Genomic DNA, 72,089 nt, shown 5'->3' with positions numbered 1-72,089 from the left:
TGTGATCGGTACATTAATGGTGGTAAATAGTGGAGATTGGATAATTTACCCTAAGGAAAATGTATATATATAGAGAAAAACAGTGGACAAAAGATGAAACTAGGGATTCTTGAATATATTTCTATTTCCCATTTATACCAATTATCGGGGGAAATTAGCTTACTTTCCATGGCAGAATCTACTGACTACAATGTGGAAAAGTACTGGAAAAGAGAAATACAGAGTGTTATAAAAGCTATAATGGTCAGGCAAAGAGAAGTAAGGGTAAGCAACTAAGTTAGTCAAAGAAAAAGTGAGGGCCAATAGCTTTTTTTTCAGATTTTTAAAAAATTTCTCTCCCTTTCCTCCCCCCACCCCCAGGTGTCTGCTCTCTATGTCCATTCGCTGTGTGTTCCTCTATGTCCATTTGTATTCTTGTCAGCGGCACCGGGAATCTGTGTCTCTTTTTGTTACGTCATCTTGCTGCGTCAGCTTTCCGTGTGTGCGGAACCACTCCTGGACAGGCTGCGCTTTTTTCACGAGGGGCGGCTCTCCTTACTGGTCACATTCCTTGCGCATGGGGCTCCCCTACATGGGGGACACCCCTGTGTGGCATGGCACTCCTTGCACACATCAGCACTGTGCGTGGGCCAGGTCACCACATGGGTCAGGAGGCCCTAGGTTTCAACCCTGGTCCTCCCATGTGGTAGGCAGATGCTCTATCAGTTGAGCCAAATCTGTTTTCCACAATAGCTTTCATATAGGGCTTAACAATTATTTAATTGTCAAAAAAAAAACCCTGCATGATAAAGGTTAACTGACTTGCCAAGCTAGTAAGTTATAGCAAGGATTTTTTTTTTTTGAGAGCAGAGATTTTTTTACCCAAATAGTCTGACTCCATCCAGCATCTTTCCTGTCAAACATGATGTTATACTTCCTCTCTCTGCTTAAACTAGTCCAATAGTTTTCAGAATTTAGTGCAATCATAGCAATTTTTAACTGTTTTATAATTTCAGCTACAGCCATTCCAGCCTTGTCTTAGAAGCATCTAATACACTACGTTTTCTTGCTTCATTTTGTACAATAGTAGATTCTGGCTATTAATAATTGTTACAGTGATATTAACCATAGCAAATTGGATGGTAACTATTTGTATTTATTTATTTTTTTAAGATTTATTTATTTCTCTTTTCTTCCCCACCCCTAGTTGTCTGCTCTCTGTGTCCATTTGCTGTGTGTACTTCTGTGTCCGCTTGCATTCTTGCCAGCAGCACCCAGAATTTGTGTCTCTTTTTGTTGCATCATCTTGCTGTGTCAGCTCTCCGTGTGTGCGGTGCCATTCCTGGGCAGGCTGCACTTTTTTCGCGCTGGGCGGCTCTCCTTATGGGGTGCACTTCTTGCGCATGGGGTTCCCCAAGCGGGGACACCCCTGCGTGGCATGGCACTCCTTGCACACTGTGCATGGGCCAGCTCATCACACGGGTCAAGAGGCCCTGGGTTTGAACCTTGGACCTCCCATGTGGAAGGGGGACTCCCTATCCATTGGGCCAAATCCACCTCCCTCTATTTGTATTTATTAAGTTAACTATTATTTATTGGGAAAGCAGCGGATTGCTAAACTATTAATGAAAAATCTGTAGAGGGAAATGTTTAGAGGATTTAGAATAAAGGTGCCCTATGAAATAGATACTCAGCTATTTAATCTTTCTGACCTGTTTCCTCGTATGTAAAATGGTAACTACATTAGAGAATAGTGTGAGTTGAAGTCAATGTACATAGAACATCTAGTATATTTGCAAAATAATTTCTTAATATTTAGTATATTTCATTTTAAATATTGTATGAATGTACAACTTAAATGAAAGTTATTTTCCAATCATGAAGATGGCTGTAAGGAAGGAATCATTATTGTCTAGCCATTAGAATGTTAAATTGCCTTGCCTTCATTCACTTCACAAAATATAATTTGATGTAAAATTTAAAACTTAGACTAATGATACCTTAGCATTGGGTTTAGACTACATTGAAATTTTTAGTTTGAATACTCTAAAAGTATATTTCTGATTTGTACCACCTCAAAGTATACTCATAAGCCACTTTCATATATCCAAATTTGTGAGGTTGCCTTAATAGGACTTTTAAAAATAACATTTTAGTCAGAGATAAAGGTAAAATACATTCCTAAAAAATATCCCATTGAGATAAGGAAAGAATAAAATCACTGAAATGAAAATCCCTTAACATAATAATAGTCTAATAGCATGTCATCAATTTTTTAAAAATTTAAAACTCATGTGGGCTTTAGAAATCTAGGAAAAATATTGCCATTCAGACATAAGCTACTTATCCAGAACAAGGAAAGATGAAATAGAAGGCTTTATTTTTTTCTAATCATATATAATATCTGTATGCATGTTAGCATTTTAAAATTTGCATTATCTTTGAAGTATTCATTTGAGTCTCTTGAAAAAGCATTTACTTAACACCTACTCTATTTGCAGCACTATGTTGGGTTCTGAAGATGTAAAGGAGCAATCATCCCAACCAGTGGGCTATTTACAACCTAATGGGGGAGATCCAATCAAAAAATCAATAACTTCAAGAGCAGCAGGAAGAAATTACCATGGAAACAGAGGAATGAGTGTTACATTCTTACAGAAGAGATTACAAAAAGCTTAATAAATTAAGTGACATTTACCTGGGCTTATAAATTTCAGTAGGAAATAGGTACAGTGCAGGAAGATCATGAGTAATAGTAGAGAGGAAGAAAAATGATCCACAGAACCAAGGTAATAACAGTAAGATAAACATTTAAGAAATTAAAATATTAATAATACCTATTTCTTTGTATAATGTATAATTAAAATAGCTATTTTATATATATGCAAAACATTACATTTACTACAACTCTTATTTGTTTTATAAAATGTTGATGCTGATTTTGATTTGGCAAAATTATTTTAATGGTTTACAAAGTGTTTATTTGGTAATGTGAAGAAAATGAGGGGAGCAAAAATGGGGAAATCATGAAGATTTTCTAGTAGAATATTGTTTAGTAAGATTTTGTCATCTCTTCATTCTCTGATTTGTGTGTGCATGCATGTACATGTGATTAAAAAATACTTGTATGATCATACCAGGCTTTTGTAAAGAATAAAATAATTTTTCCAAGTTATTCCCAGAAGAGATGAACAAATGCAGACTGTCTGGATATTTCCAATGGGGAACTATTTTTAACAAAATCACCTGTACTGTGCCTTGCTATAAAATTGAGACTTGATAATCTAACTTTTTAGAATTAGGTCATGATATGAAATAGCTGCTGTTGACTAAGAACTTGGTAGGAAAGTAATTACTCTTAAACTTTTTAGCATATAGGAAATTTTTAAAATGTGCATCCTAGGACTTTAGACATTGTAGCTGTATAGAGTAATGCATCTGTAGGCAATGTCTTAATATGTGATTTTCCTTCTCCTCCTCCTAACCCACTTCCTCCTCCTCCTTATTTTTATTCTTTTTCCTCTTGAGATTTATATTCCAGATACATAGAACTCTAACTCATGTACTTCCCACATTACCAACTCCACACCTTGCTGACGACTTGTATTGAGAGGCATTTTGGTGATCAGTGATTATAGAATCCTAGGATAATGCCCTGGAAACATGGTTATTGAAAATTTCTTATTCAAAACCTAAGATAGCTCTTAGGAAGAACTAGGTTGAACTAAATAGATCAGTTGCTATTCTCATAGGATTACTGTCATCAAAATAATTTAGAAGGAAAAGAATCATGCTAAGCACTTTACATACACTGTTTAACAGGCCAAAATATTGACAAGTTTCCAAACCACATGCCAAAGATGTTGCTTTTGAAATATACACACTTATTATATCTACTTTCTGAATAAACACCTGGAAAATAACAAAAACTATTTGGCTTGACAAACTGAGTTCTTCCAAATGTGGATGTTGAGTGTAAACCAACTCTATTTCATTGGAATATCCAAATGCAAGCATCTGGGTGTGGGCATAGTAACAAGAATTGTATTTCTATTTAAAATAGCTCAAATATTAGTATACGATGTTATACAGGTTTTAATGCAAAACTATTATCATCAGTTTATTTTATAATTGTCTTTCTATTTAAAATAGCTCAAATATTAGTATATGATGTTATACAGGTTTTAATGCAAAATTATTATCAGTCTATTTTATCTGTCACTGAACAAACTAACATTCACAAATTATCTTTATCCTTCCAACTGTGACAGATGATGTCTGTTGTCTTGTAGTTGCCTTATTGATATTCCATACTATACCGTGTACTGCTGGCGTTGGGACCTTGCAAACTATATTCCCGAACCCATTTGTTAATTTTTGGAAGCCGATTCTCTGTGGGTCTCTTGCATTTCTGCACATTCTGCAAGTGAGGACTATCTTCCCTATTTTACAGATTGTTTTTTCAAGGATGTTTACATAGCAAAAAGCCTTGACTATAAAGGCTAAAGCTGTTCCAAGAGGAATGTGCACCCTTGTAAAAATAATGTTAATATGAAGCTATTATACAGGATAAAGAATTTGTAATAAGTAGAATTATACAGTAAAATATAATAATATACATCTTTAACAGTTTTTAATAGAGATTTCAACTAGCTATTGTATTCCAGCTAAATTAACTTCCTTTGTTCTTTTTATATTAAAATTTTACATATCTCCTTTTATACATGGAGTTCAAAGATTAAAATGGCAAAATTGTATTTTATTTCACAATAAGGAAGCAAAAGAATATGGACTAAAAAGCATAAGACCTGGGTTACATTTTGACTTTTCACATCCTAATGAAATACCTAATCGAAAATACCCACCCCCTCAAAAAATTACCCAATATCTTTGATGTTTACTATTCCATAAAATTGGCAATAAAAAAAATCTGCCCTATTTCTACCTCATATTGTTGTAGTGTATATTAAATGAAGTAAAGGGAAATATTTTCCAAACTACACACTTCTCTATAAAAAGTAATTGATTTATTTATGTATATTTTGCCTTATTACAAAAAGGATTTGGGCACCTTGCTATTATAGCAGATTAAACTGATACAAATCCCCCTCAATCCCCTCCACCTCCACCATTAGCAGTTACAAGCACATAGAAATGTTGGATGAAATATATTCAAATTATTTTCAAATATTTTTTACAGTTTCAAGCCAGTCTCAATGTAAAAGTCTACCCACAAAGTATCACTGAAGTGTAAGGAACAAAAATAGAGTAATAAGGGAGTTCTCTTATGCCACAGTGACTGAAATAATTCATTTTAAAAAAACCAACAATACACATTTAATATCTCATGTGTTTTTTGTGGGTCAGTAATTTGGGAGCAGCTTGTCTAGTTAATTCCAGCCTTAGAGTCTCTCATGAGGTTTCAGTCTATTATGTCAGGTGGGGTTTCAGTCATCTGAAGCCTTGACTGGAGCTGGAGGATCTGACTCCAGGATGGCTCACTTACATGACTGGCAGGTCAGTGCCAGCTGTTGGCAGAAGGTCTCAGGTAACAGTATAAATTTCTCCAGAAAGCTACTTGAATATTCATCCTCACAATATGGTGACTGAGAATAAGGCAGAAACCATGGTGTCTTTTATGACCTAGCCTTGGAAGACACTCCATCTGCAATATCTTATCAATTCAGTTTGGAGGGCATGAATACCAGGAGGCAGGGATCACTGGGAGCCATCTTTGAGGTTGGCTACCAGAGATGGTATTTTTTTTAACTTCTTATTATAATCACTCAAAATTTCCCATTATAACCATCTGCAAGTATGCAATTACTTAGTATTAATAACATTCACAATATTTTGTTACCGTCACCAATATTCATTACCCCAACTTTTCCTCACCTCAAACAGAAAATGTATACCCATTAAACAATAACTCCCTCTTCCCTTCCCCACTTCTGGCCACTGTTAACCTATAATACTACCTGTATCTATGAAATTTGCTTATACTAGGTATTTCCTATAAACAAGATCATGCAAATAGTTGTCTTTTTGCACCTGGCTTATTGCACTCAACATGTCTTCAAGGTTCATACATGTTGTAGCAGGCATCAGACCTGCATTCTTTTTAATGACTGAATAATATTCCATGTTTATATACCACTTTTTATCCATTCATCCATGGATGGACACTTAGATTGCTTCCATTTTGGGGCTATTGTGAATAATGTTGCTATAAACATTTGTGTAAAAATATGTATTTGAGTCCCAGCTTTCAATTCTTTGGGGTGTATAACAAGAAGTGAGATTGCTGGGTCATGTGGTAATTCTATATCCAACTTTCTGAAGGAAACTGCCAAACTGATTTTCACAATGGCTGCACCATGTTACAATGCCAACAGCAACGTAGAAAGGTTTCTATTTCTGTGTGTCCTTGCCAACACTTCTTTTCTTTTTTAAAAAATTAATAATAGACATCCTAATGGGTGTAAAGTAGTATCTCATTGTGGTTTTCATCAACATTTCCCTGATGACCAGTGATGTTGAACATCTTTTCATATGCGTATTGATCACTTGTAGATCTCCTTTGGAGAAATGTCTATTCAAGTCCTTTGCCCTACTTTTTAAAAAACTTTTAAAAATACTTTCACACAGGACAGTTACAAAAATAATACCAAACCCCATACACAGAACTCCAACATACCCTATCCTCCCTGGTACCCAGATGCACCAGTTTTAACATTTTTCTACATTGCCATGTTATTCAATCTAATTATCCATCCATCTATCAATCCATCTATTAATCTATCCATCTGTCTATCTGGCTGACTGGCTGGCTATTTATCAATCCCTTTTCTGAACACTGGAGTGTAGGTTGTATGTATCATGTTCCTTGAACACTTAAAACTTGCATGTTCATTTCCAAACATCAAGGATATTCACTTATGTAACCACCTTAAGTACAGTTAATCAAGTTCACAAAATTTAACTTTGATAATAAGTTTACAGTCTATGTTCCAATTTTTTCAGACCACCAATAATGTCCTTTTTGAGCCTTTCCTTCTCCCTTATTAATTCTATCCAGAATCACATTTATTGTCATTGTCTCTTAATTGTTCTTTTTTAATTTGGGGGAACATATATACAACATAAACTTTCCTACCTCAACCACTCCCAAACATACCATTCACTGGGATTAATAATCCCCACAGTGTTGTGGTACCCTCACCACCTCCTTTTATTAAAACTTTCCCATCTCCCAAAGAGAAACCCTATACTCATTATGCATTCACTTCCCATATCACTTGCCCACTAACTCTAGTAACAAGCTCTTTGAGCTTGCATATTATTTTCATTGTAGTTACCATGGGGATTAAATTTAACATCTTAAATCTCTTACAGTCTCATTTGCTTTGATATCAACTTTACTTCAATTGTACACACAAATTATATTCCAATAACCCTCCATCCACCCAACTTTATCTATTTCTTGTCACAAATTACATATTTATACATTATTACTCCAGAATCACTGATTTATCACTGCATTTTATGCATGTGTCTTTCATATTCTGTAGGAAGTAAAAAGTGAGTTACAAAGGCATTTATAATTACCTATGTCATTATCCTTACTGGAGATCTTTATTTCCTCATGAGGCTTTGATCTATTGTCCAGTGTCCCTTCCTTTCAACCTGTGAGACTCCTGTTGCATTTCTTTTATGGCTGGTTTAATAGTGATGAACTCCTTCAGCTCCTATTTATTTGGGAATGTATTAAATCTCTCCTTCATTTTTGAAAGACAGTTTTGTCAGATATAGAATTTATTTGGCAGTTTTGTTTTACTTTCAGCACTTTACATATGTCACCCCACTGCCTTCTTGCCTTCGTGGCTTACAATGAGAAATCAGCACTTAATTTTATTGCAGCATCCTTGTACGTGACATGTTGTTTATCTCTTGCAGCTTTCAGGATTCAGTCTTTATCCTTGGTATTCCACACTTTGATTATAATATGTAATGAGATGTATCTAGTTAGGTTTATCCTGTTTGGAGTTTGTTGAGTGTCTTGGATGTGTATATTAATATCTTTTGTTAAAGTTTGGAGGTTACCAGCCATTATGTCTTTGAATGCTCTCTCTGCTTCTTTCTCTTTCTTCTCTTTATCAGACTTAAACAATGTATATGTAGGTAAGCTTGGTGATGTCCCACAGAATCCTCCAGCCCTTTTCACTTTTCTTTCTTCGTTCTACTCCTCAGACAGCATGATTTCAACTGTCTTATCTTCAAGTTCATTGATTCATTCTACTGCCAGCTCCAATCCAATGTTGAATCCTCCTGGGGAATTTTTTGTTTCTCTCTTTGTGGTTTTCAGCACTATTAGTTCCTTTTCATAATTTTCATCTCCCTGTTGGTATTCTCTTGGTTTTCCTTTATCGTTTTCCTAATTTACTTTAGTTCTTTGTGCATGTTTTCCTTTAGTTCTTTGAGCATATTTAGGACTATTTTTTAAAAGTCTTTGTCTGGGATTTCCCAGATCTGTTCCTCCTCATCTATGGTTTTTAGTGCTTCAATTTTTTCTTTCCTAGGCCATCACTTCCTGTGCCTTTGTATGTTTTGTAATCTTCTGTTGCGACCTAGACATTTTGATATATTTTTTTTAAGATTTACTTTATTTATTTCTCCCCACCCCCTCATTGTTTGGACTTACTGTATCTGTTGTGTGCTTGTCTTCTTTCTTTCTTTTTTTTTTTTTTTAAGGAGGCACTGGGAACGAAACTCAGGACTTCCCATGCAGGAGGGAGGCACCTAATTGCTTGAGCCATCTCCACTCCCTGCTTTGTTGTGTGTCTCATTATGTTTGCCTCCTTGTGTTGTCATCTTGTTGTGTCAGCTTGCTGTGCCACCTTGTCATGTCAGTTCACTGTATTGCTCATCTTCTTTAGGAAACACCAGGAACAAACACAGGACCACTCATGTGGTATGTGGGCGTTCAATTGCTTGAGCCACATCCACTTCCCATATTTTGATATTTTAATGTGTTATCACTGCAATTTAGGCTCTGAAGCATCTGTTCCTTAAGCTTGTATCCAGCTAGTATTATAACAAAACTTTCCTTGATGCTAGGAGCTAACAGAAAACAGCTCTCTCAGTCTTCGCAGGTAGACCTGTATGAGTCACTCCCCTTCAAAGTTTATCCATACAGTTACTTCAGAGTATAACTGAAGGCCAAAGGGTCAGGGCCTCCCCAATCCTTTCTGAGAATGAATCTTGCTTTGGACATGAGCATGGCTCTAGAAATTCCTCTTTTCCAAGGATACAAATGTTTATTCAGATAGGAAACAGCTTCCTGGGCATTGCAATGTATGTCTCATAGCCAGCAATCCCTTGCCCCATTTGGTCATTATTTGACTGCTCTCCCATAATGTTCTATATGATAGCTCTATGAGCTGCCTTCTACGTGCAGGGAAAGTCCTGGGATCACAAGACTTTGATGCATGTTCTTGTCCTATTTCTTCAGGCCATCACCAGACAGATTGGACTAGAAGCACATACTCCCACCCAGTATGCACACAAAGATTACTCTGCTCTTCCCCGAACCAGGAACAAGTTGCTACATGGTGCATCATGGGAACACAGGCTCAGGCACAACACAGACTTTCAGCAGATGACCACTGTATTACTTATATAGCACAAAAGGTCCAAAAGAGCATGACAAGAAGTCCCATCATGGCCCCAGGGAGGTCAGCTGCTTGGGTTAGGGTCAGCAGCTCTGCCTGCCCCACTTCATATCAGAAACAAAGGACACTTGTGCTGCCAAGTGGTTGGGTTTTTATACACAGTAGAGGAGGCAGCCCCACCAATGAGCAAAATGTATTCATCAAGCAACCAGTGTGCCCTGACAAACAGCTGGAGCTGCCTTATATTTAACATCTCCCCCAGGCCACCTGTGGTCTCTTACAAACCAGAAATGTAACATACACCTGCATGCAAAGAAGCAAGAAGGGAAAAGGAAGGGGGTAGGAGAGGACTGGAAGATGGTTACTTACTTTGTCCATGACTTCCCCAGTAGACCTGCACAACATGAAACCAGAAACAGGCATAGACAAAAAAAAAAAAGAAAGAAAACAACAGCCCAAAAACCTGATTTCTCTAGCTAAGAGACTAGAAAAGGAACAGCCTAGGATAACAGAAACCTTTTTCACAATTACCTGCTCTACTCCAGCTGAACACCAAGGATGCTCCACCCTCAGCTCCCCTATTGGTGTCAGGAGAGACTGAATGGGGAGTCTGGACTTTCATACTTTCTCCTGGTAGTGGCAGGTAGAGCCCTTCCCCTTCTCAACTAGAGTTGGTGGTGGTGGTGGTGTCTTGGAGAGGGAGGAGCAGAAGAAAAGGATCCTTTAAACCTGCATAAGAAGTCTTGGACAGACCCCAAACAAACCCACATGTGAAACTGGCTCAGATTATCATGCCAAAAGTTTTAAAAACTGAACTACAGTATGGAATATCACCCAGGTTTTCAGAGTAGTATCTCAGTTGTACATTAAAAAGGAGACTAGAATAGCATGGCAAAGGCTCTTAAAATTAAATTGTCATTGGATCCACAACCCACAAAAGTAGGTCAGGTCTTCACCAAACGGTGTTGGGAAAGCTGGATATCTATAATACATGCAAAAGAATGAAATTGGACCCTATTTCACACAATATATAAAAATTAACTCAAAATGTATCAGTAATTTATTTCCAAGTGTCAAAATGCCAAGCTCAACCATTAAAAATGCATAACACCCGAGTATCTTTTAATGTTAAGCAATATGTATTTCTAGGTGTGATTATGTTGCTCAGTTTTTTGGTACTGATTTTCTTTGAACTAGTTAAATAGTGGAGGGCATCTACCAAGAATGATTCTTGTTATTTAGGAATAGTTCATCAAAAGCCATTATTCTTACAGTAATTAGAGAGTGGATCCAGATTTTTGTTAGGGCCATATAGATAGTGCTGTCATATATACATCTTTTCAGTCTGAGATAAAGAACCCACCTTCTATTTCCTATACCAGTCGCAGAGCAAAATAAGAGTACAGAGGTATAGACATGGTTTATTCAAAACTTTTATAAAATCTAAAAAGCACAGTTAAAGGGATATGGGTGAGTGAGACTAGAACACATTCCTGTTCACATTACAGGACACTAATATCTGTTCTTCCAGAGACAAAACCCACTAAGCCTACTCTCACCATAATGTTAGGGCATAGGTTCTAATAATCATCAGTAAGTGACACTCTATGTTGAGTTCCTCATTACTGTTTTACTTAAAACCCATTCATGCCCTTGGAGGGAAATATCAAAAAAAGATCTCTCTTAGTGAGAATGTAAATTGTTATTGCCTTTCTGGAGGCAGTTGGATGAATATATTGAAATTGAAATGTGCCTATAGTTTGACTCAGTGATTCTATTGTTTAAGTACGAACCGTGGAGGCAGTTGTTAAAGAGCATTGACCCTAGTGATAGGCTGCATGGAAATACCAGATATGATACTTTTTAGCAATGTGAACTTAGACAAGTTACTATTTGCCTTCGTTGTGACAAGGATAATAATGATAATGACACCTTTCTCACTTAGCAGAGTACTTGGCACATCATGCTATCTTAAAGAAATCACTGCACACGTGCACCAAGAACATATACAGGAGTGTCTTCCTGACAGCATTTTTTTCTGAAAGCTTAAAATAGTAAATAAATTAAGGGACAATAGAGCATTTTCAGGGCATTGGAATTGTTCTGCTCAGTATTGCAATGACAGATACAGACCTTTATACGTTTTGTCAAAACCTATAAAATTATACAGTACAAAGTGTAAGCTAGCATAAACTATAGACCTTGGTTAGTAGCAGTGCTTCAGTATTTGTTCATCAATTGTAACAAATGTATCACAGTAATGTAAGATGTTATTAATAAGGGAAAATGTGAGAGATGGAGGGGGTGGGATATATAGGAATTCCCTATACTTTTGATGTAACTTTTCTGTAATCTACAACTTCTTTAAAAATATAGTTTATTATATGAAAAAAAAGAAAACTAGGATAGAAGTGACTAAACACTTTCATATACGTATCTTGTATCATAATACCCTTGTAAATAAATTATATTTCATACTATTCAGATTGGCATATACAAAATTATTGAATTTACACCTAAAATATTTTTAAGATTTATTTTTATTTGCTTATTCTCACTAAAATATTTTTTAAAATCCATCTTATAGCTAAGAACGCTGGAAGATTTGTATTTTTCCACAGTGTGATAAAGTAAAGGGATAGGGACCAGAGATAATCAGTGTTGCATTTTGAGAATAAACCTTGAGTATGTATTTAAATAGAATGCTTGCTTATTAAGCCAATAGGTCCATGCTTAGGGATGAATAGAGAAACTGAATTTTTAAAAATAAGGCAAACAAACTTTTGTATCCAACTAACCTGGACTGTATCCATAAAGTAGATAAATACCCTAAAAATCTGAAGGATAGATTTATATAGTGTATATAAACTTTATATAGTTTAAACTTTTAAATAAAATATATTATGTGAAAGATCATTTCCATATTCCAGACAGAAGAAGCTTTTGGTCTATGAAGTTCAGTGTACTGGTTTGGGTTTATAAAGTGTATTTTACTAATGTATGAATAGTTGACTATTTAGCTCTGGGCTCCTAAGCCCTCATTCCCCAAAGTCACATGACCAATAACTATGTCCCACACTTACGCTTATTCCTGGGCATAGAAGTCAATATTTAGGTGCTGAGAAACAAATGGGGCACATAAAGAAAAAAAAATAACAAAAGAAACAAAAAAAAAAAGCTAAAGGAAAAACAATGGGGCATATAATGAAGCTTTAAAGGACTATTTAAATATGATCAAATACCTAGGAATACATCAAATTGCACAAACAGAATAATAGAAAGGTTGAAATAAATAGCATCCACTTTGTAAGCTGCACAACCCAAAGTAAAGCCTGAAGAAACATGGTTGAGAGGAGAAAGCATGTAACTAATAATAATCGCCGTGCTAAGGATTTTCTTTTTATCTTCTGAACTAGATTATAAAATGCCAGCTTTTTTTTAACTCCTTTCCTTTTCCAACAGATCTATAAAAGAACCCCCAAAATCCTACAATGTCATTAGTACAAGGATCAGAAGAAAAGATTTATAAATCCTTATCTTAGATTAAAATAATTAGAAAACCCATGTACTAAAAAGATTATGGTATACCCTTAATGTGTAATAATAATTTAAAAACATTAAACCATAAAACAGGTAGTATAACAGAGTTTTACTTTCCCCTATGGTGACAAAGGTGATGTTTTATTGAAAATTCTTAACTAAACACTAACCAAAATTTGTGTCTATGTTTTTCTGCTACCCTGAACATGATGATTGGTCTGCCTTTTGGATAAACTGGCATTAAGTCCTACAAAGAAATAGAAGAACTCTACAAACATGTCCACTTTCATTAATTAAAAAAATGAAATGGAAACATAATATTTTTATTATAAATTATTGTAATCTTCCTGGTTATTCATATATTCTGGTACATGAGGAGACATTCCTTGTTTGCTTGTTTTTTTTTTTATCTCTGAGTTAAAACTTTTTTCCTATTCAAATATTTCATATTAACTCAAAGGTCAGTTTTAGTTCATACATATTATATCACTTTTTAATATTTTATCAAGGGTTTTTATTTGTCATTGTTATTGAAGAAAACATGGAAAGAGTCATTTCATTAAAGATAATTGCAGTTGATTTATTCATCCTAAAGGGGGTAGATATGTTGATGCATAAGCAGACCATCTTATTACATAATAGTTGATATATGAATTTCTGAAATGAACAATGTGTGACACATGGAACAAAAACTTAGTTTATATATTTGGAACATTATAAAAGTGGACTTTTCCAGAAAAACATTTCTGTTGTAAAAAGCATGGTACACCTCTTAGTGATCGCAAATAGAATTCAAATAAACAAACAAACCAAAAAAACCCTTATTATTCTACTATTCTGAGATTCTTGAAGGATTCAGGTTTATCTTTGTTTTTATTTCCAGCACTTCACATTGTGCAGATACACAGAAGTAATCTGCTATATGTTGGTCTGAATTTAGTTCATCAAAACTTTAGTGGTGGGAAGTGGCTGTGGCTCAAGTGATTGAACTCCTCTTTACCATATGGAGGACCCAGGTTCGATCCCTGGACCTTCTGGTAAAAAAAAGAAAAAAGGCATCCCAAACCTGTGCAGAGAGGCACAGGCCCCTGCCCAGAGAAGTAACACACCCAAGGAAAAAAAAAAGTCAAAGATGCAACCAGATTTAAAAAACACAAACAAACCTTTAGTGGAAAAATAAAACTAGTGGGATGTCTTTCAATAAGTACCGATGCTGACTAGCTGAACTCATATCCATTCATCCACAATTATCAGGATATTTTAAGGCAACTAAACATATCCAAATATACACCTTCTTTATCTTATTGTCCTGGATAATTTGAATGCAAGCACATTTGTAAACCTGAATTACTGCTATAATTATGGTTGTGTGCTGACCTGAGTAGTGATTTGGGGCTCCCATTACCTTGGCATCTGGTCTAAATTAATAACAATAAAATTCAGCACTTTTTCTTGTTGGTTTGTTTTTGTTTTCTTGTTTTGTCCTTTCATACCTCCAAATCTAATCATAAGAAAATCTTATTCAGAGCTGTGATAAAGTTTATGGGGAAGCAATAAGTACTCGTGACATTTACCCGCTTCATCACGTTATAATAGACAGCTATTTGAACTTTATCAACCTTCTGAAAATTGATGAAAGTAAAATACAATATGATGACCAAGTAACACTTGAAGTGAGTTCTATATAAAAACAGTAGATGTATCTTTAACATGGTGACGTTTTAGAGAAAAAGAAAGTATCAGATTCTCCAGAGCTTAATTGTTCTCACAAACAAAATTGACTTTTACAAGTAGAAAAAGATCAATCTAAATTTTGTTCGTATTCAAGAAGTCTTTAATACTTGTATTTCCAAAGCCTTGTGTATTACTTAGATATACAAACCATCCAAAACTTATTGGTGCAAAATGACAACCATTTTATTAATGCCAGGTATTCTGTGATTCAGGAATGTGGAAATGGCACACCAGAAGCAGCATGTCCTTGTTCTATAATGACCACAGCATCAGCTTGCCAGATGAAGGCTGGGGTGATCAGTCAGCAGCTAGAGGTTGGAATTCTCTAAAATTATATTCATTTCTGGGTCTGGTGGTTAATGCTGGCTTTATCTGGGACCTTAGATGGGGCTCTCAGCAGAATATTTGCATGTGCCTTCTCCATGTGGCTGCTTGTGTTTCCTCAAGGCAAGGTGGATGGATTCCAAGAGCAAGCATTCAAGAGGACTAGGTGGAAGCTGAATCACCCTTTGTGAACTTTAAGGACTTATCCTTAGAAGTTACCTGGCTGCCCAAATACATAGCCAGTATTTTAAAGTTATATTGAAAGAAAAGCATATGGAATAGGCGATACTGTCATGGCTGCTTTTGGAAAATACAATCTGGCACAGGCAGATTGAACAAATGCTTCACCAAAGAAGATACACAAATGGACCAAAAAACACAGGAAAAGAAGATCAACATGGTTGGTCATCAAGAAAATGCAAATCAAAACCATATAAATATTACTATATCCCCACTAGAATGGCTGATTAAAAAGACAAATAATACCCCTTGTTAATATGTGGAGCTACTGGAACACTCATACATTGCTGGTGGGAATGAAAGGGTACAACCACTTTGGAAAATCGTTTGGCAGTTTCTTAAAGTCAAAAGCACACTTACCACATACTTTTTCAATTGCATGCCAAGTTATTTACCCAAGAGAAATGAAGATATATGTCCATACTGAGATTTGTATATGAATATGTATATCAGCTTTACCCATGTTAACAAAAAAACTTGAAACAACCCAAAATCAGTCAATGGATGAATTAGATAATCAAATTTTGGTATATCTATGGAAGTCTATGCAGCAATGGGAACAAATTACTGATACATGCAACAACATGGAAAAAAATCTCAAAAGCATTATGCTTGAGCAAATGTGGCTCAAGCAATTGGGTTCCCACCTCCCACATGGGAGGTCCTGGGTTTGGTTCCCAGTGCCTCCTAAAGAAGAAAAGCAGATGTCTCAAGGAGCAGACAGCATAAGGAGTAGTTGCTGCAACCAGCAAGATGCAGCAAGAAGCAGTCGCTGCAATGAGTAGATGCCTCAACCAGCAGATGCAACAACTGCTGCAATGAGCAGAAGCTGCAGATGCTGCAACCAGAAGACAGCACAATCAGCAGGTACCAAAAGAGGTTCAAGTAGTTTGGCACTTTGCCTCCCACATGGGAGGTCTCAGGTTCAGATTATGGTACCTCCTAAAGAAGACAAGCAGGCAATGGGCAGACAGACAAGGAAGCCATGGGGCGGCAGGAGAGGGATAAAAATAATAAACAAAATCATTATACTGTGCAAACGAAGCCAGATAAAAAAGAAAATGTATTCTGATTCCACTTACATAACATTCTAGAAAACAAAACTAACCTGCAATGACCAAGAGTAGACTAGTGGTTGCCTGAGTCTGGGAATGGGTAGAAGAAATAATTCTTTCTTCCCACCTTCTGGAAGCTCAAGTGTAAGTCTTTGATTTAGGTTCAACCAATCACATGCTCCCCCTCAGGAATTTGAATCTAAGGATATATGTGGTGATGGAAATATTATTGAGAATTTAGTCCTGCCTGCTATGATATGCTGACAGGATCTATTCCGACACAATGGTGCCAAATCAACATCCTACCCTGGTGGTTTCTGTATGGTGGCATTGTTTGTGTCCACATTGCCCAGTTTCCCTTTGTTTTCTACTCATCTCCTGAGCTTGGTTCTTAAGCATTCCTATTGACGCTGTGAGCTACAAATATTCTTCCAATTAATTTACATTTGGTGTAAGTTACTTTGGAGCCAGCTTCCGTTGCCTTAAAAATAGAACCCTGACTGAAACAGAGATTCCTGTGTGCTGAATAATGGAAATTTTTCTTATAGTACAGCAGGAAAACTCTTCAGTGGAGAATTCAGTCAGAAAATTACAATTGTGTCCAATATACCTAATTATACCATTGTTTTCAATATATATTGGCTTCCATTACAATCACATTCTAAGAATCATATTTTACTTTAATTGTGCAGATGGTTGTAATAAATTCCTGGTTCCTTACTCCTTCTATCAAGTCCCGCATTTGGGATCACCTAGTTTTAAAATTCAAACTCAAACCAAATCACCCTCTGAAATAATCTCCTTATCAGTGGAGGGTTTCTTACTGTCTCAGTTGATATCTTTAGTGATCAGCTTCAAGCCACCTTTGTTGATTCTGTTCTGTTATTGTACCTTATTTCTCGTAACTGGGCTTGAATATATTCTTGGCAAAGTTCCTGTACTTCTTACTCCAGTTAATTCATTACATCCTGGTTGTTTCCCCATCTCTGAGCAGATATTTCAGTACCTCACTCCCTTTAACTGCCACGATAGTACTTTTAGCCAAGCCTCCATCATGTTGCGCGTTGCCTTTTAGTAATTCTATTGATTGCAAGTCAACAGATTTCCTTAACACCATTTTCTTGCCAGAACATCCCCTGGCTGCCCTTCAGTGGACACTGCTGATTACATGGGCAGACTGCCTGCTTGCTTATCTTTCTGCTACTGCCTACTGGCAAAGTCCCTAACACTCAAGAGCCAGTCCAGACTCTTATTATTGACTGCCAGAAACTTCTAAGACGTGTTTCCCACAACTTGATATAGTCTGTGGTTCCTGGGCCTCTTGGTGTGTCTACTCGGTTCTAATGGATGGTTTGGTAGATTCATAACTCCTGTTTTCATTTTTAGTGCCCTTAATATTCCATTATTATTCTTATACTTGGCCTAGTTAGATTAGTTTCTCATACTGCATTCTCTTTTTCTTTCTCTCTCTCCCTCCCTCTATCTCTAAACATAGTTAGAGAAAATTTCATGGTTATTGCCTCCATCTGGGAAATTTCTGGAAACACTCTCCAAATTTAAATTTATACAAGAAGATGGTCTCAGTAGAGTCTTTACAGTACTGTGAATTTACTTCCTCTGTCTGAAAAGAGGTACATAACAGAGGCCAAATTTCAACACAGGGAGAAATTACATTTTCTCATTGTCCTACATAGAGGTTTTCATCATGTTTTAGATCAGATTTATTCTTTGATAAGATCAATATGATAGTAGAGTGTTGCTGATCAAAATAAGTAACATCAATATTTGGGAATAAAGGCTTTTTTTCTTCTTTTGCCTCAGAATAATTATTTTTAAAGATCATATTTTGAATGTGTATAAGTGTGGAAGCAAAAACTACCTAAACATGTTATCTTTTTCAAATGTAAAACCACTTGGATCTGGGACCCTGCCAGGTTCTTAAATGCATCCATGCTGATTATCTGGATTGGTACCTTAGAATGTTTATCAGAACAGATGTACACTCTGCATGGCCTGATGAAAGATAGGCAGATGTGGGAATAGGCCATGGACTTTTTATATTTGGGATTAACATAAATACATGTATAAAGGTATCAGAGACAAGTTTATTTATATCCCATTTCAAAAAACATTTCATTCTGGTTCTTAGGAATTTTATCCATGAGAAAACATCAAATTAATATTGCCTATTCAGTTATCATCAGCTTTTCTTTCACATAAGTAATTTATCATTTTACATTTATGCCCTAAGGAATGACCAAAAAGTATAAAAACAAACTAATCATGACTATATATGTTAATTCCAGACCTCAGGTCTGCTAACATGCTATCTAATGATTCCCAATGCTCTGTATATTTGGGTTGAGTCTTAGTATCCCAAACAAGAAATGACTTAAGGAATAGATTTTAGTTCAGTTTTACCAAAATAAGTTGCAAAATGTCATGAAACTGTCTATGTTTATATTAAAACCAATGAAATGGGCAAGTATTGAAATGAAGAGCGTAACCAATTTCATCATTCATGTGTTTAGAGGTATGGTTTGCAGCCAGTTCCTTCTGATAAACCCATCCTAAAGCAACATTGGTTCCCTTTTTTTTCTCTCCTCCAACACCAAATCTGATGTCTTCAATTCTCTGCTATTTCATTTTCAAATTAGGCGATTTGATTCACATGCTTTTTTAAATTATTCAGGCCATATCAATTCTTCCAGGTCTCCTCCTTCTGTCTTTTGTTGTGCTATAATGACTGATTGCACCTACATGAATAGGAATTCAAGTGTATTTTTAAGGATATTGTTAATATTGTGACATTTTTCTGTGTGGGGATGTTGTGAATTTTGTAATGAGATATGTGTGTTTGCCTCAATTTTCACAAGAGACACCTATATCTATTACATACATATCTGGGGAACTCAGTTATTTGCAGTAAATGACTGTATTTGCATTTTAAGCACACACATAATTTGATGATCTTAAGGTCTTATTCAAAAAAATCCATGTTATAGAGAGAGTTTAAGAAATAACTGGTTATTCTTTAGCTCCCGAAAGAGCAATGTACTTGGAATATATTATCTTAGTTCCTTGAAGAAATACTTTTGTTTTCACAGAATATATATATTTCACAGGCTATATATCTATATATAGATCTGATATATCTGCATTCCCTCTTCCATCTATCTCTTTATTCTAAATAAATAGTTTCTGATCTTTCTTTTCATCTTTATTTTATTGGATTAATTTTAATACCATAATATTTTTCAAAAATTTCTAGATCTAGATATGAAATATTGGGCCAGTACTCTTTTCTCCTTGTTTGGAGGACTGTCCTATCCTATTTCATACTAAACCCTCTTTGACTCATGCAGTGTAAGCCAGTAGCTTAGTGCTCTTGAATTTTCTCAGTAGCATCATTTAATGCTGTACTTTACAAACTTGGAATTTATACAACTGGTATTTAATAAAAAATTAAAAACAAATGGCCAATATGCAGAACTTTTTAAAAAATATGCAACAAATTAGTTTTCTAGTACCTTCCTTAAACAGGCTTTCCATTTTTTTACTAATATAAGACCTTAAAATCAAATTTCTGAACTTAATTTAAAATGGATTAAAAATAAGATGGATTGATGGATGGATAGAAATATGATAAATATAGCAAAATGTTGTTTATAGAATCTAGGTCGTGCATATATGGGTGTTCACTTTTCGTTCAAATTTTCTGTATGCTTGAAATTTCTCTTAATAAAAAGTTGGAAAACTAAGTGCTTCACATAAGTCATATGTGAAGGTTTTCTTATATCATGTTGGTCCTTGCTTACATTGTGTGTTTGCTGTTCTGTGACTTAATGGTACCACCTTGGCTGATAAGTAAGATAATAGATCATAGGGTCTAAAAAAACAGTCTCTGGAATTACATCTTACTAGTTTAACTTGCTGGCTCCTCCAATTAGTAGTGTTTGAACTTCAGGATTCCTCCACTGCATATTGGGAATACAAATAGTACCTATCCTGTAGGCTGCGTGGGATTAAATGAGAGGATAGGCCATAACCCACTGAATGTACTGGGGGGAGAGTATGAACTACAATGTGAACTATAATCCATGTGGTGCAGCAGTGCTCCAAAATGTATTCACCAAATGCAATGAATGTGCCACAATGATGAAAGAGGTTGTTGATGTAGGAGGAGGGTGGGGTATATGGGAACCTCTTAGATTTTTTAATGTAACATTCTTTGTGATCTATGTATCTTCAAAAAAATACAATAAAAAATTTTTAATTAAAAAATGAGAGGATATGTAGAAGGAATTTAAGACAGTGATTGGCACATGTTTAAAGCTCAGTAAATATTAGCTGTTATTATTTCTTATCTGATGGCGCAAGGATAAGGTATTGCTGAGTTTTCTCTCTTGTACTTTTCTTAGTTGAAAGTAGCTGTCAAAAGCTAATAGATGATGCGTATTTTTATTTTAAATTCTGCCTTTGCCTAAACCAGGAAATGTGGTTTGAGTCCATATAGATCATATTTTTTAATATTTTAACTTATCTATTTTTGAATCTATTTAATCAATTTGAATATTTAATCAAATTCATTTAATAATCAATTTAAATATTTAGTGTTGTTTATACTGCACCTCCTCTACTCAGGGCATGAATAAGTTGAATTCATCAGCATTTTGAAATAAGGAAATACATTAAAATTTGTGGTCAGTCCTCTCCATCTTTAAATGTTAGAAATGAGCTAACTGTCATTTAACTAAAATACAATGAGAGAAGTTAATTGCTACTGACTTTTTAAAAACTAAAACTATTAGGTTACTAGTAACCCAATGTGTGTGTATATACTTATATACATACCTATAGAGAGACCAACACCAGTTCTTCTGAAAAAACGTATAAATTACAATATATTTTTTAAAAATGATACTACTTGTTTCTCCTTTGCAAAATGAAATTCAAACACCTTTGCCATTTGTTTGTATAGGGATTGCATCAGGTAATAATATTTGTTGAATAAATAGGATTGTGATTTAAACTGCAGCAGAACCAACAATTCCAATGCAGAAAATGTTTACATTTTAACTGTTCTTAGTAAAACAAGTTTCTTCCTTCAGATGTCTACTCAAAAAAGTATACTACAGCTGGTAATATCTTCAAGTGAAAACTTCTCATATCACTTTCCATTTTTCCCAAATGAAAAACCTAGTGATAATCTCCAATCTCATGCTTGACTTATCATTCCTTTAATTAATATTAAAAATCTCCACCTTGTTTGCAGAAGAATCATGGCTATTGAATATCTTGAACCCAATATAAATTATAACAAAGAACAAAAATGTAATTTTAAATTTTCTGACATCAGGTTTCTGCTGAGTGAAGTATATATTTTTCAGCATTAACAGTGCTAAGAAATATCATATATGGATGAAAAGGACAGGAAGGGAAAACACAACAGGATGGCTTCTCTATTTTTTATAAATTTCCATCACAATCTCCAAAACTAGCTTATATACAGTGGGTGATCCATAAATATTTGTTGATTATGATGATAGATGGCACATTTTGTATGCACTAATGTCAGTGCATGAGCACATTGCTTGCACTTCAAAAACCAAAGCAAGCAATAATATTGACAAATGACCACATTCTCCAATGCTTCTAAGTACTGGTAGTTCAAAGTTGGGGGCCCTCATCCATTTATCAAGACTATTACTGAAATTCAACTGCAATGTATTTGTTCAACTTGAGCATTTAAGCATAAACACCATTTATGTGAAGACAATTCATTCTTTTTAGACAGGTCTTAGGGTCGGAATTTCTTCTCAAAGAACTGTAGAAACATTCAGAAGCACCAGCCGCCATATGAAGTATGAGGTTTCTGTACTTGAAAAACTGAAAACAATAATTTAGGGGAGAAAAAACAACAACCTCCATTCCATTTTGTGAAGTTAGTTTATTGCAGCAGTTTACCTCTGCTAAACTGTTTATGGAGCCAGAGGAGGCTGTCTTAGAATCTTTTTCCACGTATCTAACCTTATGCCCTTGGAGGCATAACTTGCCAAGTTTCAGTAAAGTCAGCTGTATAATATTGCTACTAAGAATTACTATATCATAGAGTTTCTATAAGAATCAAATGATATAAGGTATATTGTCCATTTAAAAGAATAGTTGGTATATATTAAATATTAAAAAATATTAGCCAGACTGCTAAATTTGCAGGTATTTTAATATTTAAAAAATAGCGCTAAGTATTTTCTAACCATCACAGTAATATATATTCTATGTTAGATTATTTCATATGTTTACCCAGTCTCTTTCTTACTCAGTCCTTTGTAACCAAGTGCTTCTTTGGTTTTCCAAATGTTCATCCCCAACCAAGTGGCTTCCTTAAGTTTTTTAAAGCAGAGGTTATCTCAACATTACCACTTTTAAAAAACTTTATGTTTCAAATAAACTCAGAACAATAGAGAAAAGTAGAGAGAACTGTTTTTCTTTAGCTGTCTGAATCTTCAACAATTATCAGCATTCTGCAACTCTTTTATCTATTTCCTGAGAACTAAGATCTTCTTTGTCAACATGACTTAACTTATTTTATCCCTTCCCCCTCCAGGAATCCTTTGTCTTAGAATGATAAGATTGTAAATTAATAAAGAACTTCATTGTTTGCTTTAAGAAATTCCTACAAATCAGTATATCAGGGATAATAATCTGATCATCCATACGAAACAGCTCACTTTTTAAATAACGATTTACTTATGAAGACTTGCTGTGAGTTCCTTGCTCCCTCACTGTATCCACTAGTCCTACACTATTATGCTATGAACTTTGCCTAATTCATTCCTCACTTTAAACCATTTTAGTCTAAGATACTGCTGCGACCATCAAGACAGTCTTCCTCCTCACTGAAATTACTTCAAATGAACCTAGTGTTGCTCTGTTAACAGGCTGTCTGGTGATACTTTGGTGAAATCAATGCCCATATGTATGATTTGTTTGTGTAAACAATTTTTGGAACATCATTTCATTTCATTTGTATGCATCCTAACTGACCAGGGCTTTTTCAATAACACAATCACCATGCTATTATCACATTAACCATAATTAGCAATGATTCTTTAATATCAACTAATACCCAAACTATGGGCAACTTTCTCTGATTATCTCAAAGGTGAATTTTTATAGTTTTTTCTTTTAAAATTAATATCCACATAAATTCCACATATGACATTTGATTGCTAGGTCTCCGAAGTCGCTTCTATTTTATAAGTGTCCTCACTTTTTTAAATGCCATTGATTTGTTGGCTGTAAGAGGTCACTTGTTCTGTAAAATGACCTGTATTTTGAATTTGACTTTTCTTTCCTCATGGTGTGATTTACATTTTTCATTTATCACCATTCCTCCCTGCATTGCTATAAACTTCAGGTAGATCTATATGCTTCATTATACTCAGATACAATATTTTCAGAAGATACCTTATAGGTGGTACTGTGTATTTCCTATTGCATCACATCAGGGGACACATAATATAGGGCCGTCTCACTATTCGTTATGCTAAGAATGATCACTGGCTTCATGTGGTAAAACTCTTATCTCATTATAAATTTCTCCATTCCAACTTAATCTAAAGGTTTGAGCGTACATTGATATTTATTAGTACTAACATTATTTCATTAGAAGGTTGCAAAATTGTAATTCAATATTATCATTCCTTTAGCATTTACTTGCTAAGATTCTGTTATGAAGAGAAACATCTCTCATCAAGTATTTGGTTACCCTGACATCAAGTTTGTATGGGAAATGCAGGATAAATTTGTATTCTTTTATTTATCAACTTTCAGTTTGTGCCCTAGCATCATCCAGTAGTTTCAGATGAGGATTTTTTGAGTGACACTATGAGTCCGTTGATTTTTTTTATATTTGGTGTATTTGAAACTTAAATTTTTCTTTATAGGCCAATAGAGGCCCTCTTTTCATTTTTTAAATTTAAATGCAAAATTCTTGTAGAAACATTTATGTCTTACAAGTATACATATCAGTGAATTATCACAAAGTAATCATACATGTCTAACCATTCTAATATGGGAAACCTGTACTTTCTGCATGATTTTTCTGTAAGTCTACAACTGCTCTAATTTAAAAACAAACAAAAAGATGCAAAAAAAGAAAAAGAAAAAGAGAGAAATGGAATCTTATTGACCCACCCGTTATAAGCCCCATCCTAATCTTTATAACTTCCTCCTTACCAAAAGTCACCACAATCATGTTTAACAACAAAGATTAGTTTTCCTTATTTTTGAACTTGATATGAAAAGAATTTCCAGTATACTTTCGTGGCTGCTTGATTTTTCTCAATATTATGTTTGCAAGATTTATACTTGATGATGCAAGATGCAGTAGTTTGTTCATCTTCAGTGCCTCCATCCATCGCATGAATATAATACAATGTTATTCTATTCATTCACCAATTCCAGTCATAAATACTTTAACTCTATAATAAGTTTTGCTATACAGTGAAATAAGTCTTCCCACTTTATTCTTTAAGATTGATTTAGAATTGCTTTCCATATAAATTTTAGAGTCAGCTAGTTAATTTCCAAGTAGGAAAAAAGAAAGACCAAATTAAAATCTGATGGGGATGAGTGGGTATAGCTCAGTTGGTTGAGTGCCTATTTCCTGTGTATGAGATCCTGGGTACATGCCTCCTAAAAAGAATAAAAGGATGGGATTTTTATGTAATTTTAATAAATTACAGGTCAATTTTGGGAAAGTTGCCATATTTGTAATATTAGATATTCTTAATCTATGACCAATTTTAATTTACATAAAACCTCACAGTTTAATCCATACACTCCTCCTTGTTAGTAACTATTTTAAGTCTTTCTATGTGCATAAGGGATTTTGTCCAATTTTTCTTTCTATAAATTACATTATAGATCAATTAATATTTATTTTAAATATAAAATTATATTCTAATTGATATGATTTTTACCTAAACATGGTTTTTCCTTTTTCCCCCAAACAATTACTTGCACTTACAACCTGGACTCTTATGAATTATTCCATTAAAATTAATGCTGATAGATATGATATGCTTAAAATTTTAGGGAGAATGAATGTAAAAATCACCAAACAGCTCCATTAAAATTTATGATGTTGGAAAGCAGTTGTAGCTCAGTGGTTGTCCACCTGTCCCCCGCCCCATGTATGAAGTCCCAGGTTCAATCCCCATTTTCTCCTAAAAAAAAAAATTATGGTGTGTCTGCTGGTTCTATTAGGATACTGTACTATATATCACTGTCTATTTTTAGTGCAATGCTACTGTCTTTTCATCTCAAGCTATGTCTATATGACTCCAATGTCGTTTGACTTTATCTCATTAAATTGACGGTCTCTGAAGCCACATACATCCTGACATCATGTCCTTACCCTTTTCTCACTTTTTATTCCTTTTTGTCCCTCCCTCTCGACTTGCTTGGCTCTGATTAAGGTGGATTCGTTCCAACTGATGCTTGAGGGAATCAGAAAGAAAAGTTTTTTAAGCAGCAGTTATTTTGATTTGCCTCAAATGATTTTCAGTTCATATATTTTAGTTATCAGTTAGTTGTATCTGTTTGTCTCATCATTTGGTTAAAAAGATTTTACATCCATTTAGTAGATAAAAGTCTAGCTGTTATTTTTCAAACTTCAGCTGTTATGAAAGAACAAGTTCAGAGGGGAAGATTTTACTTTTTTCCTCCGGTTAGCATGCCTGAGCCCAAATGTTACTTGTCACGTCTGAAATGTTTTCTCCAGCCAAGCTGTCATTTCAGTTCCTTGAGAATATCCTGTCCAATTTTCTGATATATCACAGAAATTTTATTTAAAACAAAGTGAACTTTGATCTCTCAAACTCTGTCTTTGTTGAAAATTTCAATAAAGTATTTGATCAAAAGTCTTAAGAGCTTGAAATGGACCATGAATTGTTGTCAGAATCTGCACAATCAGGCTGAAATTTTCCCAAGGAAAAAATCTTTGTGGAACTTTAGTTCCTACTCCCGCACAAGTATCTTAAAATGCAAAAAATTCTCCTTAAAATAATGAAGGTAAAGGAGAGCAATAAGCTCTAGGGCAGGGTTTCTCAACCTTGGCACTACTGACATTTTGGGCTGGATAATTTTTCATTGTGGGGCTGTCTGTACATTGTGGGATGTTTAGTAACACCCCTGGCCTCTATCCACTCCATGCCAATAGAACCTTCTTTGCCTTTTTTTATTGTTTGTTTTCCTCAACCCATGATCAAAGATAGCAAATAGATTTGAGATTAAAATTTGACCTGATATCATTACAGTCTTTTGTCATAATTTGAGTTTTTTTTTTAAGTTGCTGCAGTGAAAAGCACTGACTACCATTGATTTGGGGAGGGGAGTGCTATTTTGCTTTGTTTCTGCTCAGAAGCACTTAGTTAAAATATATATAAAACAAGATAATATAAAATGCTTACTTGGCTTGTTTTCAGGTCCCTGAATTTGAAAGGTGTGCATCCAATAAAATTAAACAAAATGAAAGTACTAATTTGTCTCTATTTTCCTGTTAGAGATGAAGCTGTAAAATTGAGCTGAGGATTAGCAGCCTAGTCTATCTGGTAGAAGGGTTTTTTTAAAGAATCAAATATAAATTCTTTGTCCATACCCAGCCCACCGCTGTGGGGGAAAATAAGTGTGTGTGTATATATATATACACACACATGGTATAGGACAAGTATATTCTCATTAAGAGGGGAAACAATCCTGACAGCACAAAGATGTAGTGTACATCTGGAAATAATAGCCCACATTAATCAGACCAATATTTCAGAAATGTTGGATATTCACAAAGAATGCAAGAAGGCAAAATTTATTTGATAAAGTATAAGAAAGCCAGTATTTACCAGACTCAAACGAACGGACAGCAGAATTAATTGAAAGAGGAGGTGGACAAAATGAGGAAAAGCAAGATGAAAATAAAATAGGAAAACGTTGTAGGATGGATGAAATGCAGTAGCAATTTACAAACCCGTTTTGGAAAAAATGTAGAGAACAGAATAGATACTATTGTGCATACACACATACATATTTATTTAGTGATGGCCTTTGCTTTATATCTGCTGTATTATTTAATTTTCACAACAATCTGAAGTAGGCAGTATGAAAGGAAGCAGTACTAATGAGTGCTATAGCCAGGTTTTCATTGCAATGATCCAGTATAAATGAGTTGATTGAGAAGTTTCCTTAAAAAGTTGAGGAAGAGACAAAGATATTACTATATACAAAGATAGTTGTGTTGATAGGTCTGGATAATGTAAATACAAAATATGGAAATAGGTGAGGAGATTTAGGACAAATGACACAGAAATACTAACTAATTGACCAATGTTATAATTAATTAAAAGTTAATTCTTGAATAATAACAACAACAAGAAAAAAAGGCCTGAATGTGAAGATCAAAATTGTCAGCACATATGTTTTCAAATGGATTACAATACAAAGTTAAGTATAAAAGCCCATAAACATCTGGGAGGATGGGGAAAAGGATACTAATAAAGGAAGAAAACTAAATTACCTCTAGATATTTTCTTTTCCAATTTGAAGTGCCAGAAGACAATGGACTCACACATTTAATTTCGTAGGGGGAAAATCTTGTGACGTGAATCTTACAGCTAAGCTAAATTGCTTTTATACATGGAAACATATATTGGAATCTTTGAAGAGTTAAGAGCTTAGAAAATATACTACCCATACATCTTTCTTCAAAATGTTACTTAAAGACCTTCTCCAAAAGTAATTAGTACTGAAATCTAGAAAAGTTAGATCATGATATAAATGGACTTTCCTTAACAGGCTGAATGCCCAAAATGCAATGTCTCTTTGGATGATTTATCACCAGGTGGATGCTGAAATTCAGAACGAATGTTTCTCACTTCTTGCCCAAGTTCTTTCTCTACAGTAATTACAGGATTGCTTTATATTTGTTTGTTTTTTGTTTAATTTCTCATGTGTCTCTCACCTCACAGTTTATTGGAAAAATCCTGTCATTTTTAAGGATGGCATACTCTAGTTTCTTGCTATCCTCACCCGGTAATTGGTAATAACAATTTGTTTTTGATACTTTGCTGGATGAAATTGCACCCAAAATGAATTTTCTCTTTATCCTCAAAAGCACACATGAATAGAAAATTAAAATAACCCTGTACTTGTTAGGGAGATGAAATAATTATTTTTTTGCATCTTTAAGTATTATATAAGATGAGTTGAACCATTTTGTTTTTATTTTATTATTATCTCTACCATTCAAAAATCTACATTGTAAGATTTATGAATATTCCTGGGTCAACTATGTGTAAAAACCCAATTTATCCTGAATTATTTAAGCTATATAAAAGCATGCAAAAATAAAGAGAGTAAAGAAATGCACAAAAAGGTGAGTCATATCTGGGTGGGAGAATTTTGTGTGATGGCTTTTCATCGTTATAGTTTCATATATATATATATATTTCTTTTTTTAGGTACCAGGGGCCAGATATTGAACCTGGGACCTTGTATGTGGGAAGCTGGCACTCAACCACTGAGCCACACCTGCTCCCCTGAGTTGGGTTATTCATTTGTTTTGCTTGTTGTGTGGTTTTGTTTTTTCTAGGAGTCCCCAGGAACTGAGCCCAGGTCCTCCCATGTGGGAAGCAGGTGCTCAAGTGCTTGAGGCACATCTGCTCTCTCCTAAATATATATACTTTTTTAGAGATTTATTTTTTTTTTATTTCTCTCCCTTCCCCCCCCCCCCGCCCCGGTTGTCTGCTCTCTGTGTCCATTTGCTGTGTGTTCTTCTGTGACCCCTTCTATCCTTAACAGCAGCACCAGGAATCTGTGTCTCTTTTTGTTGCATCATCTTGCTATGTCAGCTCTCCGTGTGTGCAGCACCATTCTTAGGCAGGCTGCATTGTCTTTCAAGCTGGGCAGCTCTCCTTACGGGGTGCACTCCATGTGCATGGGACTCCTTTATGTGGGAGACACCCCTGCATGGCAGGGCACTCCTTGCGTGCATCAGCACTGCGCATGGGCCAGCTCCACATGAGTCAAGGAGGCCCGGGGTTTGAACCACGGACCTCCCATGTGGTAGGCAGATGCCCTATCCATTGGGCCAAGTCCATTTCCCAAGATTTGTTTTATTCTATTTATTCCCTGCCCCCTTGCTGCCTGCACTCACTGTCTGCTCTCTATGTCTGTTTGCTGCACATTCTTCTGTGCATGCTTATCTTCTCTTCTCATCTTCTCTTTAGGAGGCGCCAGGAAGCGATCCCAGGACTTCCAACATGGGAGAGAGGCACTCAATCACTTAAGCCGCCTCAGCTCCCTGGTCTGCTGCATTACTCACGTCTCTCTTCTGTGTCTTCCTGTGTTCCATTATCCTGCTACACCAACTCTCCATGGCACAGGCTGTCAGCTTTTCATGGCCTGGGCCAGCTTGCCTTCACCAGGAGGCCCTGGGAATTGAACCCGAAGCCTCCCATATGGTAGATGGGAGCCCATTCAATTGAGGCACATTCACTTACCCCTCCTATATTCTTAAGATAACTTTTACAACCAAAAATTAAATATTGGATACATAATTATTCACAAATAGCATTCATTAAAAATACTGGGATAAATATATCAATGCTTACTTTGTCAAGATATTAAAATTAAAGGTATTTTTTTCTTTCATCTGATTTTCTATCATTTTCCAATTGCTCTTTCAAGCAACAGCTTCCATCTTTCCCATACCAAACCCAGGAAATGACTGCCTCCCTCTATCTTAACTGGGGAAAAGAGGTAGAGTCATCTCAAATTATTCCCTCTACACTGTGATAACTGTCCCCCTCATTTGTTGCCTTTTATCCAATGGGAACTTTGGACTCAAGCCCTATTAAAGGGTGTCATTTACTCCCCATAGAAGCCAATGAAGGACTAAAGGTGGGGAACACCATCGGCTCTTTTTATGGTCTTTCCACATGTCTAAGACACATAGCAACCCTGTCGCCTCCTTTTTTGATGAGGGTCAATTATCCTTATCAGCATGGTGACTCTTTTCCTTGCCTGCTAGAAGTGACCAGGCATCAGCCATAGCTGAATGATAAATGAGTTTCTTAGGAGAGGAAAGGGGAGGGGAGAGAAGAAGGATCTTTCTTTCACAACAGTCCCTCCTGCCACTCTCCCTGTGGGCACATGAACAGCTGAGTTGGTGGAGAGCAATAAAACTAAAAATATATACTCTGATTCAAAAGTTTATGCCCAAAATTTACTATATCTTAGGGAAATTTACATTTAAATACCTAACAGAAAGTGCATAGGAATAACTAATACCCAGCCACTCTCTACTTCCAACTTTATTCTGATTCTCCTTTACAGTTTATTGGCGAGGATAGTAAACTTGGGATAATAAACCACTTTAGACTGGGCCCACCACCATTTTAACATATTAGAGGTTTAGTTTAATTTTGCCTTATTTTACTTCCTTCCTTTAAGTTTGATTTGGTTATCGAATGCATGCAGCCTTGAAAATTATTTTTCAGTTCTATTGTTTTATATGTTATAAATAAAAGATCTCCCCTTTTATCTATGTTAAATCTGTATAAATACATTTCTTCTAATTTCCTTGTAGTCATTTTGTTGCTTAGTTTCTAGCATTTCAAAATGAAGTCTTATTCATTTCTTTTGTAGTTTCTTCTTATTATAGGACGTGCTTAGCATTTTAACTTTCTTCTCTTATAGGAAAACACTCTGTTAAATATTAATATGTGTCCTTATTCCCGCTATTTTAAAGATATTCTTCAATGTCAGTTCTGACATTTTATTTAGGATCTTGTTTCTTATGTTTGTTTCTTCTTTGCATGCTTATTGTGATCACAAATTTCTAATTGTATCATCTTTACTTTTTGGAATTCATTGTCCTTGTCTTTGGACATATTATATGGCCATTTGTTTCTGTACAAGTTTCATTGGTGTTTGAAAAATAGTTGATTCTAATTTTTCAGTGTGTTCACTTTAAATATAAATCCTTTGCATAAAGTTATTGTTAACATTACTTGTATCTTTATATTCTTGTTTTGTTGGTTTATTTTCTATAAAGAATTGAGAAATTGGTGTAAAATCACCTAAAAGTATAATGTTTCTTTTCATTTCTTCTTTTATAAATGTAATGTTAAGCGTGTGTGGTACCCTTTACCATCATAAAATAAGTTTGTTGTCCCACCTAATAAATTCTACCTGGAATTCATTATTGGTGTTTAATGTTGTATTTCTTTATGTTTCATTGGCATGGTGTGTCTTTTTTGTGTCCATTTACAATCAATTGCTTTTCAAAGCAATTTCTGAGTCAATATAGGTTTACCTTTTTAGTTTTTTGCTTTGTTTTCCCTAACCTTGAGAGTCATCTTAATTTTTGCAAATAAATTGTATCCCTTTTGTGTTTATTGCTACAACTGGCCTTACTATAGAAAAACCCATTTATTTTATTTTGTGACTTTATTTCCTTTGTTTTCTATTGTTGTACCTTATACTATGTGATATTTTATTTTTGTATTTTTTTATCACAAGATTTTTTTCAAGAGTTAGGACATACATGTACTGTTTGGTATCCACAGTTTTTAGATATTAAGAATGAATTCTTGTTTAAATTGAGTCTGCTTTCCCTTCTCATCTACACAACTGGTATCCATTTTATTTTATTTTATTTCTAGGTAATTTTTAAAAATTATCTCTTTACTTGAATACCTGCAATTTAAGATTATCTTTCTATTTCCTTCGTTTGTATTAGACTACTCAGAATAGTTTCCTAGTAAAGATTTTCTCATTATGACTTTGTGCTTGTAGAAACTGCTTCATTGACATCCAGCAATTACTGTCATAGAAGAGAGAATTGCCATTAATGCAAGTTTTTTTTCCCTCGATAAACACGAGTCTTTCCGTGTGTGTTTAAGTACAATATTCGTTTTTTTAATATTGGAGTTTTGTAACTTTGAAATAAGTTTCAGGTGTAGTTTATGGTTATTAAATAATTTTTCTAAGTGTTAAGACTTTCTATTGAGCATATTTATGTTTTCCTTCATTTTAAAAAGTTTTCCCCTTATATCTGTGTATTAAAGAAAATTTCCATTTGTCTTAGGCACTCTGATATTGTTATCATCCCCTCTCTAGGAGTATACACCTTTTCGTCCTTTCCTATTGAATTCCATGTGATTTTCTCTATCAGTGATTTTCTCCTTGAATATCTCTATTTGATTTCTTAAAAAGATTTGATACTACTTATTTATGCTTTTAATTTAGTTTAAGTTTTGCAATGCTATTACCTTTCTTCTTAAATTCTTTTTTCACAACTTACCAGTGGCTTTTTCTAATTTAATTATTAACTCATTATTGTGTATTTTATGTAATCCAGAAGCCAGGAATCAAAAATGTCTGTTTTTTTTCATGGTGTTTTTTTCCCTCACCTTATTGGTTTATTCATCTTTAAAGGGGACAGTTGTTTTAAGATTACTTTCTCCAATTGCGTTCCACAAAAACGTAGGTTGTATCTGCTTGACTCCTCTTTAAGGTCATGCAAATCATTAAGATCAAATTCTTTGAATTTGAGCTCAGGGATTGAAAGCTGATTATTTACTTTCCATGCTTACCTACTAAATTGCCTGAAATCAGTGAGAAGAGTGTTGGCTACCAGGCAGTTTCATGGGACATGTTTTGGCTTCTTATATTTTCTCTCTGAATGTTTTGCAACACCAGCCCTCTGTTGAATACCAGTCTCATTAAAGGGTGCCCTATGCATTTTAATCTTTTTCCCTTTCTTCTAAATTGGTTCAATTGATTGGCTACTTTGCTAAGAAGTCAGATTATAATAATGAAGTTCAATTTGTGGACTTTTTTAAAAGGATGACATATTTTCCAATATTATATTATGAACATTTCAATTATAAAGGAATGTTTAAAGTATTTTAAAGCAAACTTCCATATCTCCATCTGTGCATCTATCTCTGACTATACCTTGTTTTTTCATGCATTTCAAAGTGAATTTCACTCCCTCTAAATACATCAAGTATATCATTAACTAGAGTGAAATTTGTTGGCCATGTCTTTTTAAGTAAAATTTGCATACAATGAAATGAAGTAATCTTATTAATCATAAATATGCATTTGTTGCATTTTCACAAATTCATACATCTGTGTAACCCAAACTTCCATCTAAATATAAAATAGCACATCACCTCCAAATGTCCCTTCATGCCCCTTCCTAGAAAATCCTGACTCTTACCCTTCCAGAGGCAAACAATGTCCTGATATTTTTTCTCTGTACATTAGATTTGTCTGTTTTAAAATCCCATATAAATGGAATAATACTGTATGTATTATTCTACTTATGAATTCAGTATAAAGTAAACTACAGTAAAGAGCATGTACTCTTTTGTTTAAGGCCTCTTTCGCTTTGCCTAATGATCTTGAGATTCATCCATGTTATTGGTATATCAATTCTTGGTTCTATTTTACTGCTGAGTATTATGCAAATATTATTTGAGTATATTATAATTTGTCCATTTTCCTATTTATGGACACCTGGGCTGTTTACAGTTATGGCTATCATGAATAAAACTGCTGTGAACATTTTTACAAGTCTCTTTGGGAACATATTTTTTCATTCCTCTTGCCTAAATACATGGAAGAAGAATTGCTGTGTCATATGAAAGATACACAGTTAGTTTTATGTGGTTGGGGAGGGAGCCCTACATGGTAAACAGCTTCAAGCCCTGTAGCACTGAAGATGCCCCAGAGGGTCCTTCAGAACAAATTCTGCTATGTTTTCTCAACAAAGAATTCTGTATTAGCTCTTTCAACTGAGACCAAATTGCCGTGTATTTGGTGTACATGCTCTTGACTTGGTGAGAGGGGCCTTTTCATGTTTTAGTCATAAAGTATGTTTTAGTGCATATGTTGGGGATTGGATCATGTCCCCCACAAACGACATATTCAAATCTTAGTCCAAGTTCCTATAGGTGTGAACCTATTTGCAGATAGGATCTATGAGGATGTTATTATTAGTTAAGATGTGGCCAAATTGAATCAGGATAGGTTTTAATCTGCATGACTGGAGGCCTAATAAAAAGATGAAATTCTGAAGTGGTTAGTCAAAGACAGCCACAGGTAGAAGCCAGACATCAGTGGAAACTAGAAGAGCAGTCACAAGGAAAGAAAGATGGCGTTGTGATAGAGGACTGCCATCACCAGAACATGACAGACTTTGGAGAAAGCTGGCCTTGCCAACGTCTTGATTTTAGACTTCTTGCCTTCAAAGCCGTGAAACAAGAAATGCTTATTGTTTAAGCCAACCATTGTGTGGTATTTGTCATAGCAACTCTGGCATGCTAAGACACCCTATTGCTCATCATTGCTAATAATGGGAGGAAATGAGAGCTGTACATGGACATTTACTTTATTATTTCTCCAGCCTTTCATGGGAAAATGTTTTAAAGGAAAAAATAAACAAGTTATACAGTTTTCAATTATGAAGCAACATTGCAAAAAGTCCCATTAATTCCTAAATCCTTTTTGTTATCATTTGCTAGTAGTGGAAGTGGAACTATCTGCAATCCATTTTTCTTCATTGTATTAATGAGTTTTGGATGATTTTTGTTTTATTTTAATCTCTAATTGAAATTTTACCCCAAGAGGGTTTCTTATTAAAAATTATAATAAGGAGGGTTTTTTAAAAAATGTAGTTGTTAGATTGGTTTCAAGGCTTTTTCATTTTCTTTCCAAACAGGAGCAATCAGTTTCTATATTGTGGTATTACATAGGCTCCTACCAATTCTAATATACTGATAATAAAATTGAAGTAAATTGCCTGCTGGAAAAATAAATACATGTGGATTATGATATTAACTTTTCATTTTTTGAAACAGAGATTAGAGTTTATATGTAAAAATTAATGTACTGTTTCTCGGCACTTTTCTAATTCAGAAGGCTTACTAATTTTCAACTGAAAAATCACTGTCCAAGATCCAACAAATTTTTCCTTCCTTTCTCCCCCCTTTTCCCTCTCCTCACTCCCCACCCCCACCCCCTGCCTCTCTATTCTTTCCTTTTTTGGTTCACTTCTAGATACTAGGCACTTCAGGAACTCTTATAGATAACTCACAGATAATCTCTTGATTAAGGAAAAAAAACCCAGTGGTGTATGGACTGCATTGAGGTCTCTTGGGGAGTGAAGGTGCCCTGCATATCACTTCTGTAAACAGGTCCAGTTATGCCTACCCTCGTAAGCCTTGTGGTAAAGTAGCTTTTTAACTCATTCAAACTGAACAGTGGAAGCTCCATATAAGAACACATTATGAATGGAATGTTCCTTTCATTATGCAACAACGCAGCCTTTTGAATAGACACTAAAACAGCCCTCATCTCAAAGACTCGGGTGCTCCTGATGCAGTATGAGAACTTAGATGGTGGGGAATAGTTGAAGATTAAGCTCTCTGCCAGACAATAATCTCTTTGGACCCATTACATTTTAGTCACAATCAGATTAGATCTCCCATCCTGAAACTTTCCCCTGTCTACACTTTGAACAGTTTATCAATCCTTATGAAGAAATGCAATATTTGTATAAATTCCGTTAGGTCTCTATAGAAAATCAGAATTGTAAGTGAATAATACATTAAATGTCTCAAGGGCTACCATAAAGCATTTTTCTATGGCTTGACAACAAAACTCTTAGAGCAGTTTCCGGTTTCTGCAAGTTGGAGATCCTTTTAGCTTCAACAATACACAAAACCAGCAAATTCATACAGGGGATATCCTTAAGTTCTTAAAAAGGAAGATCTCTGAAAATGCCTTCTTCTTGTTGGTATGGGAATAGTCAGCTTTGCCACATATGGCAGTGATATCTAAAAATGTTGGCAAGCGGCTATTCAATCTTTGATAACTGTTATATTTCTGAAACCACTAGTATTTTGTTGCTTCATTCTTATAAGAGTTAACCCAGGAAATTGGACATATATCTGGTTTCTGATATTAGTAGTGGCTAACATGCCTAATGCAAAACTCCATCCTCTTGGAAGCATGTCCTTGCCTTCTGGACCTTTGTCGTAGCTGTTCCCTTTTTATGCAAGTAGCACTGTAGGCTCAAAGTGCTACTGCGGTGGTTGGAAGCTGTATGTACCCCAGAAAAACATGTTCTTAAAACTAATCCAGTCCTGTAGATGTGAACCCATTGTTAAGTAGGACCTTTTGAAGAGGCTAGTTCAGTTAAGGTGTGATCCACCTTACTCAGAATGGGTCTTGGTTAATCCTATTACTAGAGTCCTTTTTAAGAGACTGAAATTCAGACAAAGAGAAAAAAAGTTACTGAAGAAAGAAGCTGAAATGAAGGAAATCCTGAAGTGAAGGGCGAGACCAGCAGAGGCCGCCAAGTGTCTTACCCTGTGACAACAGAGCCAAGGATCTCAGGCAGCTGGTCTTCGGGAAAAAAGCATCATCTTGATGGTGCCTTGATTTGGACCTTTCTCTGGCCTCAAAACCATTATCGAATAAATTTCCATTGTTTTAAGCAGCCCCATTTCATGGTATTTGCTTCAACAGCCTGGGAAACTAAAACATTTGGTGAGCTAGATTGATAATGAATCTACTAACACATCTGGAGTAACTCCAAAACATAGTTGTTAGGATAATATGGAATTTGCTAAAACCTGTGGAAGCCTTTGAGAACTGGAATAAGCATAATAATAAAATATCTTACTGTTCTCCAAAAATGAGAATTTTCAAATGAGAATAAGCAAAATAAAATACTCACACATTAAAAATAATCTGGTAACTGATGAAATAAAAGTTGATATATTTAAAAATTAATCTTATTGTGTCCTATTATTCAGTGGTCTTTCATTGCTTCTATGCCACCATCGCTAGAATTGCTGTCTGATGTACACACACTGAATGGTGTTATACAAGTCTGCAGACCAGAAAAGTCTAAACTGAATAGTCCACACATTAGCAATATAAAAAAAATTGTTCATTTCCTGCTCAATATTAATGGTGGCTGGAATATGACCATTTGTTATAGAAAAAAATTCATACCCACACACTTCCAGATATGACATGCCAGCAAAGAGAGGGAAATTCATAGGATACTTTAAAAGACCTCTTGGAAAAACAGACCCAGCTAAAGGCAGAGATACTGGTGTTGCAAAAAGATAATTACTGATAGTTTTTGACTGGGATCTCTTAAAGAAGACATGGGTACAGATGAATTGGCTTCCTGGGGGAAAAATGAACTGGGCTCACTGTACCAGTAACCAAGTACATTAGAAAATAATAGCCCACTGGTAAAGGTAGTAGGGTAAGATGTCCCCTTACAGAAGTTTTGAACAACTAGCAATAACTGAAGCTTCAGAAAAGAGTTAAAAGATTTCAGTAATAGTGCAAGTGCCAAATCAAGAAAAAGCCTACTTAAAAGTAGTAGGCTCCCCTTTCCACCTGCTACCCCCTTCCACCCAGCTCCACTCCTGCCATGCCACTGCCACCTCCCTCCATCACCCTCATGATCATCTACCGAGACCTCATCAGCCATGATGAGATTTTCCCCAACATTTATAAGATCTGGGAGATCACAGTTGGGAGGTGCCTGGAGGTAGAGGGGAGATGGTCAGCAGGACAGAGAGTAGCATTGATGACTCACTCCTTGGTAGAAATGCCTCTGCCTGAAGGCCCCAAGGGTGAAGGTATGGAAAGCACAATTGGCACTGGTGTTGATTTGTCAGGAACCATCACTTACAGGAAACCAGCTTCATAAAAGAAGCCTACAAGGAGTACATCAAAGATTACATGAAATGGGAAGCAGATATGGCTCAAGTGATTGGGCTTCTGTCTACTACATGGGAGGTTCCAGGTTCGGTTCCCAGTGCCTCCTAAAGAGAAGATGAGCAATGCAGGAAGCAGACAGCTACTCAAACAATGGTGGGGAAGGGTGGGGGGAGGGGCAAGGGGATAATTAAATAAAATGAATCTTTTTTTTAAAAAAAGATTGCTTGAAATCAATCAAAGGCAAACTTGAAGAACAGAAGGAGTAAAATCTTTTATGATGGGCTGCAGAACAAATTAAGCATATACTTGCTGATTTCAACAAGTATCTGTTCTTTATTGGTGAAAACATGAATCCAGATGGTATGGTTGCTCTCCTGGACCACCATGAGGATGGTATGACCCCATGTATAATTTTCTGTAAGGATAGCTTAGAAATGGAGAAATGTTAACAAATTTGGCAATTACTTTGGATCTATCACCTGTCATCACAAGGGGCTGCTGCGTTTCATCTGTACCACACCAGGACTTAGACAGATGGACTGATGCCATCTTGAACTCTTCATTTATTTTGGTCTTGATTTATTTGGAGCAGAGGCATTGCTTTTAAGAAAAACATGTCATGTAGGTTGTCTAAAAATAACAATGCATTTAAACGCATTTGAGAGAATGCCTCTTAGTTCAATATATTTAAACTAAATTCATCCTGTAGTGTTCCTGGAGAAGCTAGAATCTGTTTGTAGATAACTCCTATACAGCATAAGACTGTCTTCAGATAACTATGTCTGCAGTTAACCAACTTCTAGGACTAGAATATGAAAATAAGAACCCAAAGTCTTAATTCTCAGTTGAAGGGAGAGACCATGTTCATAGCAGTGCCAACATTTTAAGTGGATCTTTATACATTTCATCACCTACAAAGGGAAGAAGCTAACTCTAGAAGAGTTTACCAAAAGAATAAAGAGACGATATAATACAGTTGGAAGCTAAGAATTGCTTGAGATTATTTATCATAAATCAAGTAGAACCAAGTTCTAGAGAAATCTAGAAGTCTCCCGGATTGAATGTGGCAAACTTCCTGGAGTTAAGATAGTAACTAGAACAGGAGTCAGGCAAACTGGTCTGTCCTATCACCTGTTGTTGTTTTTTTAATTTTTTACCTCATGAATTAAGATGGTTTTATATTTTTAAATGGTTGAAAAAATCAAAGAATCTTGGGATGTGAAAATTACATGAAATTTAAATTTCAAAAAAAAAGTATTAGGATCTTGTGGTGGTCTGCTTGGCCCCTCCTCCACCCCAGTCCCCACAAGCTCGATGAACAGCTGGCCCATGCTCCCAGTGAGGCTCCCTGGACCCAGTTCCGGAGGGAGCAGAGTAACCTTTGTGCACATATAGGGAACATGTATGTCTGACCCACTCTGTCTGGTAGTGGCCTGAGGGACTCATCGTTCCAGAGCTAGAACTTGTCCTGTGTATAGAAGGCATCTCACAGAGCACTCCTACAGAATGTTTTGGGAGAGCAGTCAAGTGGCTACCTGGGTTAAGGGATTGCTGGCTGTAGGATATATAGTACAGTATCCAGGACTGTGAGAAAAATGTTTCCTAGAGAAGAGAGGACACTTGTATCCATGTAAATGGGGAAATTCCTAGGGCCCCATAGAATGTTTTCTGAGATGCACACTCAGAAAATACAGGTTTGGCCTGGAGCTATTTTCTAAATTCATTTTATGAGTAAGCTCAGAAGGAGAATGCTCACACTGATCGGTCTACAAAGACTGGGAAAGGTGTTTTCATTTTTGTTGCTGTTGTTAGCTCCTGGCATTCAAGAAAAGCTCTGTTCTAACAGTAACTGGATACATGCTTAAGGAACCTCTAAGACTAAATTCCAGCAATAGCACACTAAAATATCAAAATGTCCAAGCATCAACAAAAGAATGTCATTCAGTCTGAGGAATAGAAAAGAAGACAAAATGAAGAGAAGTGAACAGAGCCTGAGTAACCTGTGGAACAAAAATCAAATATGCACATTGTGGGGGTCCCAGAAGAGAAGAAAGAGAGAAAGGCAGAGAGAATATTCAAAGAAACAGTGGCTGAAAACTTACCAAATTTAATGAAAGGCATGAATATACCCATCTAATACTCAATGAATTCCAAACAGGATTAACCCAAATAGACCCACATTGCAGCATATTATAATCAATGTGTCAAATGCCAAAGAGAAAAAGAAAATTCTAAAAGCCACAAGAGAGAAGCAACATGTTACATACAAGGGAGCCTCAGTAAGAGTAAATGCCAATTTCTCGTCAGAAACCATGTAGGTACGAAAGCAGTGGATAACATACAGAATACAAAAAATTGCCATCCAAGAGATCTTTATCTATTAATAGCAAAACTGACTTTCAAAAAAATGAGGGAAGAAGTAAGACATTCCCAGATAATCAAAAGTAGGCTGGCCTTGTAGGAGAGGCTAAAGAGTATTCTGCAGGTTGAAAGGAAAGGACACTAGACTATAGATAGAAGCTGCATGAAGAAATTAGGATCTTCAATGGGGAAAGATAGCTTGCCTAATGATCACAAAGCAAGTGATGGAGCTGAAATTTGAATCCTAGAAATTACAATTCTTTTAAGCCAGTATTTGGCTTTAATCCTGTTAGCTTCCAACGGTATTATATAGTCTTTATGTAGAGTCAGGAACCAACAACATTTGAGTGGAAAAGCAAACCCAAGATGGAGTCTGGGCCAGGCCTTCTTACACCTTTCTGGTCATTATTGCTACATGACCAATTCCAATGGTAGAGTCCTTGTGCAAACCATCAATGTTGCTGCGGTTACCCAGTACAAACCAGAAATCACTGCAAACTATCAATCTCACTGCTATAAATAAACAATGCTCACAAACTGGCACTGTCCCTGCCAAAATTTACCTCAGACTCATGGTTACAAAACAGTACTATTTATTAGTACACTTCATTGACCAGGGGTCAGTACTATAAGGATTCATCTCTTTAGCAAAACCTCTCAGGCCAGTTCTAGTTCTGCTTGAATAAACACGTAAAGTACAATAACCAGGAGCCTTTATTTTTTTCTCCCACCATTTGATTCCACCCAGATTTCCATTAATACCAAGTTTCAGGCCTCCATCCTAGTGGTCTTTTAGGCCTCAATCATATCATTATCATATTTTATCATATTGCTTTTTCATTTGCTTCCTTAAGAAAGTACCTTTTGCTAGTCTTTCCCAAATGTGCCAAGAGCTCTGCAAAATGCTTTTCTATATTATTTTCTATATAGGGAAATATATCCAGTTATTTCCTATTCTCTCTCATATGCACACTCTCTCATTAGAAGCTACATTCTATAATCCCTCCTCCCAAAGCTTGGACTTGATGCTCTAGAGGATAACAGTTTAATTGTCATTATAGGACTTCCTTCTTTCTACTAGAACACTCCTTTATTGGACTATTTACTTGTTTCTTTCTCACTTAGTTAACTCATTTGGTTAGAGTTTATCCTTTCGTATTTCCTAAAAAGAAGAGAGTTTGAAAGAAAACATGTATGAGTTATTGTGTGTCTAAAATATCTTTATCCTCTTTTCCTCCTTGATGGATGGTTTGGCTTTATATAGTTTGAAGTGATTATCCCTCAGCCTTTTTGTTTTATTTTCTCACTTCCTTTATTGTTATCGAAAAGCTCTTTGCTGTCCTATTGGAAAATATTCTATTTTTCCACTTGAAAGTATTAGAATATTTTCTATAAACCATATTCATGTCTTTTGTCAAATCGCTTTGGTCATTGACTTCAAAACTATATTAATAGTAGTGACCACAGACACCCTTTTTGTTATATATAATTCTTGGTGGAATACTTTCAGGTTTTCTCATTAAACCTATTAATTATAAAATCACCTTTGTCCACACACATAAGCTTTCTTATTTCACTACTGATGCAGTGGAATTGGTGATCCTCTTTATTGTAGTTCATTTCTACGTCTATCCTTGGGCTCCTATATGCTCTCATTTCTCTGATTGCTCACTCTCTTATTTACTTTTATCATTTGGATCTTCAACCTTTTCCTCTCTAAACCAGTAGGGATTTAAAACATTCAAGTTTCTTATATATTAAAAAAATAATAAAAACCCAAGTTCCTTGTTCTCATAACACTCTCCATATTTCTCTTTATTGAAAACAGATACATTTGCAGTCTCTGCCTCAAAAAAAACTCCATCTATTTTCAATCAGCTATTCTGTAGTCTCTATTTACACCACCCTAATGTCACTTTTCCTGTTAAGGTCATCAACAGCCATCTTGTTAATAAGGCCAATGGATTTTTCAGACCTTGTTTTATTTGATAAAACAGCAGCATTCAAAAATGTTGATCACTTTCTCTTTCTTTAAAAACTGTTTTCAGTTTTCTTTCTTCTCAAAATTAGTAAAGTTTATTTCAACTTCAAAAAGTGAAAAAGTAACAAACAAAAAGCACCTTAACAAATTACGGAAGCATTGCTTTAAAAAATCCTGTCCAGGCACATTTATCTTGTTTAATCCTAAAAACAAGCTCACTTGTTTCTCCAGTGTACAGAAGGATGAATAAATGATCACAGGTAAATTAAATGACATGACAACTTGAAATGAGCCTGCACATTAGGAATGCACTTTCTTGTGCCTTTGCTATTACCGTGAAAACACGTCTGACCTAGTCTACTTGAGGATGAGAACTATTTGGCAGTCACTTCAGCCGAAGCCAGCCTACATCCTTTGACAGCCAGCTCCCTCCAGCACATGTGGGCATGCATGGTCAAAATAGGCAGAGGCTTAGCTGATTTCCAGCTGAACACTGGATCACAAGAGCAATAAATGTTTATTGTTGTAATAGGGTTTTGTAATTGTTTGTTATGCAGCAATTGATAACTGGTACATTACAATTTCTGTGTTCGGAGTTCATTCAAGATAGTTTCTGAAGAAACATTGAAAAGTTACTCTCATGTAGGAGGCAAACTTGAAATCAAATTCTTTAGATAATTGAACAAAGTGATAAAAGAATCATTATCCTGTTAATAAGCCATAAAATATAGAAGGTCAAGCAGTACTTAATAGTATAGTTTTTTCTTTGAAAATATGTTGAATATCTCTCCTTTATAACTGTGGCTCTAAAGCCAGAGTCAGGTGGCATAGAGGATGTTACTTCTTGTCTTACTTTGCCACACAGCTATTGAAAATACCAAACAGTGGGTTGGCTTAAACAACAAGAATTTATAGGCTCATGGTTTTAAAGGCCAGAAGTTCCAAATCAAGGCATCAGCAAGACCATGTTTTCTCCCCGTGTCAGTAGTGTTCTGGTGATGTCTCACCACAATCCTTAGTGTGCCTTGACTTGCATCTCTGCCTCCTGACACATGGTGACCTCTGTGTCCTTTCATCTGTCTTCTGGTTTCCATTGACTTCAGGTTTCTTCCTGTGTGACCTTTGGCTTTTCACTTCTGGATTCTGGTTTCTTCTCTTCAAAAGGCCTCCAGTAACAGGGTTTACGAGAACTCACTCTGATTCATTTGACCAAATCAAAATAAAAACTTCACAGATCCTATTCACAGACCATATTAAAAAATGAGCCCACATCCTGACTCCTTATATTTTTAAATGTACACCCAGTATGTGCCAGGTACTATGCACTTTATTGCCATGATGGCATTTAATCATCACAACAGTTCTATAAAGTAAGTGCTATTTTTAAATTATTATTATTTTATTTATTTATCTTAAGCAGGCACTCAATCACTGAGCTGCACCCACTTCCTTAACATATACAGAGATACAATTTTAAAATACTATTCACAAGCACAGTACATGGGTTAAGACTAAGAACATGTCTTTTTTTGAGGGTACATAATTCAATCTACCACACCTGATAAACACGTCATTGCCCCCTCGTGGATATAGAATGGTAATTTCCCAGCCTCCCTCACAGTTTATCCAGGGCCATGTGTTTGAGTATTCTCCCCAAAAAAATATGAGAGAAGTGATGTGTTATTTATGGTCCAAGGCAGTTTAAGGGCCAGTGTGAGTTTTCCATGCTCCTTATAGCTCTCTCATGCAGAGCTGAAGCTAAGTTTGGGTAATGGGATTTTAGAAGAAAGCAGCCCACATCCACAACACACCTTTAAGGAAAAGTCACCAAGCGAAACCACTCAATCTGAATTGAACTGTGGCATGAGCAAGAAACAAATATTTGCCCTGTTTGCATATTGTAGTAGCTAGCACTTAATTATCCTAAATGATTCAAGGCTATAATCCCAAAGCCCTTCAAAAACCATGCAGGTGAATCTTCTAGCTTATAATATTGTATTGCCTATCTATCACCGCATAATGCATTTACCACAAAATGTAATGGCTTCAAACAATAGCATTAATTCTCTCACCATCTTCATGGGCCAGGAATTCAGGAGTGGTTTAGGTAGATGGTTCTGGCTCAGGATCTCTCTTGAGGTTTCAGTCAACTGGTGCTCAGAGGTGCAGCCATCTGAAGCTGGCAGATCCAATTTCAGGCTCACTCCCATCGTTGTTGGCAGACTTAAGTTCCTTGCCAGCGTCTCTCCATAGAATTCTATTGATTACAAAACAGCTTGCTTCCCCCAGAGCAACTGATTCAAGAGAGAATGCCACAGTCTGTTTTATAATCTAATCTCCTGTCTGCTGTATTCTATTGGTCACACAGAGCAGCCCTGAGAAGATGTAGGAGTGAAAACCAGGAGGGATCTCGAAGAACCATCTTAGTCTGGCTAACACAAACATAATAGAGAATGCAGATAGATGCCTGAGATAAACTGGAGAGTGCATGCCCTACTAAAGTCATTCTATTTCAATTCTTTAGAATACTATATGAGCCACAAAAAGCAAGAATGGTGGTCTGATTACAATTGGAAGAAAGTACTCTTCTGAAAATGCTCAATATATAATGGAAAGAGATGGACAACAGGAGATTTCAGCAAGAGAGATAATGATGTTATTGCAATATGTGTTATTTTCAGGTTATATCAAGCAAGGAAAGAAGAGAATATCTTTTCTGTATATCTGTGATTTGAAATAGTAAGGACATCTTCTATTTCAGTTAGTGGAAAAAGCAGGTGTTATAATTGTTTCAAACTGGAGTACTTAGTAGCTACCATTATACATACATTAAGATAATTTTTAAATGTGACAAATAAAATGCCATCATAATAATCTTCAAGTCACTTTGCCCACTGTAAAGAGGACCCCAAAGAATTTCATCTGGCTAAAATTTTAATTCTCACTTCCTGTTCTTCATACTTGAAAAAAAACATTAAAATGTGATTATAACTTGATTTTCATGAATGCAGGTCTCTGTTTTTTTTTACATACATTCTACTTTTGCAAAGGAAACATTGGATTTTCTATATAAATACTTCACATGGAGGTGGCTCACCAATTGAGAAAGAAAGGATGTAGTTGAATATCAAGGCATAGAAAAGGAAAACCCTGTATATGTTAAAAAGTTCTGGAACTTGGAGAAAATTGAGGTGCATTTCTAACACAGATTAAATTAATGGTATCATGCAATGATATCTGTAATTGATAGAGGCAAAAGGAAGAATTCAGAATCTGAGAAAGGCAAGAAAATTGGATAATTTTGTTCTATTTGAAATATCACAATTTTTTCAGTTTATAGTTTCCACATTTTTTATTACTGGAATTTGTGTTTGTGTGTGTGATCTTTACACACACATACACACATTTTACACACAAGCAATTGTTAAAGATTGTGAGGGGCACTGAATCTCAACAGAGTTGCAACACCTACTCTCTAGTTCATTGGACTAACCCAGGACAACAAGGAGATGATGTTGGACAACAACCATCCCAAGGAACAGAGAGAGTCTGCAACTGCAAGCAAGATAGTCCCATCCATCTGACCCATTAGATCTAAGCCCCCTCAATTAGAGGTGGAGTGGGCATCATCATCCCAGAATCCTCAGGATTGGGGAATGAATGATGGACTAGAGTAGACTTACTGGTATTCTACTATATAGTCTTATTGTAATTCTAGCAATGGAAGAACTTTTATCATTGATGTGGAGGCAGTGGCCACCAGAGGCTCTGAGGGGAGGGAGAGGGAAAAATAGGTGTACTATAACATTTTGGGCACTTGTCCTGAATGGCATTGCAATGGCAGATACAGATATATCTTGTCATAACTTACAAAATTGTGCGGGAAAGACTGAAGCTACAATGTAAACTATAATCGACACTTAGTGACAATGCTTCAGTATGTGCATCACTTGTAACAAATGTATCACACTAATGAAGAATGTTGTTAGTGTGGGAAAATGTGGGAGGGGTAGGTATCAGGGCAAATGGGAATTCCCTATATTTTTTATGTAACCTAGTATCTTTTTTAAAAAAATTTTAAAGTATATATTAAAAAAACGTATAAAATTGTGCAGTGCAAAGTGTAAACCATAATGTAAATTATAGACCATAGTTAGTAGCAGTGCTTCAATATGTGTTCATCAATTGTAACAATGTACAACACTAATGAAAGATGTTAATGGGGGAAAAGTGTGGGAAGTGGAGGGGTGGGGTATATGGGAATCACCTATATTTTTTATGTAACATTTATGTAATCTAAAGCTTCTTTTAAAATGAAATTTTTTTTTCAAAAATAAAGCAGGGAAGCAGCTGTGGCTCAGTCAGCTGGGCTCCTGTCTACCCTATGGGAAGCCCTGAATTTGCATCCCAGCGCCTCCTTGTGAAGCAGGCTTGCCTGCATGCCATGGAGCGCCACCCTGGCCCACAGACGCTGTGGAGAACTGCCTGGCCTGTAAGTACCGCAGAGAGCCGACTCAGCAAGTAATGCAACAAAACAGGGAGACAAGCAAAAACACAGAAGAGTGCACAGGGAATGGATACAGAGAGCAGATAGCAAACAGGCCACAAGTGGGGATTGGAAATAAAAATAAAATACAGACACAGAAGAATGCCCAGCAAATGGACACAGAGAGCAGACAGCATGCAAAAAGCCACAAAGGTGGGGGGGGGGGGGGGGGGGGATAAAAAAAAAAAAGATCATCTAAAAAAAATAAAGAAAAAATAAAAAAAAAAGATTCTGTGTTTTGTAGAGCAATTCCTCAACCTTTCTGTTGGAAAAATTCACATGGCAGATGAAAAAACTGGATTATAACCCATATCGATGTTCACCTCAGGGGCCTCCATTAAGGTAGACATGACTGCTGAAGAAGTTCAAATTAATTAAAAACACTGAAACATAAAAAAGGCATCATCATATTTTTTAGTTGATATTATGAATATCTGCTTTAAATTTCAGTAATGGCACTTTTGTCTATTAATAATGGCAGAAAAGGATTCAAAATATAAAAGAAATTTCAAGATAGAAAATATACCTGTTTTTGTGCAAATTGGAATACATTGTTTTAGAAATCAATAGTAGGTAATATTAATTTCATGACCTTTAAACATATATTGTTTAATCTTTATTTAATCCACTTTGAATTTTTCATAACAACTAGGGGTGATCTTTAAGAACATTGTAGTAATGGGGCAGAATACTGATACTGGATTTTAGGCCTATGTCTGCTGTTCCTTCCATTATATGTGTAATCTTTGGTCACCTGAAGCTCAAATAATCGATTGTGAAATGGGGATAATGGCACCTGCATCAAAGGGCATTTGAAAGGATTAAATGAACAATAAACTTCCAAAAATCCAGAACCTGAAGAGCATTACATAAATGTTGGTTATTATCATTCATCTCCATCCTATTTTGGAATATAATTTCTCTCCTTCTATGCTTTACTCTCCTTCCTTCCAGGTTGTCCTCTGTCACTGCTCCTGCTGTCATACTACTAGTCTCTAAACAGTGCCTTCCACTTGGAACCTACTTTTAGTTTGCTGTTTCTGATATGCTGGGAACTATAAAACAGAAAAACTACCTAAGAAGCTTGTTGAATTTTTTTTGCATTAAATAAAACTGTATATTAAGGACTCTGGTGTAAAATGAGCAGCAGTAAGTAGCACGGTTAGGTGGTACACTTGTTTCAAATGTTCTGGATCATTTACTATTTATTTATTTCCTGGTACCTGGATGAGGTCCAGAAAGATGAAATCCTAGAATAAATAAATGTTAGGGCATCGTGGGTATTGTGGATATATGTGGATATTAAAAAACACAGCTCTTCCGTAGATAATATGGCTACATGTAATTTGCTTACCATTTCTCAAATCTAATTCCTTATCTCAAGTCATTCTTTTGCCTAGAATGCACTCAAGAAGAAGAAAACACAATTTCATTTCTAAAATTATTCCCATGCAGTGCTGCATTAAAGGAACAGAATCATCATATTAATGAATAATTAATAATAGACTAAAATACACAATATGTTTAATCAATACTAAATCTGGTAAATGATATAATATAGGTATGAATAAATAAGCCCTCCATCGTCTCCTTTAGCTCCTATGCATACCAATATCAGAATGCCTGGTGATTTAATGAGTATCTCCCACATGAGTCTATAAATGTCTTCAGAGTACATATCTTATCTTTGTTCTCCTTGTATCCCAAATAACTTAACTTAAGAGTGGTATGTAGTAGTTCTCAATGAATGTTTTTTAGTTAGATGAATCAAATCTGGGAATGAAGAGGACAGATGATGAAAAAAGCCAAATGTAGCCAGGGAAAACTTCACATACAATATTAACATTTAAACTAACCATTTCTCTCCCTCTCTCTCATTTCATTTTTCTTTTTCTTTTTTTCTTTTTTGGTTTTGTTTTTTATTGGTTGCAACTTATTTAGACCTACTTTATTTTTTTTAAAGATTTATTTATTTATTCATTTCTATCCCCTTTCCCCCCACCCCCCACCCCGGTTTTCTGTTCTCTCTGTCTATTTGCTGCATCGTCTTCTTTGTCCGCTTCTGTTGTTGTCAGTGGCACGGGAATCTGTATTTCTTTTTTGTTGCATCATCTTGTTGTGTCAGCTCTCCATGTAGGCGGCGCATTCCTGGGCAGGCTGCACTTTCTTTCACGCTGGGCAGCTCTTACGGGGTGCACTCCTTGCGCATGGGGCTCCCCTACTCGGAGGACACCCCTGCGTGGCAGGGCACTCCTTGCGCGCATCAGCACTGCATATGGGCCAGCTCGACACGGGTCAGGGAGGCCCGGGGTTTGAACCTCGGACCTCCCATGTGGTAGATGGACGCCCTAACCACTGGGTGAAGTCCGCCACCTAGATCTACTTTAAATGCCATTGAATCCACCCATTGTCAGTGTACAGTTCAATGATTTTTAGTAAACTTAGGTGGTTGTGAAACTGTCACCACAATCTAGTTTTAGAACACTTCCATCACACTAGAAAGTTCCCATGTTCCCATTTGCAGTCGATCCCCATTCCCACCCCCAGCCCTAGAAAGCACTAATCTGTTTTCTCTCTTTGTAGATTTGTCTGTTCTGGATATTTCATACATATTAAAGCATAAAATATGTGACCTTTTGTGACTGGGCTTTTCCACTTAGGATAATGTTTGTATAGTTCATTCATGCTATATGTAGCATATATCAGGGCATCTTTCCATTATATTGCCAAATTGTATTCTGTTGTATGGATATACCACATTTTGTTTGGCCATTCATCTTGGCATTGCACACCTACCTTTTTTGGAAACTTAACTTTCTTCTTAGCCCTTCCAGTTTTAGGATTAATTCCTAGGCCTGACTTCCCTTCAGGTGCAGCACCTAAGCTACATAGGAAGCTTTCTAGTTTTCACACTTAGCTTGTAAATGCCAATTAATCTCCCTGGACTTGCCTTCCTCCCTCCCTCCCTCCCTCCTTCCCTACCTTCCTTCCTTCCTTCTTTTTTACCTTGTAATGCTTAACATCTACCTAATTCCACTGTCTTCATGGTTACTATTACCCTCATATTTCTTGAATGCTTGATGCCTTATCATACCTACTGGCTCATTCCCTTTCACTAGAATACCATCCCAGTTCACCGCAGTAAAAGTTTTAACAATTTTCACTGCTACCTTGTGCCAGCATGTGTCTGTATTCTGTCTACCACTAGTGACAGGATCCTCACTGCCATGTAAACAGTGGTTGTTTCAAGTTGAATATACTCTTTTACTCTCTGCTCTATCTAATTACTCCTGGTACCAAATATCAAAGACAAGGTTCCCCAAGAAGCAGACTCTGTGGTAGAGATCAGGATGCAGCAATTTTATTTGGGAGTGATCTTGGCATCAACACCTGTAAATGGAAAGGAAGGAATCAGGACTTGGCAGAGGGGAGGTTGGATTCTGATGCAGTGTCAACAAAAGCCTCATACTACTACATGGGGAATTCTGAAACTGTGATGGCCCTATAGAGCCATGTGGAGCTGGGCCAAGAGAGTCAGGCCTTTATAACCTGTATTTTGATTAGTGAGAGTGACTTTGAGCAATGTGATTCCTTCGACTAAGGCAATTCTTGAAGAGAAATAGTAGCTGAGGCTATCTCTCAGCCCAGGTTATCCTGGAGGGGGATCCAGGGGTGCATCACAGCATCCGTTCTAAAGAGGTAAAAGGATTTTCTGACTGATGGCATGAGTAGCGTGAGGCAAATTGAGGCATCAAGGATTACTCCAAGGTTTTTTGCCCGAGCAACCAGAAGCATGGAGTTGCTGTTAACTGAGATGGCAAAGGCAATAGGCGAAGCTTTTTTGAGAGGGATTTCAGGAATTTAGCATGGGTCATGTTGTGTGTAAGATGTCGATTAAACATCCAGGTAATATGTCAAGTTGACAGTTGGATATAGGAGACTGTCAAAGATTCAAGGTGATTTTTTTTTTAATAACTGCCAGTATTTTTTACTGCACTTTCCAAATTCTCATGTTATTTTGTTTGTTTTCTGGTGACCTTTGAGAATATTTTCAGTCAACTATTTGACCATGAATACTTGGTTGTTCTATTTACTTCAGTCTTGGAAATCTAAGAATAACTTCATGCTTCCACACTTGAATGGCAACTTGAGTATATGTCAAATCTTGTGCAACGCTGAACTGTTCTTACAGATTACTATCTTTGTCATGCATACATATTTATGACTATTTCTAGGCTGCTCTCTTCAGATGTAGTATTTTCTCATAGACTCCATGCTTTAGTTATTGTTTGTTGCCTTATCCTTGAACATAATCCACACCAAAAATCTATCTACAGCCAGTGTTTAAAGACACTTACAAGGCATTGATTGGATTTGGCACTTCTCAGTCACCCGGGCCTGTACTGTATTTATTTCCTTCAGATGGGACATATGCCAATATTTCAAAAACCTAATAGTATTCTTAGTTTAAATTGTTATCCCAATTATCCAGGTTTACTTTGGATGGTTAATGCTACATCAGCTGTTAACATATTTTTTTCTTAATAATCTCTGTTATTATGGAAGGTCATATAAAATACTTTCGAGTTTAGGCTATGCTCATTTCTTAGTTTTAGTTTCAGAGACTCCTTTTGGTGGGTTATTAGGAATATCCATGCTTTCATTCACTCAAATACTCTTAATATGAAGCTAGATTTTTTTAATTTGTGGAGATGAATAGCAATTTATCACATGGATAGAGGCAAGGAATCTAGTAACAAAGAAGAGTAAGTACAAAATAATATCACAGAAGGTTCTGTACAAGGAAATGGGTAGTCAAAATGAGTACATGGGAGGAAACATGCCCTATTTTTATACCTAATTTTATATTTGTAAAATATATTACTGAAAACATACTGGGGGAAGCAGATGTGGCTCAAGTAATTGAGCTCCCACCTGCCACGTGGGAGATCCCGGTTTCAGTTTCTGGTGCCTCTTAAAGAAGATAAGTGGGAAGCAGATGTGGCCCAAGTGATAAGGTCTGTGTTCTATCCCTGGGGCCTCCTGGTGAAAAAGAAGAAGAGAAAGTGTGCCTGTGTGGCAAGCCAGTGCCAGCATGGCAAGCCAAGTGCCCATGTGGTGAGCCGAGTGCCCATGCGGTGAGCCAAGTGCCCGCACAGCAAGCTGGGTGCACATGTGAGGTACCCACACAGCAAGTGCCCACACGGTAAACCACGTGCCCACACGAGTGCCTGCATGGCAAGCTGAATGCCCACAGTGAGTCAAGTGCCCATGCAAGTGCCTGGATGGCAAGAGTGCCCATGTGAGTACCTGTGTAGTGAGCCAGTGCCCATGCAGAGAGTCAGTGCCCACATGGTGAACCAAGTGCCTGCGTAAGGTGAGTGCCCACGCAGTGAGTCAAGTGCCCGTTCCAGTGCCGTGTGGCAAGCTGAGTGCCCATGAGAATGCCCACATGATGAGCCAGTGCCCATGTGGTGAGTCAGTGCCCATGAAGTGAGCCAAGTGCCTGCACAAATGCCCACATGGTGAGCCGAGTGCCTGCACAGCAAGCCAAGTGCCCGTGTGGTGAGCCAGTGCCCGCACAAGTGAGTCACACAGCAAGATGATGATGCAACAAAAGAGAGACGAAGGGGAGAGTCAAGGTGAAACACAGCAGAGACCAGGAACTGAGGTAGTGCAATTGACAAGGAACCTCTCTCCACATCAGAGTTCCCTAGGATCAAATCCCAGGAAATCCTAGAGGAGAAAGACGAAAGGACAAAAAGAGAAATAGATACAAAAGATCACACAGTGAATGGACACAGCAAAAACAGCAGGGTGGGGGAGGGGGAAGGGGAAAAAAAGACCAGCAAGACAGCGAGTTGACGTGATGGGCAGGTACGGCAAGCTGATGCAACAAGATGACACAGCAAGAGACATAAAGAAAATATAATGAGAGACACAACAAAGCAAGGAGCAGAGGTGGCTCAGGCGATTAAGCGCCTCCCTCCCACATTGGAGGCCCTGGGTTCTGTTCCTGATGCCTCCTGAAAAGAAAACCAGCATACAACATCCAACACAGCAAATGCAAACAAGGGGATGGGTAGAAAGAAAGAAAGAAAATACATCTTTAAATATATATATATATGTATATTGGGTTTTAGGTTCACACAGATTCTTCTCTCTTGCCTTATAACACTGGCAAAAGGATGAGGATTATGCCAAGCAGATTTTCATATGTATTTCTACTGTTGAGTTTAGCAACAATAACAAAACTGGTAGACAGACTCTAGGATTTTGAAAGTTTACTGGCAATAATTATAGTGAACTTGTTCCTACAGTTTAAATCTGTGGTCTTTTCTTAGAAATGTGCATTCAGTGAAACTTCAGTAACAAGACCATGAATTGAATTTGGAAGAGAAAGGTGTTACTTTTACAAAGTCAGTGATAGTGGCCGAATTGGAGTGGAATGCTGGTGACCTGAGCCCCAGTCCAGAGTTCTTCCCTGTACACCTCATGGCTGTAAAATTCAAGGCTTCAATTTGACATTTTCTAATGTGGATATTGATTTCCTAGGGGGAAAAAATGAAATGTGCTATTGTGGTCCTGTGTGCTTTAATAACCAAATAAACTCTAATTGATTAAGAGGGCTTGTGTACTACCCTTTAGTTTGTATATTACTGCAAATTTATTTCAATAAAGTTTCTCCACTGATGGCTGATTGTAACTATATATATTAATAAACAGTACTACTAATGTACGGTTATTACAGATCTGTCTGGTTTATAGGCCTGCTATAGCCCAAATAAAACCCTCAGTTTATTTTATAGTACTTCATAAGGAGCTTTATAATTAAGCTCTTGTTTAAATGGGAAGAGACATGGCAGTAGAATGCAGTTACTGAAAACCTTAATTTTTGCTGACTGCACTGAAAACTAGAGAAGCCAGAGAAAGTTATCAGATATATTTATGACTAATCAAAAATAATAATTTTTGTTAAATATTTTTCTAAAGATATAATATCTGGGTCAAGTTTAAAATCTTTTTCATCCCACTCAGAATATGAAAGACTCAAAAACCCACTACCTTTTTCTTCAAGATTTCTTATCACATTTACTTAATAGTGGCTTAGTTAATTTTCCCTACGTATAGACTATTATCAGCAACTTGGATATAATTTAATTCACTTTGACATGCTAAATTCACCATTCTTAGCTGCAAAAAAAAAAATCAGTCTTGCATAAACACATTTTTTTATGGGGGTGGTAACACTAGGGACTGAAAAGAGGCAAAGATGAATTCCCTTCTGATTTTCCTAGTTTTTACTGGCATTGTGCATTGGAATTGTAGAAAAGTTTCATGGAAAAATTAATACGCTTTTCTTTGCAACCCTGATTGTTGCCCCTTATTTTATCTCCCCAAAAGTTGAATTAAATGCAGAAGTAGGGTCAGGATATGGAAGCAGCAAAATGAAGTATACATTGGTTTGGGATATTTCAAACAAGAGCATGAATATGACAATCATGGCAAATTTCATTGCTGTCATAAATTATAAATTAGTAAAACAAAACAGAGCACATAAAATAAGCCATCTTAACACAACCAAATCTGCATTGCAAGAGCTCCTACTGAATTGCCTGCATCAAGTTTATCCATTCCATGGAACAACACCATTAACCAAGAGACTCTAGTTGACATCTATAGAACCCTCCACCCACCAACAGCAAAATACGTAATCTTTTCAAGTCCACAGGGAACATATACCAAGGTAGACCATGTCCTAGGCCATAAAAACAAACCTCTTTATAAGTTAAAGAAATTGAAAGTGTAATAGAGTATGTTCTTTGATCATAATGGAATCTAACAAGAAATCAATAATAGAAAGATAACAGGAAAATCTCTAAACACTTACAAATTAAATAACATTTCTAAATATCCATGGGTCAAATAGGAAGTCTAGATAAATGAAAAGATACACTGAACTGAATGAAAATGAACATACAACATATCAAAATTTATGGGACACAGCTAAAGTAGTGCAGGGATGAAATTTATAGCACTAAATGCTTGCATTAAAGAGAAAAAGTCTTAAATCAATAATCCAAACAACCTCCTGAAGAAACTAGAAAACAAAATACATCCAAAACAAGCAAAAGGAAGGAAATAATATAGACAATAGCAGATGCTAATGTTACCAATGCTTTGAATCACTTATAAAAGTCTATCTATATGAAAACCTTAAGCTTAGTGGACTCTATTTCCTCCTGGCTCAGAAACCTACCCTTACATTGGAGTTATGCTTTATTGTTTGAAATGATTGTTTGCTTGTCTTGCTGTTGTTTATGGGCCTAACGGCACAACACCACCATTTGAAAACCCCGGTTCCATGCTCAGGGCTTCTTGTGGAAGAGGTGGCAGAAGGATTGTGAGAGTCATGGGATGGGGTAGATTGAAGCATATATGGCTGTGCATTTTCCCACAACCCTTCCAGTTCTTTCCCCTTCTAGTTACAGCAGCATTTCATTTCTTAATAGTTACACAGCAAGCCTTGAGAAATTACTGTTTGTGACCTTGTGACTGATAAGTAAAACTTACAGGGAAGCAGATGTGGCTCAAGCAATTGGGCTCCTGTCTACCATATAGGAGGTCCAGGGTTCAATGCCCAGGGCCTCCTGGTGAAGGCAAGCTGGCCTGTGTGGTGAGCTTGCCCATGCAGAGTGCTGGCCTGCCCAGAGTACTGCCTCGCACAGGAGTGCTGCCCCGTGCAGGAGTGCTGGCCCATGTGGAGAGCTGGAGCAGCAAGATGACTCAACATAAAGAGACACAGAGGAGAGATAATAAGAGATTCAGCAGACCAGGGAGCTGAGGTAGCGCAAGAGAATGATCGCCTCTCTCCCACTCCAGAAGATTCCAAGATCGGTTCCTAGAGCCACAGCGAATGGACACAGAGACCAGACAATGGGGGGGCGGGGGGGTGGGAATAAATAAATGAATCTTGAAAAAAAAAAACAACTGTATGCTTAGACGTCTCTCCTGGAAGTTCTAATAATCTGATCTGTGAACTGCTTGACCACCTTTGTATCATTAGATCCCTGTGTAGTTACTATAAAGATGTAATTTCAGCCCTACTGGCGAACAATGTAAATGCTCATTTTATGGAGTTATTGTGAAAGTGTAGCTTCTGCACTGCACTTTGTCATAATGCTCCCTGTCACGTGTCCTCCCCATCTGCATGTAGACATGTAGTATAAAAGATCCCTCTTGCTTTGTGGCAAGTGCAGCCTGAGCTTTGGAAGTGGCACGCTCTCCACCTGTCACCATCGATGAGGATTTATGCCCCATCCAGGCTCGAATCTACCACTGTGTGAAGAGCTTCCCCATATAAGTCCCCTATTAAATGCTTTTTTGCTTACCAAAAAAGAAGACAAGAGCAGAAATTTCAATGAATTTCAAGAAATTTCAATTTCAATGAAATTGAACACAGAGTAACAATAGAGAAAAGTAATGAAACTAATAGTTGATTCTTTGAAATTTATAAACCTCTAGCAAGACTGACAACCATAAAATGGAGAAGACACATTTACCAATATTAGGAATGAAGAAATAGATACCATTGCAGATCTTAAAGTCATTAAATGTTTAAGGGGATACTACAAACAACTAACAAAATAGGTGTAGGAGCTGTATGTGAGAACTACAAAACCCTGATAAAAGAAGGCAAAGAAGATCTAAGTAACTGGAGAGACACACCATATTTATGGATTGGAGTAATCTTTATAGTAAAGATGCCAATTCTTCAGTTCTTCCCAAATTCATCTATAGAGCCAATGCATGTGAATCTATAGTTATTTCAAAATAATAATGGAAAATAAAACACCTCCCCATACATTTCAGTGTCCTCCATATTGCCGTATGTAATGGATCTTTTTTCTATTTTTCCCTTAACTAATTTCTACATGATGATTATTAATTATCTCCTGCATCCTTGGTGGACAACTGTAGTTTCTCAAATGCAATATTGTTTTTTCAGATTTTCTCCTTTGGTTTCAACCATCGAAATATATCTCATGTTCACATCCCTCTAGAAAGCCTCCCTGAACCACATTCTCATTTTAAACATTCCACATAATGGTTTCCTAGCACATTTGACTTACCTGCTCTTAAATTATTGCACCATATTGACTTATCGGACTCCTGCAATACAACAGTCTTCATCTATTTTTTTCCCGATTCCATATTCCAGTTTCATTAATTCATCATTAAATAAATGTTTTTTCCTTGTAGGCATTGTATACAGAGGGTGGTGTACAAAGATTTGTAACACCCTTCTTAAATGCTTCACTCCACTGTGAACTACAGTGGAGTGAACCTGGTTTGAGGGTAATAAGAAATACATTTCTACATTTGGTCTTATTTGCTAAATATAGCAAATTCCCCCACTTAATTATTTGTACTTTTTCATGTAATTAAGGTCAAAGGGTTTTGAATGGGAAAGTAATGTATGGATAATCCAGTCCTTTGTTCAACAAATATTATTGAGCAACATACCATGCTTTTTAATATGCACTGAAAAACTTTCATCTGCTTCATGTTTTCATGGTGTTTAATATATAATAAGGGCCCAGCTTTCAGAGTTGTTTTTTTCTGTCTTTGGCAGATGCAAGCAATAAACATTATATAAGGAGTGCTTCAACATATTTACACATTGGGGCAAACATAGTTTTAATAGTACAGCTGACCACAAAAGTCATGTTGGGCTTCAAATGAGTTCCTTTGAGCAAGATATTTGAACGGAAAAAATGTGCTAATTTGTTTTATGCTCCTTTTCATTCTTGTGAATTTTAAAAAAATATAGACTCACCTTTATCATGGAATATTATGTTGAGCCTCTTATACTTTGTAGCTCTAGAATGTGTTAATTTCTGAAATGTTGATCCTTTAAAATTCTTGTTCATAGTGATAGCAGAAAAGATTGACAAAACCATAAAACGGTTTTATCTGTAGCTAAAATTATTCCGTAATCAGAAGACTCATCAAAATAGCATGCTGATCTCTCAGTATTATTTATCATTTCAACTAGGCAAGGCCATTTGCATTGAATGTGGAGAGGAGAATCAGCTTCAAATCAACTTCTTAAGTTTACTGACTAGAAATATACGTAAGTGTCAAAATACCATAATATATTCAAGTAGTATTTTGTTTTTGAGGATATCAGGAATGCATTTCTTCTTTTTTTTAATTCCTGTCCTATCTACAGTAAACATTTTTGCTGCAGTTATATTGGTTTTGTTTTACATTTTCTCTATTTTGTATACTTAGCACTTTATGTTCTGGGCTGTAGTCAGAGTCACCATTCATATTTCATAACTAGTGGAAAGTAGCTTTAAATTCCCGTTTTAGGTATCAGCCAGTTCCACAGCTTGCTAACTTTATTCATGAATGCCAGATACCTATTTTGAGCATTTGGGTCTGAGGACAGATTCTCAGTCACTGTTTTTGGCCATAGTTAGATTAAAATTGCTCATCAATAGTGTAGAGGCAAACCTTAACCATAATATTAATATTAAGAAATGGAAATGCAATGCAATGCATATTTGTGAAAAAATAAACCAGTTTGCTATTTGTTTACTACATTGTACACTTTTTCTCATATTGGGATTTCTAAGGCAATAATAAGAATAAAGAATGGTAAAATAAACAAATCTGTAATGTGAGTGAAGTCCAGAGCTTCTCTAGTATAAATTATTCCTGCAAATGTGGTAAAAAATCACTAAATCTTTATGTACTACCTTTAGGAGACTCATTTATATCCATCATTTTATTTCACAATTGAATTTAGAAAATGTTCTAAAAAGAAGCTAAGTCTTTTTGATGGGTTCACTAAAAAAAATATAAGCTGCACATATGTCTAATTTTCCATCTGAGGAAGCCATTGGCCTATATTCACTTAGGAGATGTTGCTGCACATTTGATAACCTCTGAAACTTCATACTGTGAAGTTAAAGTAAGTAGCTCTTATTATGGATAGCTCACTGTGAAGTTAAAGTAAGTAGCTCTTATTATGGATAGCTCATTATCTGTCATTATCACTACAAAAATTTAATCTTGAACCTCTCACAAAAGTTACCAATGTAGATTTTATTGTGATATTCTATACTTGAATAATTTGAGATTTTTGCTTCTGTCGTGGAAACATGATTAGATATAAATGGTAGATCCTGAGGATAATGCACTATTTTTATTTTGTTCTCAACATCGTGGTATAAATATTACAAAGGGAATGTACAATTAATATTTTTTGAGTATTTGCCATCGTAAACTCTTTTCCAGTTTTTTTTAAACATTATATAGAGAATTGGGGAAAGATGGTGAAGTAGGAAGCTCCAGGAATCACTCCCTCCACCAAAACAATTATTAAACAGGCAAGAACTGTCTGAATCAACTATTTTGAAACTCTGGGTCAAGTAGAACACAGTACAGCATCCAGGAAAGAGTGGGAGGTGGAGGCTAGCAGATTATGGTAAATATCAGTAATTGCTCTCTGCACATAGCAATTATGATCACCCATCCCATGCTTTCACGACAGGCAGCAGTGGGGTCCGGCTCTTAGCGTAGCTTGCTGGTACCAGAGGGGGACATAAAAATTGACTTCCCCAAGATCCGGGGGATGGGGTGTGTGAACCCATTTCTGATTAATGCTTTTTTTTTTAATTCCCCCCCCCCCCGCCCCATTGTTGTTTGCGCTCACTGTCTGCCCTCTGTGTCCATTCACAGTGTGTTCTTTCCATGTCTGCTTGTCTTTTCTTCTCCTTTTTCTCATTAGCAGGGACCAGGAACTGACCCCAGGGCCTCTGGTTTGGGAGAGAGGTGCTCAACTGCTTGAGCCAACTCAGCTCCCTGGTCTGCTGCATCTCTCACTGTCTCTCCTCTACATTTCCCTTTGTTGCATCATCTTGCTGCGCCAGCTCTCCACAGTGCGGGCCAGCTTGCCTTCAACGGAAGGCCACAGGAATTGAACCCAGGGTCTCCTATATGGTAGATGGGAGCCCAATCACTTGGGCCACATCACCTTCCATCTGATTAATGTTTTTGATTAGTTAGTTCAGATCACTGGAAGCCCAGCTTTGAAGGTGGCCATTGTGACAACTCACCTTGGACAAAAGTGACAGAGGAGACTTAAAGATGGTACAGTTCCTCGGAGCTGCAGGGGGCAGTTGAAGGGCTGCATTTGCTGGTCATGGGCCAAGTCAAGAATGTGCAGCTTTGGGGTGCCATGGAAGATGCTCCTGGTGCCCTTCCTGGCTCCTCCCTCATGCATTCTCCAAAACAGTGTGAAACTGGCCAGTGCTCCCTATGTGGGTCCTTGGCCTTATTCCAGCTGACTTGAGAAACTCCCCTCCAGTGTGCCTGCTCCTCCCAGAATTTGCCCTCTAGATGAAAGCAGCTTGAGACAAGGAAAGCAGTGTAAGAAATAATTGACGCAGTTGGCCTGAGGCAAAGGCTTACCTGCTTTATGTCCTGAAGTCAAACATCCAGGAGAGGGAGAAGGTCTGTCTCCTGGGAACTAGAAGTGGCATTCAAATTTCTGAAAACAGGGAAACTCCTAAGGCCACTAGCAAGTACAAGACCAGGACAAAACAAAGGTCCAGAAAAACAGAAAGGACCCTGCATTTTGCATTCGCCTTGGACTGACCTTCCTGATAGGAGGGCTGAACTCTGATGGAGAGCATAAATAAATGTGAAGTCAATTTGCAAAGACAGTGAAGGGTGTTTGCTTAGGTTTGAAAACTCCTGATATTCAAGAAAATCTCTGTCATATCACCGGCTGGTTGCAAATTCAAGAAACAAACCTCTCAGGGAATAAATCCCAGAGTTAACCTTTCAAAACATTAAAATAGACATTGTGCAATAAAAAAGTACAACACAAACAAAGATACAGGAAATGGTGGCCCATTCAAAGGAAAGGGATAAAAATCCAAGAAACGCCAAGGAAGAAGACCATACTGTAGACATACTGGAAAGATATTTTTTTAAATGGTCTTCAATATGCTCAAGAAGATGAAGGGAAGATACAGAGAAAGAACTAAAAGATATCAGGAAAACCATGAATTAGTATCTCAATAAAGAGATACAATTTTTAAAAGCTACCAAAAACTACTGAAATTGAAGACCATAATAACTGAAATGAAGAATTCCCAGGAAGGTTTCCAAAGCAGATTGGAGGTGGCAGAAGAAAGAATAAGTGAATTCTAAGACAAGACAATTAAATGAGTCAGGAAAAATAAAATAAAAAATAAAATAAAAGCAAAAAATAGCCTAACAGACCTCTGGAACACCATCAAGCATACCATTATATGTATTATGGGAGCCCCAGATGGAGAAGAGAGAAAGGGACAGAAGGAATATTAAATGAAATAATGGCAGAAAACTTCCCCAACTTAGCAAATGATGTGAATAGACACATCCAAGAATCACAAAGAGCAGCAAACAGGATAAACTTGAAGAAAATAAATATGCCTCCAACACATGCTGATCAAACTGTTAAAGGACCAAGGACAAGGAGATTGCTCTGAAAGCTGCAAGAGAAAAGCAAATGTGTTATATACAAGAGAGTTCCAATTAGATTAGGTTCTTATTTCTCATCATAAACCATGGAGGTAAGAAGGCAGTGGGCTGAAATACTTAAAGGGTGGAAAGAAAACAGTTGCCAAGTAAGTATTTTCTATCTGGCAAGACTTGTAAAACTGAGGGAGAGATTCAGACATTCCCATATAAACAAAAATTGAGGGAGTTCTTGACCACTAGACCTGCCCTACAATCAATGCTAAAGGGAGTTCTTCAGACTGAAAGGAAAGGATAATAGACAGTGCCTCAAAGCAGCATAAAGAAATAAAGACCTCCAGTAAAGGTAACCATTTGGGTAATTATAAATGCCAATACAATTGTATTGTGTCTTTTTAGTATATAACTTCACTTCTTATTTCCTACAATGCTAAATGAATAAAGTATAATGATGAATCTATGGTTTTGGACATACAGTGTACAAAGATATAATTTGTAATGAGGGGAAACGGACTTGGCCCAGTGGTTAGGGCATCCGTCTACCACATGGGAGGTCCGCAGTTCAAACCCCGGGCCTCTTTGACCCGTGTGGAGTTGGCCCATGCGCAGTGCTGATGCGCACAAGGAGTGCCGTGCCATGCTGGGGTGTCCCCTGTGTAGGGGAGCCCCACGCGCAAGGAGTGCACCCGTAAGGACAGCCGCCCAGAGCGAAAGAAAGTGCAGCCTGCCCAGGAATGGCACCACCCACACTTTCTGTGCCGCTGACGACAACAGAAGCGGACAAAGAAACAAGACGCAGCAAATAGAAACAGAGAACAGACAACCGGGGGAGGGGGATTAAATAAATAAATCTTTAAAAAAATTTGTAATGAGTACCAAAAATATGGGGAGACAGAGGTAGGAACAGTGTATGTGTATGCTATTGAAGGCAAGTTGGTATCGAATCAAATATGATTGTAATATATCTAGGATGTTAAATTTTAATGACATGGTAACCACAAGGAAAATATATGATAACTATATCTAGATAGAAATGAGAAGGGACTCAATAAGGTGCAATACAAAAAATAAATATGAAAGCAGATATGAATAGAAGAACTGAGGGACAAAAAAGGTATAAATAGCAAAGGTATAAATGTATAAAAGATATTTATAAATGACAAAGACTAAATAAATAGCAAGATAGCAGAAGAAAGTCTGGTATTATTAGTAGTCATTGTAAATGCTTTAAACTCTTCAGTCAAAAGGTGGAGATTGGCAGAATGAAGAAAAAAGCATGGCCCAACTAAATGCTGTTTACAAGAGACTTACCTTAAATTCAAAGACATAAGTAGGCTGAAAATGAAAGGATGGAAAAAATATATATCATGCAAGTAGTAACCAAAAGAGAGTTGGGGTAGTTATACTAATATCAGATAAAATAGACTTTAAGCCAAAAATTGTTAGGAGAAGCAAAAATAGTCATTATATACTTATAAATGGGTCAATTTAACAAGAAGGAATAACAATTATAAATACATATGCAGCTAACAGCAGAGCCCCAAAATAGATGAAGAAATACAGACAAATCTGAAGGGAGAAATTGACAGTAGCAGAAGACTTCAATTTATTTACCACTTTCAATAATAAATAGAACATCTGGACAAAAGATCAATAAGAAAATACAAGATTTGAGTGATACTCTAAACCAAATAGACCTTACAGACTTGTATAGAGCACTTCATCCAATAACAGAATCCACATTCTCCACAAGTACACATGGATCAGTCTCCAGGATAGACCATATCTGAGGACAAAATAAATCTAAATAAAATCAGAAATATTGAAATCATACAATGTATCTTCTGCAACCACAATGGAATGAAGCAACGGAATGAATCAATAACAGGGCGAAATAGGAAATTCACAAACATCTGGAAATTAAGCAGTATTAACCAGTAAACAACTGATTGTTTAAAGGAGACATCACAAGGGAAATTAGGAAATATCTTGAGGTGAATGAAGAGGAAAACACAATATACGAAACTAATTGGATGTGTCAAAGGCAGTGCTGAGAGGGAAATTTATACCTCTAAATGTTTACATTTAAAAAGAAGACTTCAGTGACATAAACTCAAACAGAAAAAGAGCAAACTATATACAAAGAGAGCAGAAGGAAGGAAATAACAAAAATTAGAGCAGAGGTATTAATAAAAGAAATAGACCATAAAAAAATAATATAGAGAATCAACAAAACCAAAAGTTAGTTCTTTGAAAGGATTGATAAAGCTGACAAATCTTTAGCTAGACTGCTGAAGAAAAAAGAGAGAGGACAGAAATAACTAGAATCAGAAATGAAAATGGTAACATTACTACTGGCTCAACTGAAATAAAAAGAACAAGAAAGTACTATGAACAGCTATATGCAAGAAATCTAGATAATTTAGATGAAATGGATGAATTCCTAGAAATGCACAAACTACCTACAGTGACTCAAGAAGAAGTAAAAGACCTCAGCAAACTAATAACTAGTAAAGAAATTGAATCAGTTATCAAAAACCTACCAACAGGGAAGTGGATATTGCTCAAGTGATAGGGCTTCCACCTACCATATGGGAGGACCTGGGTTCGAACCCTGGGGCCTCCTGGTGAAAAAGAAGGAGAGAAAGCATCCCCGCACAGTGAGCCAGTGCCCATATGGTGAGCCAGTGCTGGCATGGTGAGCTGAGTGCCCACGCGATGAGCCAGTGCCCATGCAAGTGAGTCACACAGCAAGATGATGATGCAGCAAAAAAGAGAGATGAAGGGGAGAGTTAAGGTGAAGTGCAGCAGAGAACAGGAACTGAGGTGGTGCAGCTAGCAGGGAACCTCTCTCCAGAGGTCCCAAGGATCAAATCCTGGTGAATTCTAGAGGAGGAAAATGAGAAGATCAAAAGAGAAATAGATACTGAAGATTGCATAGCAAATGGATACAGGCAGCAAAAACAGCAGGGCAGGGGGAGGGGGAGGGGAAGGGAGGAAAATAAATAAATAAATATTTAAAAAAACAAAAAAACCTACCAACAAAAAAAGTCCAGGGCCACATGGCTTTACAAGGGAATTTTACCAAACATTCCAAGAGGAATTAAACCGATCCTGCTCAAACTCTTCCAAAAATTTGAAGAAGATGGAACACTCCCTAGTTCATTCTACAAGGCCAAAATCATCACCCTTGTACCAAAGCTAGACCAAGATACCACAAAAAAGAAAATTGCAGGCCAGTTATCTCTTAAGAATATAGATGCAAAAATTTCCAACAAATAACTAGCAATCTGAATCCAATAGCACTTTAAAAGAAGTATACACCGGGAGAGCAGATGTGGCTCAAGCAGTTGGGCACCCATGTCCCACATGGAAGGTCCTGGGTTCAGTTCCCAGTGCCTCCTAAAGAAGAGAAGTAGACACTGCAACCAGAAGATGCTGCAGACACCACAACAAGCAGATGCTGCAACAAGCACATGTCACAAAGAGCAGGTGCTACAACAAGCAGACACCGCAACCAGCAGGGAGTGGAAGTGGTTCATGCAGTTGGGCACTACCTCCCACATGGGAGGTCCCAGGTTCGGTTTCTGTTGCCTCCTAAAGAAGACGAGCAGACAACTAGCAGACAGACAAGGGAACCAAATGGGGCGGGGGGTAAGTTTAAAGAAAGAATTATACACCGTGATCAAGAAGGATTTATCCCAGGTATGCAAGAGTGGATCAATATAAGAAAATCAGTTAGTCTACTACACCACATTAACATAACAAAGGAAAATAGCCACATGATCATGTCAAGTGATGCAGAATAAACATTTGAAAAAATCCAGCACCCCTTCTTGATAAAAATACTTAGAAAACCAGGAATAGAAGGAAATTTCTTCAACATGAAAAAGGGCATATATGAAAATCCCACAGCTAACATCCTAATTAACAGGGAAAGACATGAAAGCTTTCCCTCTAAGATCAGGAAAAGATAAGTACGCCACTATCACGACTGTTATTCAACATTGTGTGGCAAGTTAGAGCCACAGAAATTATGCAAGATAAAGAAATAAAGGCACACAAATTGGAATGGAAGAATTAAAATTTTCCGTTTGCAGATGACATGATCCTGTATACAGGAATTCCTGAAAAATCCTCAACAAATCTCCTAGAGCTAATAAATGTATTCGGAAAAGTAGTAGGGTACAAGACTGATACCCAAAAATCAGTACTGTTTCTATACATAAGCAGTGAACAATCAGAAGAAGAATACCAGAAAAAAATTCCATTTATAATAGCAACTAAAAGAACCAAATATCTAGGAATAAATCTAACCAAGGATATAAAGGACTTGTATGCAGAAAACTATAAAACATTGCTAAAAAGAAATCAAAGACCCAAATAAATGGAAGGACATTCTGTGTTCATGGATTGCAAAACTAAATTTTGCTAAGATGTCAAATTTACATAAAGTGATTTACAGATTCAATGGAATCACAATAAAAATTCCAACAATGTTCTTTGCAGAAATGGAAAAGCCAATCATCAAATTCATATGGATGGATAAATAGCCCCAAATAGCCAAAGTCATCTTGACAGAGAAGAACAAAGTTGGAGAACTGATACTTCCCGATCTTAAAACTTATTACAAAGTCACACTAACCCAAATAGCATGGTACTGTCACAAGGACAGAAATCTAGACCATTGTTATCAAATTGAGAGTTCAGAAATCAACCCTGACCTTTATGGCCAACTGCATTTTCACAAAGCGGCAAAGACAACTCATTTGGGAATGAATAGTCTATTCAACATATGGTGCTGGGGCAACTGGATTTCCATTTGCAAAAGAATGAAGATGGACCTTTACCTTACACCATATACAAAAATCAACTCAAATTGGGTCAAAAACCTAAATATAAGAGCCAGAACTATAAAATTCCTAGAAGAAAATTTAGGAAATCATCTTCAGGACCTTTATTCAGCAATGGTTTCTTACACCCAAAGCACAAGCAACAAAAGAAAAAATTAGATAAATGAACTGCATAAAAATTAAAAATGTGCCTCAAAGGACTTTATATCATGAAAGTAAAATGACCATCTACACAATGGGAGAAAAATTTTGGCAACCACATATCAATAAAGGTGTAATACCTAGAATATATAGAGAGATTCTTCAACTCAACAGCAAAAAAAAAAAGCCCAATTTAAAAATGAGCAAAAGACTTAAAAAGACATTTCTCCAAAGTAGATATACAAATGGCCAAAAAGCATGTGAAAAGATATACCTTTTCCCACCCACTAGAAGGGCTACTATTAAAAAAAGAATAGTATAAGTGCTGGAGAGAATGTAAAGAAAGAGGAACTCTTATTCATTGCTGGTGGTAATGTAAAATGTTGCAGCTGCTGTAGAAGACAGTTTGGTTATTCCTCAGAAAGTTAAGTATAGAATTACCATATGACCTGGCAATCCCACTCCTCAGTATATATCCAAAGAATTGAAAGCAGGGACACAAACTGATATTGGCACACCAGTGCCCAAAGCATTATTCACAATTGCCAAAAGATGTAACAACCCAAGTATCTATCAACCAATGACTGGGTTTTTTAAAAAGTGGTATATATGTGGAATGGAATATTATTCAGCCATAAAAAGGAATGTAGTTCTGGTACATGCAACAACACAGATAAATCCTAAAGACAACATGTTGAGTGAATGAAGCCTGACACACAGTAACAAATACTGTATGATATCACTGATATGAAATAAATAGAATAAGCAAACTCATAGAAGCTGAATCTAGACTATAGTTTACCAAGGGATGGGATGTGGAGGGGATTGGAAATTAAGGCTTAAATTGTACAGAGTTTCTACTCGGGATGATGGGAAAGTTTTGGTAGTAGATGGTGGTGATGGTAGTGCAACATCATGAATGAAGCTAACAGCACTGTATTATATATTTGAATGTGGTTAAAAAGGGACATGTTAATGTATATACATGATAAGAGAATAAAAATTAAAAATAAATCCATGGAATTACACAACACAGTGAATCCTAAATTAAACTATGGATTATAGTTAATATTATAACAATGTGCTTTCAGGAATTATAACAAATGTACCACACTAATGCAAGGTGCTAATAATTGGGTGATATGTGGGAACCCTATATTTAACACATGATTTTTCTGTAAATCCACAACTTCTCTAATAAAAAAAAAGATAATTCTAAAAAAACACTATATATGTACACACATATGTAGTCGGATACCCACACATAAGCCTAAATGTATATGTTAAATGCACATGATTCAAAGCATATGAAATTTTAAGTTAAAAACTTTAAGCTTCTCTGTCATGCCTCACTACAAGATCCCTTCTCTCCTTTTCTCATCAGTTAAAATTTTCTCTGTCTATAATGAAGAACAAGCTATACCAGCATGTGGCACTCTCTTTGATCTGCTCAGGCTTCTCCTTCCAATATGTGAATTTATCCCATTTCTATTCATTGATTTACAAATATTTGGTCTTAATTCTTTCATCATCTTTTATGTTATGTGTTCTGTTTTAATGCTTTTGTTCTCTTCTGCAGTGGGAAGTGTGTGTGACTATGGGTTTCTTTGTTCTAGTGTTGTTTTATAACTTTGTACAACAAAACAAAACAGAAACAACAATGTAGTGACGTCCTTTACTTTAGGCATTTAAATTCTCTGTGATTTGAAATAGCTTAAGCTATCACATGCCCCAATCTTCCAACTCTTTAAAATTGTTCATTACATTAGTTCAAATTCAAGTGCATCTTTTCCAGTTTTAAAAATTCTTTTCTTTTTGATGATTTTCGCTTTAGCTTTGGGATGTGAGTGTGGGTATAATTAATTTATTTCAAAGTTACTAAGGTTTTGTGGATAATTTTAATAAAAAATGATAATGATATCCAATACACGGTGTTTAATATGTAACAAACCCTCATCCATATTATTTGTTTGTAGTAACTCATTTAACTCATGTTATACATGTGACTATAAGTTTTAAATTAATACCATTATTAATATACAAATAAAAAATATGTAACAAGCTATCATCCATATTGTTTATCGTAACTCATTTAACTTATGAGTTAAATGAGGTTTATATTACATGCACCTATGAGTTGTATATTAATACCATTATTAATTTACATATAAAAATGAGTAGCAGGAGGCTACATACCTTAAATAGTAGAGCCTGGGCTTGAAACCATAATTCATGATACATGCATCCCAAGTGTATTCTGTTAAACACAACACCATATCTGGGAGACTAAGACAGAATGAGCAGATTTCAGCCTAGCCCTCCCCTCTTATTATACCTAAAACCTGTATAAGATAAATGAAATGAACAGCAGAAGACTCTGAAAGGTAGAGGAAAAAAAGGCAATCCCCTCTAGGGACCTTGAGATTCAAGGAAGGACTCAGAATTGAGCCTCCAGGGAATTTTTTCACCTTCTATAGATTTCAACCTGGGCACAGAAGTTTGTAACCTGGAAATGCAAGCAGATGCAGAGGAGAAAAACAAAAACAAAATTTAAAAAGAAAAAGAAAAAAACACAGGGGGAGAGGGAACAGCTATTAGAATAAGCTAGTTCTCTCTATCTAGGGTACTTGGAGGGGAGTGGTTCCCATCTAGGGGCACTTTTCTCACCCAGAATTGTTCAGGCACATTATTGGTAGTCATGACTGAGGGGGAGTATTCCTGGTATCTAGTACACCGAGGCCAAAAAAATGTTCAACATCATTCAGTGCCCAGGATGGGGCCTCATGACAAAGCATTATCCAGCACGACAATACTAGTGGTGCCAACTTGAGAATTACAGACATTTATATACACACACTTTAATATTACTTCTTTTGGGCAGTTTTTAATGGAAATTATTTTTGTTTAAAATGACAAATAAGGAGATTAACATTTAAGCAGAATCTTCCTGCAATATACGGAATACTTAAAAAAAAAAAGCCAAGTCTCTACTCTCATTTTTTGCTCCACTGGTTTCACTCAGATCTGATGTTGTTTCCTTGATCAGCATACTCTGGGGGAAAGCTATTCTGCGATAGGCTTTGAGTGTTCAGTTATACTTCTCTACTCAGCTATTTCGCTTTGCTTTTGCAGCTGTCCTAATAAAATATGCAAGAAATAGCAGCAGCCCATTCCTATAAGTGAATATTACCAGGGAAATGGTCTGTTGGCAGGAAAGATGAAATTATATTTTGTTATTATTTTCAGTGGAATTAATACTTCCTCATACATACTCTCAGTGCAATTTGTATATAGACTCCTCTATGTGTAGATTCCCTAATACAGGATATTTGCATAGTTTTAAGGTATTCTCTCCTCAATATACATATTCATTACAAAAGGGGAAATACTAACTTTATGGTGGAGAAATAGGACAGACACCCAAATAATCAAGTGAATCACAGTTAACATCAACAGTAATTAAACATACTGCTGTTATGAACCCCTTGATGTGATGTGTTGAGAACTCTCCTCATTTCTGTGGTAGTCTTTGCATAAATGCCTAACCTAGATTAATCATGAGCAAGCATCACAAAATCCGAATTGAGGGCCATTGTACAAAATAACTGGCCAGTAATCTTCAAAAGTATCAAGGTTATGATAATGCCCCTGATTGGAAGAAACTCTGGAGCCATGACAACTAAATGCAGTGTTCCTTTACTTATAATATTGTTAACTTTATTGACATATTTTAATATAAATTTAGCTTAGTAAAAATTATTCATTGTTGGAAGACGATCTTGGGTTTTATTCTGATCATGACAGTAGACTGCATTTTATTTTAAAATTAATATCTATTTAAGTAGGGAGTCACTAATATCAATAAATATACTGACATGCCAATAGACTTGGTTGCTTCCAAATATGATTTTTAGATTTATTCTTTAAATCCAAAGGATGACTAAGTTACGATTAGTTTCAGCCAGAAGTTTCAAATAATGGCATCATCAGATATTTTCAGAAGATTTACAATATTTCTTAAGATTATTTTATAAATACTTTTATTCCCTTTAATTATTAAACATGTGGAATACATACAAATGGAGATTTTCATGTGAAACTTGTTGAATTACTTATATCTTGTATATCTACTATAAGTGACTTTTAGGTGAGGGAAGATGTGGAAAGATTTAACCCTATGACACCTTTAAAAATGAGTTCATAATAACTTGTCTAAGTGCTACATTCTAAGTTTCATGCTTATTAGAGTCAAAATGAATGTAAAACACAAATATTAAACAATATTATAAAAAGCTAGCATTTTAATATTTTTAAAATATTGATTTGATTAGAAAAACTGTATACTCAAGTTACTACCAAAGGATTATGCATTCCAATCTAAATATGAATTAAGTGCTAGCATTTTAAATTCCTCCCTTAAAGTTCTGTTGGTGTTTTCTGTGCCAGGAACCCATCAGCATCCCAGAGAGTCTGCCAGAGCCATTTCTTCAAGAATTGGCTTCTTTAGAGATAAAAGTATGATCTAGTGCCTGGAAAAAAATAGAAGAAAGTTTGGACAAATAAAATGTAAGATTAATAGATGCATACATATTAATTCAAGCCTTTATGAAGCACCTAATTTGTGCTGACATACAAAAGTTTTAAATGAAGTAAGTTCATTTGCATCAAGAGGAATCTCCTCATGGTCCAGTAAGACTATGTGCAATGAGTTTCATACCCAACTCTTGGTAATATATTTTAAAATGTTCAGACTTGCAGGTGATTTCTGTAGCAGAAAATGATTTCAATATTATGCTCTTAAGTTTTCCATCTGTAATCTATAATAATAATTTAAAATATTGATTTCACTAGACTTCAAATAACTTTTGATATAAAGTTTAAAATAAGTATATTTAAATCAATGAGCTAGTAAATAGTTTTCTAGGAAATCCCAATTGCTATTAAATGTGGCACAACTTTTTGATTAAGATATTTGTCTAATTGTTCTTCAAATTATTTCCCAAATTGAAGGCTTTTTCTTATTTTTTTCTGATCATGTTTAATGTTGTAATTATTTTTTTCTCCCTAGCAGAAAGTTATAGACATGGTTTTGTTTGTTTTTCTGGTATTGTTGTTTCTGTTGTTCTTTTTGTTGTTTTCTCCTCAGCATGCCCTATGTGAGTATTCTAAACAATAAACAGAAGAAATAACATAGAAGATTCAAATCTACATATATCAAGAATTAAATTAAATATAACAGACTAAATACTCTAAGATTGTCAGAATTCATAAAGTCTTAAAAGTGAAATGCATAACTTGTAG

The 72,089-nt window shown here is 36.1% G+C and overlaps 2 pseudogenes; both read left to right on the top strand.

The window, feature by feature from the left end:
• The first annotated feature begins 15,165 nt into the window (after positions 1-15,165).
• On the top strand, positions 15,166-36,689 carry LOC111761557 (archaemetzincin-2 pseudogene; annotated as a pseudogene).
• A 1,413-nt stretch (positions 36,690-38,102) lies between these two features.
• Positions 38,103-38,814, top strand: LOC101416036 (translationally-controlled tumor protein-like; annotated as a pseudogene).
• The last annotated feature ends 33,275 nt before the right edge of the window (positions 38,815-72,089 follow it).

The sequence above is a fragment of the Dasypus novemcinctus genome, chromosome X (assembly GCF_030445035.2).
Source record: "Dasypus novemcinctus isolate mDasNov1 chromosome X, mDasNov1.1.hap2, whole genome shotgun sequence".
Classification (NCBI taxonomy): domain Eukaryota; kingdom Metazoa; phylum Chordata; class Mammalia; order Cingulata; family Dasypodidae; genus Dasypus; species Dasypus novemcinctus.
This window is presented reverse-complemented; position numbering and strand designations above follow the sequence as displayed.